This window comes from Malus domestica, chromosome 05, assembly GCF_042453785.1.
Source record: "Malus domestica chromosome 05, GDT2T_hap1".
NCBI lineage: Eukaryota > Viridiplantae > Streptophyta > Magnoliopsida > Rosales > Rosaceae > Malus > Malus domestica.
This window is the reverse complement of record NC_091665.1, coordinates 4,826,295-4,898,383: the sequence shown is the minus strand read 5'-3', so window position 1 is coordinate 4,898,383 and position 72,089 is coordinate 4,826,295. Positions and strand designations below refer to the sequence as shown.

At 37.5% G+C, this 72,089-nt stretch overlaps 4 protein-coding genes and 2 long non-coding RNA genes across 8 annotated transcripts; 4 read left to right on the top strand and 2 right to left on the bottom strand.

The window, feature by feature from the left end:
• Positions 1 to 9,244: 9,244 nt before the first annotated feature.
• On the bottom strand, positions 9,245 to 12,588 carry LOC103444312 (protein PHLOEM UNLOADING MODULATOR). Its single transcript, XM_008383251.4, has 4 exons — positions 12,144 to 12,588; positions 10,385 to 10,779; positions 10,022 to 10,212; positions 9,245 to 9,906 (listed from the first exon to the last, which is right to left on the bottom strand). The coding sequence occupies exons 1-4, from the start codon at positions 12,524 to 12,526 to the stop codon at positions 9,505 to 9,507; spliced, it is 1,371 nt and encodes a 456-aa protein (XP_008381473.2). The 5' UTR covers positions 12,527 to 12,588; the 3' UTR covers positions 9,245 to 9,504.
• A 9,537-nt stretch (positions 12,589 to 22,125) lies between these two features.
• LOC114825200 (uncharacterized) lies at positions 22,126 to 22,805 on the top strand. Its single transcript, XR_003773859.2, has 2 exons — positions 22,126 to 22,442; positions 22,551 to 22,805. It is a non-coding gene; the product is annotated as an uncharacterized lncRNA (long non-coding RNA).
• Positions 22,806 to 28,723: 5,918 nt separating this feature from the next.
• LOC139196009 (uncharacterized) lies at positions 28,724 to 29,152 on the top strand. Its single transcript, XM_070821672.1, has one exon. It carries the CDS (start codon positions 28,724 to 28,726, stop codon positions 29,150 to 29,152), a length of 429 nt encoding a protein of 142 aa, XP_070677773.1.
• A 3,555-nt stretch (positions 29,153 to 32,707) lies between these two features.
• LOC103411853 (protein FAR1-RELATED SEQUENCE 6-like) lies at positions 32,708 to 37,489 on the top strand. Its single transcript, XM_029102219.2, has 7 exons — positions 32,708 to 32,808; positions 33,428 to 33,513; positions 34,353 to 36,694; positions 36,768 to 36,866; positions 37,012 to 37,083; positions 37,165 to 37,278; positions 37,397 to 37,489. The coding sequence occupies exons 2-7, from the start codon at positions 33,432 to 33,434 to the stop codon at positions 37,487 to 37,489; spliced, it is 2,802 nt and encodes a 933-aa protein (XP_028958052.1). The 5' UTR covers positions 32,708 to 32,808; positions 33,428 to 33,431.
• A 358-nt stretch (positions 37,490 to 37,847) lies between these two features.
• LOC103411790 (uncharacterized) lies at positions 37,848 to 39,850 on the bottom strand. 3 transcript variants are annotated; one of them, XR_003773042.2, is made up of 3 exons: positions 39,108 to 39,850; positions 38,580 to 38,733; positions 37,848 to 38,187 (listed from the first exon to the last, which is right to left on the bottom strand). XR_003773042.2 is itself a non-coding variant. In XM_029101880.2 (3 exons), the coding sequence occupies exons 1-3, from the start codon at positions 39,240 to 39,242 to the stop codon at positions 38,007 to 38,009; spliced, it is 525 nt and encodes a 174-aa protein (XP_028957713.1). In that variant the 5' UTR covers positions 39,243 to 39,850; the 3' UTR covers positions 37,848 to 38,006. The 3 variants fall into 3 exon arrangements, 1 of the variants encoding a protein (XP_028957713.1); XR_003773043.2 differs by having other exon boundaries at positions 38,580 to 38,828; positions 39,108 to 39,825; XM_029101880.2 differs by having other exon boundaries at positions 38,580 to 38,788.
• A 24,628-nt stretch (positions 39,851 to 64,478) lies between these two features.
• Positions 64,479 to 65,715, top strand: LOC139195868 (uncharacterized). The gene is made up of 2 exons (XR_011580937.1): positions 64,479 to 64,658; positions 65,334 to 65,715. It is a non-coding gene; the product is annotated as an uncharacterized lncRNA (long non-coding RNA).
• Positions 65,716 to 72,089: the final 6,374 nt, after the last annotated feature.

Below are 72,089 nucleotides of genomic sequence, written 5' to 3'. Positions count from 1 at the left end.
TAACTATAAAAATGTTATTTTAAAGAACATAGGCAAAACTAGCTAATAACTTCTCATACATTGCTCAAATTGGGTATATGAATATACCACAGTGATCTACACAACCTCAGGATCATCCCCAAATTTTTAGAAATTTTTTTGGAAGCCTCACGCGCCGGCAAGGGCACGACAAAACGAGCCTCTACGCGCGGCCAAACCTAACGGATTCCCTAACCACCGTTAGGGAATATTTCGTTAAACCTAACAGATTCTGTTAAAACTGACTGACGGCGTTAGCATATTCCGTCCAAACTGACGGAATATGCCGTCATCTTCTCCGACGAGTCGCCGGTCGCCGGAAAACTGGGTAAAACTTTAAACCCACTATTCTCACTCATTTTTAAACCATTTTTCATGAAATTGGTACCAAAATGAAGCTAATAACATGTAGAATCACGTTATACAAGTTTTAAGACTTAAAGTCTACTAGATTTTTCTTGAGAAAGGTTGATAGCTCGGCTTACCTAGAAACATGACGATCTCAGTCCTCCGACGTCCAAATCCTTCCAACAAAGTACCCCTAGACTCGTGAGGACCTCCTTAAGCTTCCTATGTCCTTAGAATTCCCTGAAACACAAGGTTTTACGTGTGCATGAACAATGCATAAAATCGGGATTAGGGTTTTCTTGGGTTTTCGAAGCATTCACGGCTAAACAAGGTTATCAATGTACTTAGGAGGTTACAATGTGCAAGAACCTTACTTTTAAAGCTTCGATCCATGAAGTTTCAAGGGCTTTAGATGTTTGTCCGTACGAGTTTGAAGGAGAGAAAGAGTGAAAGTCCGAGAGAGATGAGAGGGTACAGGAGAAAGAAGAGAGAGAGTGTGTGTGTGTGTGGCCTAGGATTGGTCAACCACCAAAAATACCATAACTTAATTCTAATTGGGTCCAAAAAATTAGGATTTAAGAATATTAAGCCAAAGCTACACTTAAACCACATCACACAACTAACGTCTAAGGGTATTTTCGTCAATTCACACCGTCGATAAATATATATTTGGGATGGGCTGTGACGTTCACCATAATGCATGACCCAACTTTATGATTTTTGAATATTAGATTCTATATAAATTGTGTATGTATTATATTCATAATTGTTGAATTATGTGAATTTGATATTGCCATGAATTGCATCAAATCTATGTTCATTCATTCAAATTATATATGCATTGAATTGAATTAATTGAAAAAAAAGAAGAAACAATTGGAAAACACTAGGGTTCTTTGAACCCGTGACCTTAAGCCGCTCGCCCAAGCCCGCAACTTGTGTGGTTGAGCCTCGTCGAGCCGAGAACCACCAAGCCATGGAGCCAGAAGCTCCAAGCTTTGCAACCCAAAAAAAACCCGACACCATTGTTAATGTCCTTGTCCACGTTGACCAAGGGCATGGCCTGCAGCCACTACCTTGAACCTTTGGTTCTTGTCACCGATGACCAGCAGTCGTTCTCGACGAAAATTGGACAGAGATTCACTTGAATCTCATTGGAATTTTTCAAGAATCCGATTCAATTTTTTCTAGGGTTTGGTTGTTAATAACGTTGAGCTTAAACCATCTTCATTTACCACTGTGGTCATCAATGATCACCATGACTTGTCCCGAGTCCTAACAACCCAAACACGCTACGAAAAGCGGCAACGCCGTGCATCCCTTCCAATGTGGACACCCAACATGGCTAGGATTTGTGTTCAGTCCAACACTCAGCCCTTTGGGCCTAAATCCTTCTCGGCCTATCAGTGAAAATTTTTTAGGCCTGCGAACCAAGCCCAATTGGGCTTGGGTGTCCCTGTGTCCCTACTGCATTTGATCTGTGCCCTTCACGGGCCATCTTAGACCTCGCCCAAAACGTTAAGCTTACTTCTATAGCCTAGAAAAGCCTACAACCTTTTTCTTATGGGTCACTCTACCCTACACACAGCCCATTTTAGGCTGGGGCTGCACGGTCAGAATTTACTTAGCCCACCAGTGGGCTTTGGTCCAAGTTTTTGGGCCCTGAGTTTAATTGCCTAGTTATTTTGGCCCAATGGGTTTTATAATTTTTCACCCACACTTTAAATGTGGCCCGAAGTCCAAATAACTAATTAAATTATAGACCTGAAGTCATATTTGCATATTTTCTTGTTATATATTTATGTATATATATGTGTTTGCTTGTAGGTACTATGAAACTGAAGTTCATACATTTTTCTTGACAAAATTAATTGAATGGATTTAAGTTTTCAAATTTTTATGCATGTGACCGATTCAAATTAATTTTCATTCTAGGTATGACTAGTCGGGAAGTTAGTTGTCTGACAGATAGTGCAACCACGCACACTGTTTTGTATGAGCGCATCTATTTTACTAACTTCATACCTAAGAATGCACCTTTGACAACCCTCTCAGGTTCACATAACACGATCGAAGGATACGGAAAGGCCATGCTAATATTGTCTAATGGCACTAATTTGACCATTCAAGATGCACATTATTCTCCACGTTCCGGAAGAATGCTGTTGAGCATTAAAGATATTCGAGACAATAATTAGATAATAATTACCACACTGAAACCTATGTAGAAAATGCAGTTGAATTTCTATACATAACTTCCTACGAATATGGCCAGAAGCGTATTCTAGAGAAAATGGAGAGTATCCCGAATGGTCTGTATATTACGACCATACGCCACATAGAAAGCCACTATATGGCCGGCCCTACCTCTAGGACCACGCATAAAATTACACTTTGGCATGATTGTTTGGGACATCCTGGACAAATAACGATGCGTTGCATCCTCAAATCATCACACGAGCATCCACTAACCCGAAGTATAGGTTCAATCCAAGGAATCACTTGTCAAACATGTTCTATGGGAAAACTTATTACTAAGCTTTCTTATGACAAGATTCGTTCGAATCCTCCCATTTTTCTACAAAGGATTCAAGGGAACATTTGTGGACCGATTCACCCTTCATGAGGACCATTTAGATATTTTATGGTTTTGGTTAACGCTTCCACATGTTGGTCACACGTGTGCTTGTTGTCCACAAGGAACGCTACATTCTCCAAACTGTTGGCTCAGGTTATCAAGCTTAGGGCTCATTACCCTGATTATCCGATTAAATCTATTCAATTGGATAATGCTGGAGAATTCAGATCTAAAACTTTTAATGACTATTGAATGTCGGTTAAGGTTGAAGTTGAACATCTTGTACCCCATGTTCACACCCAGAACATCGTAGCAGAGGCATTCATTAAGCGCTTACAAATGATTACTCGATCGTTGGTCATACATTTTAAGCTCTCGATCGCTGCTTAAGGGCATACAATATCGTAGCCATGTTGGTCTGCCTTAGGCCTGTTGCGACCTAACCATATAGTGTCATTCAGTTGGTTACTGGATATGAACCTGACATATCACATCTATGCATTTTAGTTGTGCGTTCTATATGTCGATTTCGTTGCCCTTACTTACAAAAATGAAGCCTCAGTGAATGATGGAAATCTATGTTGGATATGATTATTCTTTGATTATGCGTTACTTAGAACCTTTAACAGTCAAACTATTTACCGCTTGTTTTGTGGATTGTCACTTTTATGAGACAGTCTTCCTATCATTAGGGGGAGATAAGCATGTCAACGTTCCTGAAGAACGACACGAATTATCATGGATGACACCTATTTTGTCTCATTAGATCCTCGCACCGCTCAGTCTGAAACTGAACTGTAACTCATATTAGATCTTCAGAGCATAGCTCAGAGCATGTTAGATGCTTTCACCAATCTAGCGCGAGTGACAAGATCACATATTCTAGCTGCGAATATGCTTGCAAAGATGGATGTACCAAATGTACGATGGACTTCCTTCCTAAAGGCCAAAGACGCCAACTTTGGTGATCCATGTACATTAGCGGCTAGCCAATCATCTGCACCCTGAAAAGGAAATCCACGACATAGGCCCTTGAAGAGCCTGACGTGAATCCGACTGTCGCTTACTTATTATATCCAACTCATGAGGAAATTCTAGATTACGAAAGCTTCCTTGAAAAGACGAGTCTTCCTCCTGAGAATTGTGAGATTTCGGTTTACTATGCTAGCTTAGATGATGTGTGGTGTAGAAATGAGATGATCATTGACGATGCATTAGCATATGCAGTAGCTACTGAGATCATGTTAAGCGATGACATTGAACCCCGTTCTGTTGATGAATTTCGACGTAGAACTAATTGGTCAAATTGGAAATAAGCAATCCATGTTGAACTCGATTTGCTTGCGAAACGTAAGGTGTTTAGACCTGTAACTCTTACTCCTCCACATGTGAAACCCGTTGGCTACAAGTGGTTTTCGTTCGGAAGCATAATGAGAAAAACAAAATTGTGCGTTACAAAGCTCGTCTTGTTACACAAGGCTTCTCACAACGCCCCGTGATTGATTATGACGAAACTTATTCACCCGTTATGAATGTGATTACTTTTTGCTACCTTATCAGTTTGGTAGTTTCTGAAAAACTGAGTATACAGTTGATGGGCGTAGTAACTGTGTGTCTCTATGGGGATCTTAATAAGGAAATTTATATGAAAGTTCTCGAATGACTTACATTGACTAGATCAAATATTTCCAAACCCCGAAATACACTCTCAATTCGGCTAAGGAGTTCACTTTACCGTTTGAAGCAATCCGAAAGAATGTGGTATAACCGTGTGAGTGAGTATTTAACTAGTCAGGGATATATGAACAACAAACTATGCCCTTGTGTGTTCATTAAGAAGTCACATTCTAGTTTTACGATAGTTGTAGTATATGTCGATGACATGAACCTCATTGGAACTCCTGAAGGGCTCGTGAGAATTGTCGCGCACCTGAAGTTGGAATTTGAGATGAAAGATCTAAGAAAGACTTGATACTATCTTGGTCTCGAGAATCTTAGTACATTAATCGAACTACACCCAGAAGGTGTTGCGCCGCTTTAATGAGGATAAAGTGAAGCCTTCAGGCACTCCTATGGTAGTTCGATCGCTAGATGCAAAACGAGATCCCTTCCGTCTAAAGGAGGATGATGAAAAGATTTTGGAGCTTGAAGTTCCTTATCTAAGTGCAATAGGCACTTTATTGTATTTAGTTTAATGCATTAAACCTGACATATCCTTCACTGTTAATCTTTTGGCAAGAAGCAGTAATGCACCAACATGCAAACACTGGACTGGTGTTAAAGACATCTTCCGCTACCTTAAGGGTACTATGGATTTGGGCTTGTTCTATCCCTACAGATCCTCGAGTGATGCTGCACCTCCCGCTTCTTGAGTTGATTCTCGCATTGTTGGTTATGCCGACGCATGATACTTATCTGATCCCCAGAAGACGCACTCTCTAACAGGTTATGTCTTTACCGTTGGAGGCACTACAATCTCTTAGAGGTTAACTAAACAAACCTTAGTTGCCTTCGTCTAACCATGCTGAAATTCTCGCCTTATAAGAATTAACTCGGGAATGTTTTTGGTTGAGAGCAGTTGTGGGCCATATTCAAAGCTCCTGCGATCTTTACCTCGTTGTGCATGTCCCGACGACAATCTATGAAGACAATGCATCATACATCAAACAGCTCAAGAAGGGTTACATCAAGGGAGACAACACCAAGCACATTGCGCTGAAATTTTTCTTCTCACATCAACAACAAGTACATCAGAAGATTGAAGTTACGCAAATCCTTTCACAGCAAAATGAACTATTTATCAAACTAAACCACACTTTTTTACCACAGCAAAATGAACTATTTATCAAAGTGAACTATTTATCAAAGTGAACTATTTATCAAAGTGAACTATTTATTAAACTGAACTATTTATCAAACTGAACTATATATCAAATTGAACTAGAAAACCACACTTTTATACCAAAGCAAACTGAACTATTTATTAAAGTGAACTAGAAAACCACACCTTTTTACCAAAACAAATTGAACTATTTATCAAACTAAACTAGAAAACCACATTTTTTTACCAAAGCAAACTGAACTATTTATCAAACTAAACCACACTTTTTTACCACAGCAAACTGAACTATTTATCAAAGTGAACTATTTATCAAATTGAACTATTTATCAAAGTGAACTAGAAAACCACATTTTTTTACCAAATCAAACTGAACTATTTATCAAACTGAACTATTTATCAAATTGAACTAGAAAACCACAATTTTTTACCAAAGTAAACTGAACTATTTATCAAAATGAACTACAAAATCACACTTTTTTACCAAAGCAAATTGAACTATTTATCAGACTGAACTAGAAAACAACATTTTTTTACCAAAGCAAATTGAACTATTTATCAGACTGAACTAGAAAACCACATTTTTTTACCAAAGCAAACTGAACTATTTATCAAACTAAACCACACTTTTTTACCACAGCAAACTGAACTATTTATCAAAGTAAACTAGAAACCCACATTTTTTTACCAAATCAAACTGAACTATTTATTAAATTGAACTAGAAAACCCATTTTTTTACCAAAGCAAACTGAACTATTTATCAAACTGAACTATTTATCAAAGTGAACTAGAAAACCACACTTTTTTACCAAAGCAAATTGAACTATTTATCAAACTGAACTAGAAAACCACATTTTTTTACCAAAGCAAACTGAACTATTTATCAAACTAAACCACACTTTTTTACCACAGCAAACTGAACTATTTATCAAAGTGAACTATTTATCAAAGTGAACTAGAAAACCACATTTTTTTACCAAATCAAGCTGAACTATTTATCAAATTGAACTAGAAAACCACATTTTTTTACCAAAGCAAACTGAATTATTTATCAAACTGGACTAGAAAACCACATTTTTTACCAAAGCAAATTAAACTATTTATCAGACTGAACTAGAAAACCACATTTTTTTACCAAAGCAAACTGAACTATTTATCAAACTGAACTATTTATTAAAGTGAACTATTTATCTAAGTAAACTAGAAAACCACATTCTTTTACCAAAGCAAACTGAACTATTTATCAAACTGAATTATTTATCAAAGTGAACTAGAAAACCACACTTTTTTACCAAAGCAAATTGAACTATTTATCAAACTGAACTAGAAAACCACATTTTTTTACCAAAGCAAACTGAACTATTTATCAAACTAAACCACATTTTTTTACCACAACAAACTGAACTATTTATCAAAGTGAACTATTTATCAATCTGAATTATTTATCAAATTGAACTATTTATCAAACTAAACTATTTATCAAAGTGAACTAGAAAACCACATTTTTTTTGCCAAATCAAACTGAACTATTTATCAATCTAAACCACATTTTTTTACCAAAGCAAACTGAACTATTTATCAAACTGAATTAGAAAACCACAATTTTTTACCAAAGCAAACTGAACTATTTATCAAACTGAACTATTTATTAAATTGAACTAGAAAACCACACTTTTTTATCAAAGCAAACTGAACTATTTATCAAAATGAACTAGAAAACCACACTTTTTTTACCAAAGCAAACTGACCTATTTATGAAACTGAATTATTTATCAAAGTGAACTAGAAAAACACACTTTTTGAACTAGAAAATCACATTTTTTTACCAAAGCAAACCGAACTATTTATGAAAGTGAACTAGAAAACCACATTTTTTTACCAAAGTAAACTGAACTATTTATCAAACTGAACTATTTATCAAAGTGAACTAGAAAACCACACTTTTTTTTACCAAAGCAAACTGAACTATTTATTAAACTAAACCACACGTTTTTACCAAAGCAAACTAAATTATTTATCAAACTGAACTAGAAAGCTATACTTTTTATCAAAGTAAACTGAACTATTTATCAAACTAAACCATATTTTTTTACCAAACAAACTGAACTATTAATCATCTCCAGGACCATTGTTTTATCAATCAATAGTCAAGACTGCACTGGCAAATCTTTTAACCCACCAACTAAAAATGAAATTGAAATAATTTTCAATGAAAGGGTTCCTACAGAAAACATTCATGCAGGTTCTAAGTGGCAAACAAAATTAAGGTGGAGATTGGTAATTTGAACAATCATCGCCACCTTCCCCTCTTCAACCACTGCAATGAGGCCAATCCATGCTCGCTCACCCTCAAACTCGCACACCTCCTCCAGTTCTTCCCCGCCGTCGGTGCCCAAACACTATCTGCGATTCCCAACAGTATCAAATTGCTAAAAAACCACTCAAACCAATAAATAATCAGAACTAATAAATCATGGGGATCATTTGATTCTTATTAAATGAACATAATTTATCTGTTTGGCTGCCCAGAAAATGCCGGAACAACAATTCAACATTTCACTAACTAATCCCAGAAACCAAGGACTAACCAACCCAACAAAAATTACATGCATTTTGCTCAGAAATTTTGAAACTTTTGCAGCCTTGACAAACAAAACATAAAACAAAAGACCATTTAAAATTCACATATTTTCCTTCATTTTCTCAGCAACCAAACACATGCCAAATTTCGGAGAGCAAACCAAATACTTACAAAGAAGGAACTTTGCCAATTGCCCACGTTGAGGTTAACCAAGCAGCGAGTATCTTCGATGCTCATGGTTCCTCGCTTGGCTTTCGAGCTTTGTCTTGAACTGGGTGGAGGACGACGAGTTGGAAGCTCGGATTCCCGGGCTCAGAATTGTAGAAATGTAGTGAGAAAACAGGTTTGGGGCGTGAAGATTTGTGGGTAGGAGTTGGATTTTGTTGAGGTTTGATGGCTTGGGAATGGAAAGGAGTGAAAGTGAGTAGCAATAATGAGAATCGAATCTTAGCCATTGATGAAAACTCGTAGTTCTTCACCATGTCGGTCTGATGTCCAAATGGCGTTGGGAGGGATGATGAATTTTAGTAACTGCAACTTGGCTAAAGGGCCTGGGTTAGGCTCCGTTAGGGGCAATTTTGAAATATTAATTGTTATGCGGTTTGGGGTTTTTGGTGAGCCCGTGTGTTTTAGTTTTTGTAGGGCCTAAGATAAAAGTTTTGTGTCCTAATGATCAAAATTTAAGCCCTTTTTATTAAATAATAGTTTAGGGTGGTTTTTCATTAAATAAAAGTTGGCTCAAGGCCTTTTCATTAAAGCTCTCTATAGATTATCCTTGTAAAATATTAGTTAAATAAAAAATATTTAAGACATCTAATTGAGTAAAAATAAATTGACGAACACTAAGTTCTAAGAAACATTTTCATCGTGACAATTAAATAGGAAAATGGTGATTGAATTGAATTTTTGCAATGATGATTTATGAATCGAGACTTACAAAATTGAACTTCAGATCATCAAAGATCGATGTGGAATACATCCCACAATTAATCCAATTTTTTCAAAAAAAATGGACATCCCTTCCGTTAGGAGGCTCTATATCTCTATATATCATGACAAAACCTCAAAACCATCTACAACACAAGGAACTACAATGTATGTTTGACCGTCTAAATCGTCGAAGGAATCATGCCAGGAAATTATCCAGCGCTTGTCATCATCAAGGCAAGAAGAACAATGGTGATTGCAGTGACTACTATAGCACAAGCAAATAACCACATACGCGTGCTCGGCCCTTTGTTATTCTGGCTCTCTTGACTTCCCAATTCAACTTCTCTAAGAAGTTCTCTCACTTCATCTATGTCGTAATCTTTGGCAGCTTGGGTTAGTCGACTTTGAATCTTCTCAAGCATTGTGATCCTCCTATCCCTGCCTGCATCCTTGGCTGGCCACCAGAAACTTGTAAACTTCCAAAGGAGGATTCCAGCATAAATGGCCACGACACAGTCTACGCTATAATGATGACGCTCCCGTATTTCTCTCTGTGCAGAGTGCCCGACAAGCAACCATATGATAACTGAGCTATAACCACCATAAGCTTCCTGCAACAATCGAATCAGATTCAAAGAAATCAACAATCAGCACCACAAGTAGGTTGCTTCTTAGACAAAACAAGTGGCAGTGGCTAGAAATTTCAAAGTACATATTAGGCAGTACCGTCCAGGCCATAGCTGTCAATACAGCAACTAGCACGTGTCCACTGAACATGAGGTCATTGCAGCCGCCTCCAGCATTCTTCAGTGAACTATACCATGGTCCATCCAACGCGGTTGGTCGCAGAAAATCTATTAGGAAGCTCATTCGACCCCAATCCGGCCGAAAGTCCCCAAGTAATTTTCCAGTATTGGCTAGGGGAAACAAATAAAAAATGTTGTAACATACACAGCCACATTATCCTCAAAGGGGAATGCATTTGCGGTCAGGTAGAAAGGATACTATTGGTGCTGAAGTTGCAATCGAGAAAATGAAACCTAGGGGTCAGATCAAGAAGAAAATGAACCTATTATGTATAGTACTTACCAAAAGCTATATCCTGTCGTAGCAATTCACGAATAGCATTAGAATCCGAAGCATACGGAACATAATACTTCTGAGCCCAGCGATGAGGATATGAAGGGACTGTGAAACGAGTAGTAGCACACCAAGGCCGGGCAGATGGTAGAACAGTTGATACAAAAGTTATGGCACGAAGAAGACGGCCAATACCCATGGTGAACATGTACCGTGCACCTAGTCCAAGGCCAGGAGCTTTCACAGAGTCAAACAGTACGGAAAAAGCCAACATCACAAACAACATGAGGAAATGATGCAGTCCAATAATACGAGCTCTCAATATTTCAACTAATGTATGAGGAAGTTTCTCATTCAGTGCCAACAGCAACCACTGGCCAGTATCGGGAAGAGGAGCTGTACGACTGTCAAGTATCAAACATAAAAAGGTCAATTAGTTTCCTCTCATCAAATATTTGGCTAAAAACTATGGCTAATATTGCATGAGAAATGAAAAAGTATCCTCTCTATAGCGATGATAAGAAATACAAGAAAAATGACTGCATCAAATCATCTGATAGACACAGACCTTATAATCATTGTATCAAATCATTCAATTATAACAACAATGCCGAGGGACTTTATTTAATAGAAACCAAATGAAAAATGTTGCTTGTGTGTGGAAGTTTGACAAGAAAATTTACAAGATGATACTTTTCCGTGTATTTTCTTTTCAGATTCCTTTTGTTTGTTAATATTACATTACATTGTAACTTCTTCCCTAACAGCACAAGCTTTTGAGGTCTAGTGGTCGTCTAACATGGTATTAGAGCCTTGGTTGCGGGAGTCCTTAGTTTTAATACTCAAATTCTCATTCCTCATTGTTTGCTGATTCATTCCCCAACAGTTAAAGCTTTTGTGGCCCAAAGGTTGTCTAACTATCGTGATGGAATTTGCATTTATATTGAAGCACCCAATTTTACATCTAAATAAAGAGCTAAAAGAAGTGGAGCAAAGATGCATAAATTTTTTTGTAGGTCGGCACCCGAAATTCAAGTCAGATAATATGCTTGAGTTCTTGGATTTGCTAGCCTTCTCTAAACAATATGGGGGAGTTTGACATAAATTATTGGTGACAACCAAGCAAATCTGTAATTTCATCATTTCAGTCGCTTTATTGGCAAGTTAGAACCATATCGTTTCATGCGGTTTGGCAAAAATGGTGGTGGAAAGTGATTGAGTGGGAACCATTGCAGCCATGCACAGTTCATTGAAGGATGTTTCCAGTTTAGGACTATTGGTTGAAGACGTGAAGGCCTTGGCTGCTCCGTTGAATGACGTTCGTTTTTCAATTCGCTCCTCGAGTATGCAATGGCGTCGCGGATAGGCTTGCCATATTAGCATTATCGATTCATAATGAGTTAGCGTGGAATGAGACCTTACATTATTCTCTTCCATTCCACGACATTGATTGTATTCGAGTCTGAGTATTAAACCATCGTTTCAAAAAATAAAAAATAAAAAACAATATATATATATATATATGTATGTATGTATGTATGTAACATCAGATCCTTAAAATGCTGGCACTAATCACATAAAATTGACCTAATCTGGTAATTAGTTAGCACAATAAACACAACAGGTGATTCAGATTACAACGAAATGCCGAAAAAACAACAAAATCAAACTCCACCCACATAATATTTAGGAATTTAACACCCGAAATAAAGCAGAGAACTCGAAATGCAGATCAATATACACAGAGGGAGACAGAGGGAGACAATACCTGTTCCAATCAAGGCCGAGAACGGCGGTGACAAAGCGGACGCAAAGAGCTTCAAGGAGAAGAGCCAAGATCATAAAGAGCATAGAACCGATGAAGGGAAAGACGACGCGAAACTCAGAGGACCAGTGCTTGTAGAAAGGAACCCGACTGACGGCAATGATGGCGAGTACGGTGTGCAGCGCAGGCTGAAGACGGCCGTGCCACGTGGGCGAGAGGTGGCGGAGGTAGTCGACTGCCACATAGGACACAGCGGCGATCCCAAGGCCGCCGGACCTCAGCGGCAGCCACCGCATGGTGGTGAACGAGAAAGAGTGAGCTGATGGTGAGGCTGGTTTAAAGAAAACCGGGAGCTGGAGGAGGTTGGCACTTGGGGTTTTGAACATTAGTCTCGTCTCTCATGCAAGTATTTGTTTTGTTTTGTTTTTGTTTGTGGGTTTCTATTTGATTTTTTCACTTTTTAATGATTGGAGTAATTCTGACAATTTAATTTTCTTATTATTAAATTGACGCATCATAACGCGCCACTCACCCGCATTGCCTCCTTGCCAAGGTATAAAATATCTATGATATCGGAAATATTGGTAGTCCAAAAACACGGAAATATCGATGGAAATATCGGAATATTATCGATATCAATAAAAATTGAATAAAAACCACGGAAATTGTAAGAAAAACTTGGAAATTTTTATTGAAACTTTGCAGGATGTTTATCTAGTCAATTATCTATTAGTTTATCACAAAAAATTGGAAGGAAATATATTGCATGATGGATTTAACTGATTTAAGTTGATTATATAGTGAGCTGACAAACATTGTGAGTGTAGAAAATAAGTAGTAATTAATGAAAGAAGTTTAAACACACCATAATCATTTATATATAATGCAAATTTTCAAAGTATAATTCTGCATGTATCTTATTGTTGTGTATATGTATGACACGCATATACAAAGAGACAAAGCAAGATCAAACAAACAAAACATCACTAAACTAACAACGACTTGGTACTTTGAATTTAGAGAAGTTGTTTGGGCTTGTAAAGTTTGACTAACAAAGCAAGCCCACTTGCTGCACACACATGCCACACATGTGCATAACTCTAGCTGTGGTTTGGATATGAATTCACATGGGATGCTCCCTCTGCCTCGAGCCCAAAGCCGAGCCAACGGCTGTTTGCTTTTTTTTTTATTGTTTTGTAGAAACCAAAACTGTACAGCCTTTTAGAAAAAGGAGAAAGGCTCTTTACTTCTCATCAAACCATCATTTCAAACCATACCGTGAAGAAGTCCCCATAACAAGTCCCCATGTCTATTGCTCATTCAAACCTTCAACCACTCTGTCTCTCTCTAAAATAATAGAGAGGTTCTCAACCTTCTCTCTTTGTAATCTCCGAAAATGCTCTTATCTTTCCAACCTCAAGCCCAGTGCCCTTTATCACAACCCAGTGTGGCCTCCACCACAGTGGCACACACTCCGGCGAGCACCATCACCACCTATGGACCGTTCCTCCTCCCTTTCTCACCTCCCGGTGAGCACCATCAGGCAAGGGGAGGCGCGGATCTTGATGGGTCTAAGCTTCTGAGCGTGGATCGTTCATTTTGATGGGTCTGAGCATCTGAGCGTGGATTGCAGAGAAAGGCGCAGATCTTGGCAGCTGCGACGACGGAGCCTCGGCTGCAGTTGCGACGCCGACGACGGAGCCTTGGCGATATTATCGATATTATCGGTAATATCGCGATATTATCGATAATATCGATAGTATCGCGATATTATGACGATAATTAAGTGTATTAGTGTAAAAATATCTCCCTCTAAAAAAACGATATTTCGCCGATAATATCGATATTTCATACCTTGCCCCTTGCTATTTGGGCCACTGGAGATGTATTTTTAGGTTAAAGGCAATTTCAAAGCACTTGCCAAAGGGCAATGGGTGGAAGTGCCCTAACATTGTTGCATAAAAAAACCTAAAATTAGAGCATTCATTCCCATATAAAGCAAATAATCAATTACTAAAAATCATTTTACCACTGACTAATATATATAGTAATATTTCTCTCTAATTAAAAGTGTAAGATCTTAGATTTAATTTGAGTTCAAGATCGCTTTATTATGGTTAGATCATTGTGGCTTAACCAAAACCTTACAGCCCTTAAGCTTCATAATTGAGCTCATATCATGTTTCTAAATAACAATACATTTGAGAGCTCTTAAACCTAAGAACATGCGGGAAGTCCACATGATTATGGATAACTGGGCAAATCCGCACCTTTTAAACTTAATAGGTGGTAATACCGCAGCTGTAACGAAACCGCCCCCTATACTTGTTTAACATTTTAAACTATAAAAAAATATACAATTTTATATATGTTAGAAATAAAATATAGAGAAAGAATGAATAAATAGATAACAAACAGACTGGGAGAACAAGTGTGAGAGTTGGAGTTGTGGCTTAAAAACTAATTTTATTATATTGGATAATGTAACAAATTCATATTAATTAGTAAATAAAAAGGACAAATTTTATTCATTCACGAGTTTGACTTTTATATTATAGAGATAATATACTATGAATAAATCCAAAAGACTTAAGGTATGGAAACACTAAAGTTAGCATGGTCTCGTACAAAGCGTGTTGGGCACATGGAGGATATACAAGTGTTTCTCTTTTAGACAAGTTCAACGAACGCTGACCGCCCAAAAAGCTTAAATGTATGGATCTTTACCACATGTCAAAATTACAGAGCTCCGAACTGCAGTATGCAAATAGTTCTTAGACATTAGGCATCATCGGATATCTTGCGCTTATGGATATGAACTTTAACTTCACCTCAAAGCCCTCATTGTCATGCATGACCCAATAGGGTGTTGTTCGGGTTCATGTGTATGAGTATGGAGATATCTGAATGTACAATAAGGAATCTATCACCTTTTGGTAATTGTTCAGTAGAAGAAGATACCTCTCAAAGCTACTTGAAGAACCATCTCGAAAATATATGGCCATATTAATTATATCTTTAACTTCACCTCAAAGCCCTCACTACCTCGCATGGCCCAATAATGTGTTGCTTGGGTTCATGTGTATGAGTATGGAGATATATGAATATGCAATAAGGAATCTATCACCTTCTGGTGATTGTTTAATAGAAAGATATCCCTCGAAGCCACTTGAAGATCCATCTCTAGCCAGAGTAACTTTTGATCAAGCTATGTTTGTAAGAACTGCTTTAACATAGAATGCATCATGGTGATCATAGATAACTACATGTGATTTTGACAATATTCCATATCACATCAATCTTGATTGGGATACGGATGATAGAAGAACCGAATTACATTGTAACTACAATCAAAGGTTCAGAAGAGTATCATGATTATTTCATGAATACTTTTATCTAATTTGGATAACCATGACGTGTTGCTATCACTCATAGTTTGTGGAATTAAATTAGTTTATTAATTAATTTCATTGCTCGTTTTAGTTAGAACTGTTATAGGCGTCACACACCTATAGCTTCGAGAGTAAATAAATGTTTTTAATAACTTCTTTAAGATTTTATCGTTGGTTTTTATCATGATAATTATCTTGGAGTTTTTATTTAAAATGTTTTGACGGCAACAAAAGCAAAGATGATAGAATCCTTCTCCAACGCAATCACGGTTCTGATGCTTTGCATTTTGTAAGCGGTGTGATTACCTTCTAATTCCACAAATTCAAATGAGATGAAGGATTGTTAATGTGGGCACGGGGAACAACATGATTTAGGATTTATAACTACCCTCCATGCAATTCATGCATGCACGGGATGGTTGGTCAAAGGATATCCAAGATGCCAAAATATAAAAAGAAGAGATAAATTTTATCCCCACCAAATGATGATCAGGGTGCCAAATCACAAGAGGGTTTGAAATAGCAGGACTCTATCCTATTGCTTGGTTTGAGTCGATTGGTGCTCGTAGCTTAGGTGGATAATGACAAGTGAGGATCATTTGTCACAAGGAATATCTCATATTCATTTTGTTCAATGAGCATCCTCGCCCCATAAAAACAAAGCTGTAGACAATATTCGAGCTCTCTTCAAATAAACACACAAATCTGCTTTGAGCAAATTCTCAATCTACGCGAAACCTCTTGAGAATTTTATTTTACTGTTTTTCCCACCAAAACATCTTCAACTTGGATAAACAGTATTGTGAAGGCAACCGACGCCATCTTCAGTTTAGATAAACAGCACTGGAGCTATCAGGCAACCAAGGAGTACCTTCAGTTTTGATAAACAAGACTGCTTCGAGACCGACTGATTAATTATCTATCCAAGTCTCAATCAGCAAGGAATCTTTGAATCCTTGTTGGAAGAGATTATCCCATTAGCCTTTCGGCGAGTTGGGGTGTTACCAGGTTACGATATTCAGCATACTAAAAGTCGAATATTTATTCAACTTCATAGTAACTAGCAGCCTTGTCTTCAGGCTCTAGAATCCGAAGGCTGAGACGCGTTCTTTCCTCGGCCGCAGTCGCAAGATTTAGAAGTCATCAGCGCGCCCAATGCCACAACAACATTCATTCACTCCCCGGCCATGCTTGGCTCACTAGTTGGCACGCCCCACATTCAACCGAAGGATGAAGTTAGCTTATTAGCTATTTGGTTTGCATATCACATAGGCTAAATAGCTTTTAAGGTCAACAGTCCCTAACGATCATTTTTGTCCTACAGAGAAAAGAGAGAAAAATCCTAGCTGAACTTCCTAGTGTGCCCAAGAGAATTAATTCAAGTGAATGATCTTGCTAGAATAATCAAATCCTTCACTTCATCATTTGTCTTTGGTGTGTAAGTATGGATACTCTTAGAGGCTGGGAGCTTTTCATGATCAATAATGAAGAGGAAGAACACAAGCATAAGGATTCATGTAAGTTAACCTCTTCGTCATCTTTATTTATTTCATTATCGATTACAACCAACCAAATATATAATCCGGATAACATATTATATGTTATTTATTATTGTTTAGGGTTTCCTTTCTGCTATGTGCAGACAGAGAGATGGGACAAGGGTGAGAATGAGAGATGGGAGGATTTTCTGCGAGGGTAAAAGGAACGGGTAAGGGACGTATGAGTATGGGTATAAGGGATGGAAAAGCATTTCATTTTCCATTTGCTTCCTGAAACCCGAGGGATTTTTGCGACTGCACAAAGGGAGAGAGAGATGGGGGTGTCCGTTAGGTGCCCTTTAATTGTCACTTTTGTGATTTGTCCACCCTTGATTGTTTTGTGATTCATTCTCACGAGCGTTCTATGGACAAGGTTTCATATTATTCCTTCCTTTTAATTTTGATATTGTTGTGCTTAATTTCTGTTTTATTTTATTGGGTGATTAGATTACAATTCACAATCCCCAATTTTTTATTTTTACTTTTTATGGCTCACTGCTATTGCTTTTATTGTGTCATATAGAACAAAGACTTTTTTGAATGTTATTACCGTTGTGGTTTCTATGTGTTCGATACTGATATTGGTCTTTCCCACATGTGCTCATTTCACAAGGTTTCATATTTTTCACAGGACTTGCTATGGGCACCGGCGCCGGTGGGCTCGGCCCTTCCATCTCCTCCGACTGCAGGTGCATATATACATCTAAACCCTTTAATATTAGTTAAAATCTACACAAGCATCCATGCCATTTAATGAATAATTAAGAACCATTGGATGTCATGTAATCAAAAGACTTAATAAGAGTGTAAAAGTATTTGTAAAAATATTTGTCCCTTGATCCTATCCCATATATATATATATTTGTGTGTCGTATCTACTTATTTGCATATGTGTCTTTTTGTAGGGTTTGTTCCTGATCAGTTTTCCGTCACTTTTAATAATCTATGCAATTATATTGCTTTGGATTAGGATTTCAAATTGAGGTTTTTAATACGTTTGTTTTGGAATTTTTGAGATTGTTGGAAATTTTAGGGTTTGATGATTTTTATTTCAAATATTCAGTTTTAAGAAGCATAATAACAATGCATAAGGAGGACCCAAGGCAAGTGTAGCCATTGCAAACACTAAGGATTCCAGTATTGCTTCTACGCAGCACGACGGTGTATAAAATGGAGCCCGTGTACATCCCCAATTACATGGTATAGATTTCTAAGTATCATTTCTCTTTTACTCTAGAAAATGTATGTGTTTGAAGGAGTTTGGGAATCTTAGATAATTGTGTTCTTTTTTAACATCTGAGTTGCCCATTTTGTTTGATTTTCATTTCTTGGCAATGTTTTTCCTTCGACTGATTTAATGTAGGAAGTTCTGATACGCCCGTTGCAAGCACGGTTCCTGGACAACTGAAGCTTCAGCCTCTCATAGAAGCTCCTGAACTTTTCCAAAGGCTCCGACTTCTCAAAGAAGCTCCTGAATTGTTCCAAAGGTTCCAAAGGCTCTGACTTCTCAAGAACACCCACTACACTAGCGAAGGGTAAGTTCACAGTCAAGACCATGGATTTTGTTGCACTCAATGATGGGGAATGTAGGCATATTTTCACTATTATATAGCAATCATATGATGTCAATGCTAAATTATCAGTGTTCTCCCAAATAGGTGACTTAGTAATGAGTTTAACGTGCTGATATATGATATACAAATAAATGCAAAGAATCAGGTATTAACTTTTTCTGTTGGTTTTAGCCCCAGGATATGTGTTCAAGGGGCTTTGCCTTTTAGTTTGAGTCTATAAACCCTGGTTTCATGAATGGAATGCAGGTAATGTTATATGCTTGAGAACACGTGATTAAAATTCTCTAATTTCCTATATTTCTAAGTGCTAGACAAATTTATAGCATGTTTTTAAAAGCAGAAAGGTTGTGTCCCACCCACCTTTTCATCTAAATTTCTGATTATCCTAATTAAGGTTTTCTTAATTAATTATGCTTAAATATTGATCAGTTCTAAATTCAATTGCTATTGGTGTTTATAATTATTGATGAGAGTACCAAAAAAGCAGCGGTTGTTGATCCAGATAAACTTCAGAAGGTTCTAAAAGCAGCCCAAGAACATGGTATCGGTATCAAGATCATCCTCACAACTCGCCACCATAGTTAGAGAAATCGTCGGGATTGCAGGGAGAGAGAGATAGGGAGGGGTGGGGGTGGCGAACAGTGGCAAGTTAGGTTCGTGTATGCGGGATTAGCTGTCAGGTTCGTGTATGCGGGATGTGCTGTCCTTCGTCCATCCTGTGTCTGCATGTCCTCATTCACAAGGTAAGTACCATTTTTATACTTGATTTTCTACTGTTTGGTATGGTTTTAATTCTCCCTGCCATTTTTATATTCGTGCATGTCCTGATTGAAAAGCCAAGAAATCATTTTGAAATCTTTTGTCTACTGCTCATAGTCGCGTGTATGTTCTTCTCCAACCCCACCTCTCTTTCATCAACAAAGCTTGATAATTTGTTTTTTTTTTTTTGGAAAATTTTCCGATTTTGATTTTATTTAATTTTTTTTGTTTGTTTTGTTTTTGTTAATTGCAGCTGCCAGTAGCAATTTTCCCAGTCCACATGCCCTCGATGCAGCTCATGCTACTGTTCCATGCACCGCTACAAGGTATGCATGCTGATTTGTACATATTCTTATTTATTTTATTTTGTAATATTGAGCAAAATCAAACATTTGATCACCTTCTTTTGATTTTGGGTTTGGTGGGTTTGATGCGTTCTGATATAATTATTTGGTTTTGGTTGATCTGAAATTGGTGATTGCATAACACGTTGGAATGTGAATTTTCATGCATTTTGTAATTCTGAGTCTGTGTTTGGATGCTTTAATATGTTGGATTACCTTAGATATTGGCCCTCCGCGACTCCCTTGATTTATGCATGATGGAACTAATTTACTTTAGAATAGATAATTTTTCTGGTCTTCTTACTTTTGTTGGAATGTTGTTACTGTAATCTGTTAATTTTGGATATTTGTTTGTCATGGGTTCTGTAAAAGTAGACTCCAGTTGTGTCCTATCTGGTTTTTTGATTATTTTCTCAATTAGGCTTATTTCTTACCAATTTCCTTTGAGATTTGTGCATGTGTGTTTGTTAATGCTCTGTTTCTTCATTTTTACAGGAAATGGAATTGCTCTCTTCCTCTTCTTGGCAACCACGTATGCCCTTTCTCTCTCAAATTCTTTCATTTAGGGTCTAAAGTTGATGCCTTTTTGCCTAAAATATCATGTTGTTAAATGGGTTACGATATTTTGATTCTCTGCACATTTTGCATAGTGCAAAAAGCAAAATCTCTCTCTCTCTCTCTCTCTCTCTCTCTCTCTCTCTCTCTCTCTCTCTCTCTCTCTCTCTCTCTCTCTCTCTCGCTTTTTGTGGCTAAAGATCATGTCTTTTGTGTCATAAATTTGTTTTTGTTACATGGGGTTATGTATATCTTTTGGATAATAAAAAAAAATTGAATCTTTACTAGGTTTCTTTAAATTTCTTTGAATTCTGCTTTGTAATTTTGGTTTAGAAATGTGTAGAATTACATTTAAGAGGATCATAAGGAAGAGAAGCAAAGATCAGTTCTCAGGCATTCCCTACGTGAGATGACTATGCTTAACTGCCTACTTTCCACTTGGTATGCCGTTTTGCTTCTCACTCCTTCAACTGCTCTCTCTCGCTCTCTCTCTCTCTCTCTCTCTCTCTCCCCTCTTTGCTGTGTATTGCCTAATTAATTATTTACATTTGTTTATTTATCTCTGTAAAGCTTTCATGCTTGGATTTTAAACATATGATTCAATTAGAAACCTTTATAATGTTGATGGTAGTAGAACATTCAACAGATATATATTCAACATTAGGTGGCTCTGGCAAAATCATATAGACTAAGATTTGGTAATATATGGAGGTGAGACGAGCTATTTCATTCCGAACTAAGACCTAAGAATCTTCGCAATTCTTATCCTTTAAATTTGTATTTTTTTTAAATATTTATTAGTTTTTTGGTGATGCAGATACATGAACATGTTCAAAGGGAAATCATGAACCATAGATCACTGAAGCATCCGAATATCATTTGATACAAAGAGGTTAGTGATCATAAACTATTTTCATTTTGTATTATTTTAAAAAATATATTTTTTTTTGGTGATGCAGATGGATGAACATGTTCAAAGGGAAATCGTGAACCACTGATCCCTAAAGAATCCGAATATCATTCGATTCAAAGAGGTCAGTGATCATAAACTATTTCGTTTTGTATTTTAAGAGGATGAATTTGGCAAGTTTTGTTTGAATTTTGTATGAGGATCTGCTGGGGTTGGTTGGATGACGACAGAACATGCTAAATTTGGCCTTTGGTGTGCTTAAACTAGTACAAGGGATGGTTGGAACTTTGAACCCGGAATGTAGTAGGACTAAGAGAAATGCCCTACCCACCAGGGCAATCCACCAACTTGAGGAATTGTTGTTAAAATTACACTGCTAAAAATATGAGCTTTACTTCATGATTTTGTGTCTTATTCATGCAGTTACGCTTGAAATAGTTGGTTCCCGCCGCAACTCACGGGCTTATTTTCTAGTATGAACTATTACAAGCTTGAGTACAGTTGTTTCCGAACATAGCAAAACCATCTGCTGCCATGTTAGCCTCTCGAAATATAGAATTTATAGTATAGTTAGGAGTTTGATGTAGTAGGTGCCAAATGTTCTTTAGAATATATGAAATTTGTCAAGAAAATTGAATATCTTTCTTATTTGTTTTATCAAGGTCTTCCAATCACCTTCAATGTCAATTTTAGGATAACGCATTCAAACTGCCCAATGGATGAAAGCCCTTTTCAATGTTGTGGCCTCTGCTTGCAAAACAAAAAAGAAGCCTGAAGGAAGTATTCCTTAACTTTTTTTTTATTTTTTAAATAACCAAAATCATCTACATTAAGGGAGAGAGCTTGGCTTAACTTCACAACTCGCTAACTTTGAGAAGTTATCAATAATAGCCAAAATTTAACACCTAATTTCATAAATGTCACTTTTTCTAAAATCTTTCAAAAATAACATAAAACCCACTTAAATAGACTTAAATACCCTCAAAATTAAAACCAAATAAAATAAGGATGTAGTTGGTAATGTAATGAAAAAAAATCTGAATTGTGGCCTCTTCTAACTACATAGTTTTTCAATGAGGAAAAATAGTCAATGGCAGACAAATTGGGATCTGAGGTTAGCAATCCTTCTTATATACGCATTTGATAAGGAAGATAACTTTTGGCAGCTGTACGGTGTTTTTCTACGTACCCAATGCAGATGATTGCCCTAGTCTGCTTCTAGCTAGTGAGGTAGATTAATTTACAGAACATAAATATTCATTGTTTCAAAATTTTCTTGTAAAAAATTTGGATAATTTATTCATGCTTATCTTTACTTCTGCTCCATATATGTTATAGGTGGAGCTTTCAGAACTGCAGGATCCCAATCTTGCTTCAACTATGAGAGAACAGCAACATCGAGCCTTAATTTTGGGAAAAAATTGGGTATTAATCAGCCTGTATATCTTGTTATCATTATGCAGAAAAAAATTGATTACCATATGTTTTAACTCATTTGTGCACTGAGTATGGCACAAACAAACTAGAATTGGTGCGCTTGTTCAAGATGCAAATATACTAATGGAGCAAATGGAGAAACAACAATTCATTCCAGGCATCAGGAATGTCAGGAATACACTATGACTGCAATCATGCATCCCAACTTTCTTGAATTTCTTCTATATATGGATGTCGATTTTGAAGGTATTTAGGCCTATTCATGTGAGTTTTCTGTTATATTTGAAAGTTTTTATAAAAAGTAACATTTATGAAATTTGGTGTTAAATTTTGGCTATTAATGATAATTACTCGCTAACTTTTCTTAACTTATGATAACAAAATAAAGAAAGTGATAACAATTAAATAGAATTTATATTTTTGATCTTCTATACTATATGCTATAAATAACTTCTTAAAGGGTTTAGGCGTATATAACAAGTTAGGTTTGTTTTAGAATAGGTGCAGCGCGACATACGATTTTGATTATGCCATCCGAACTTCAACAAAAGTAGGTATCATTCCCATTTTTTCTTAATAAAGAATATTTAAATTATCGATGGTGTTTTTTTTTTCTTCGTTTTTGAAGAGAAACGATAGCATTTTATTCAGAGGGAAATAGATCAAACTACATCAAGGAGGGCCTCCACAATGACATCTGGAGGCTCCTCAAACCAACCAAACTCATTGGAAAAAGAAACAGCCAACTTGGCCATACAATAAGTTAATATACGTTTACAATGATATAAACACATTATTAATTACCGCTCAATAGTCTTTTTTTAAGGGTAATATTACATAAAACAACCTCAACTATGGTTCGAAATACAATCTCATACCTCATGTTTTAAACATTGCAATATCATACCTTAACTAGGGTAATATTAATTTCTTTTCACTCTCCGTGTTACTGTCTCTCAACCTCTCCCTATCTCCCAACTCTCTCATCCCTCTCCTTTCTACAAAAGCAGAAAATTTATGTAGCACAGATACGGACACGAATAAGGCGATACGGCTATTTTCAAATATTAGGGTACGATATGGCATGAATACGTTAATTAAAAATATACATTGATGTATATTAATAAATATATTAATAATTGTATATAAATATATACGGCATGGACGCCAAAAAATATGCATTATTTTCTAATATAAATATAAATGGCCTTATTTTCTCATAAAACAGAAGCCCTGGTTTGAAAATAAAATATCATGTGACTTCAAAAAGACCCCACAATAGAATCTGCCGTCGTCGCTTTTTTCCAATTGCACATCTCGCTGTTTCGACACTCTTCTACAGAGAGCTCTTTCTCCCCTTCCTTTGGTTAGATCATTTCATCGTCAAGCTGCTTTTGTTGTGTATTCAAAATGTCGGATTCGCGTAACAAAAGCGTATTGACAACGTATCCAGATGTCCACTGGTAAACAGATACGTTCTGATACGTATCATCAGCGTGTATCAGGTGCGTATTGTATCCTAGATTGTATTTGATATGGGATACACTCTTAAGCTGGCGTGTCCGGGCTTCATAGCAGAAAACGACGGCGTCTGTCATCGAAGCTAAACTACCACCCACCGGTAATAGCGGGTTGAATTTGTAAAGACCCTTTCTCATTTCTCTCTCTTCTCTATTTCTTTCTCTAAAACTCTACAATCTTCATCTCCACTCTAAAATCCTAAACGCCATTTTCTCTGATGCAGTCTCGTCTTTTTTGTCGTTGTCTGTCCACCAACATGGCCACAACTTCCTTTCAACTTCCGATTTCTTCACATTTGCTGAGATTTTCACTGATTGTTGTCGGAATGGCCTATGAGAGTATCAGTGTCTCTTCAGGTCACCCTATCGTTTTAGGCTCTGAGTCTGAAATTGGTGCTTCATCAACATCAACGGTATAATTTGGTTGCCAATCTAGAACTTGGGATTTGCGATTACCAGCTAGGGTTTCTAAATGTCTGTCTCCAAGAAGCCGAGATATGAATTTTGAAATTAGGGCTGTTTGGTTTCTATAGGAAAACAAAGTTCGAGCTCTGTATTTTGGGTAGTTAAACAGAGGATTAACTGAGAAATTTACGATTTTGTGTATTGATTACCGACTACGGTGGTGGTAGTTTGGTTTTAACAGTATAGGGAAAGGTTGAGAGACAGTATAAGGAATAGTAGAAGCCAAACTACCACCACCGTAGCCGGTAATCAATACACAAAATCATAAATTTCTTAATTAATCCTCTGTTTGGCTACCCAAAATACAGAGCCCAAACTTTGTTTTCCTATAGAAACCAAACAACCCTAATTTCAAAATTCATATCTCGGGTTCTTGGAGACAGACATTTTGAAACCCTAGCTGGTAATCACAAATCTCAAGTTCTAGACTGTCAACCAAGCGATACTGTTGATGTTGATGAAGCACCGATTTCAGACTCGGAGCCTAAAACGACAACGTGACCTGAAGAGACACTGATACTCTCATCAACATCGTCTACTAGAAGGCCATTCCGACAACAATTAGTGAAAATCTCGGCAAATGTGATGAAATTGGAAGCTGAAATGAAGTCGTGGCCATGTTGGCAGCCAGACGATGGCGGAAAAGACGAGACTGCATAAGAGAAAATAGCGTTTAGGATTTTAGATAGAGAGAGTGAAGGTGAAGATTGTAGAGTTTTAGAGAGAGAAATAGAGAAGAGAGAAATAAGAAACGGAGAGGGAATGGATTCAGGGATTTTGGTGGAGGGGCGGGTAGTTCGAATTGTTTATATAGTGAGGGGAGGTTAGTGCTGAATGGGTGATTGGTTTTCACGAGGATCGGTAATGTGTATGATTGGGCGTCAGTTGGATTGATTTGGTCCATATGGACATGTGGTGGCGGTTGGATTTACTGGATACTGGAGTACATAGAGCCCTCCCTTAAATAAAACTCATAGGTTTGAGATCAGATTACACACGGATTCGGCTTTCCATCAGTCCATCTCTCTCCCAAGTCCCAACATCTTATTCTTATACGATAAATTATTTAGTATATTGAGAATACGATCGATACATTAAGTATTATAATAAAAGTGGTTAAATTGTTTTTTAAATATTTAACCATTTGTCTTATGACATTTGGTATACCGAACTGGATACTAGACACACTAAAAAAAATCTCTCTTTATATACAGAAGTGGGACCACTTCATTCACCCTTTGTTATTTCAGAACATAAAGCGATGAAGGTGAGTCCCAATGGGCGGCCAATTGGGTTTATATCCAAGATAAAAGAACCAGCATATGCATCACCGCTTCCCACCCTCCCAGAATGGAGGGACACAAACCAATTATACACTTTAGAATGATCTCTGTTTGTGTGCATTGTTAGGTTTAGTGGGAAATGATCCACGCTGGATCCCTTATCTAGGGATCCTAAGGATCCTTTGATCGTGATCGTGACCGTTCATCGTGCGGTCAGTTTTTATTAGGTACTATTTATATTTAATTTTAAATTTTAAAATGATTTCTGACCGTACGATGTACGATAAATGATCACGATCACGGGATCCTTAGGATCCCTAAGAAAAGGATCTGGCAAGGATCCTTTTCTAGGTTAGTCGTTCGTACTTGACAGTTGATTGAAAATGAACTATATGGGCGTTAGACCATCTCCAACCGAAGGGTTCAGAGGGCCAGAGGGCCTAAAATAGCCCGAAAATTGTCTCTAATTGAGGGCCAGGCCAAAGGGCTCGTGGGCCCCACTGGACAAAAAAGGGCTAAAGGGCCAATCGGCTGACCATATTCAGCCAGCTAGCCCAATTTGTCCTTTTTTTTTTTAATTTCTAATTTTTTTCCTACACCATTTCTCACATATTTTTCACCATTCCATATTATCTTACCTAATTTTATTTCAATTCTTCACATTCCATACTATAGCCCTTTGGCCCTCGGTTGGAGACAATTTTTTGTGACAGGGCTAAAACGAGCCCTATGGCCATTTGGCCCTCGGTTGGAAATGATAAGAAATATGACCTTGCACTGTTTATTAAAATTTAAATTTCTTGGAGGGCCAAAGGGCTAAAACGATCCCTCTGACCCTCATTCGATTGGAGATGGTCTTAATGGCCAAATATCACTTATGTGACATAAGACTAAAAAAACATATCAGAAAAGTTAATTATTAATTTTGTGAATAGCATTTCTATGGTAAATAGTGATTTTTTATATTTTAACATCTTCCATTTTTGGTTGAAAGGACGAGACGACCAACTTACTACGTTGTTGCAAAAAATGATGATTTTGGCGTTTTAATTGTTGTAAACATTCCTAGTTTAAGTGTGATTGTATAAATCCTAGATTAGATTTGATTTTAGTTATCCTTTCCTATATGGACTTGTATTCCTTGGGGATGAAGGAATATCTTCTCTCCTTTTACTACCATAAATAAAGGCACTATGTGGGCACCAGCTAGGCGCTGTAGGCAGTCTAGACGGCGCTAGGCAGCGCTCTAGGCGGTCTGAAATTCTTGTCGTCGCACAAGGTGCTCTGCAACTCTCGCCACCACCGAAGGCTCTGCAAGACTGCAACTCTCTTGCCTCGAACTCTCGTAGCATCTGCAACTCCAAGTTTCCAACACCTGCATCGCATCTCGCACCTCGCATTTGGCATCTGCACCTGCATCGGAAACTATGGCTGCTTGCTAGAGATTTCTGGAAAAACTCAAAGAAGAGAGAGTGCGAAAAGAGAGAGAGGGGGAGGCTTAAACATTTGAATATGTGGTGGTGCAAGTGCAACCGTGCAAGTTGAGGACTGGGAATCCAAGGTCAAAAGCATGGTTTTAGAACTATGGACTCTGACATGGTTTTAATTATGAAACCACAAGGTGGACAGGTGATGTGAAAGAGTAGAGGTGAGGTGGACGGTTTCATGGTTTTAGTAATGAAAACCACCCACCATATGGGTTTTTTATATTTTTAAAAGTTTGGTGTGTGTGTATATATATATATACACACACACATATATAAATCTTATATAAATTATAAATTATTTAGTTAATATTTTGTATTTTTTCCTAGGCAAGTATATCATATATGTACAAAAAACATTCACATATGTATCTTCTTTTATAAGAAATAACATATAAGTCAATAATTATTTACATTTGATATAATAAATTTAATTAATTCATAAAATATATTAAAAAATTACCTAAATCCGCCTAGGACCCGCCTAGCCACCTAGGCGCTAGGCGCTAGCCCGCTTCCCGACTAGCGCCTAGTGTTTTTTAGAACCTTGGTTTGTAGGAGTATATGAACCTGAAGTTCATCATTATTTTGAAACCCGAAGTTTCGTATAAATATGCCTTGTTTGAAAACTTGAAGTTTTTCACTTAAAAACATCACCCATGAAAACTCGAAGTTTTTTCATGCAAAATTAAACCAATACATGTCTATTAGAACCTATATGTTCTACTCCTATGTGAATGGATTGATTTTTTCTCCATTGTGATAGGAACATGTCGAATTTGAACAAACTCGACTTCACCACTTTGGAGGTCTCTGGAAGGAACTACCTCAAGTGGGTTCAAGATGTGAAGCTCCACCTCACTGCAAAGAACTTGCGTCCTACTATTGAAGAAGCGATGGACGATCCTGTTGGCGAAGCTGAAAAAGTCATTGCTCTGATCTTCATCCGAAGACATATCCATGACTCCTTGCAAACTGAATATCTTGCCGATGAGGATCCACGTGCACTATGGGTCGCTTTGGCTGATCATTTTGATCACCAAAAAGACATATTCTTGCCTGAAGCAAGACATAACTGGCAGCACTTGCGCTTCCAAGATTTTAAGTTTGTGAATGAATATAATTCTGAAGTTTGTCGAATCCGATCACTTCTCAAGTTTTGCAATGAAACTTTGACAGAAGAGGATCTCCTGGAAAAGACCTATTCGACCTTCTCTGCTTTTAATATTGTCATGCAGCAACAATATAGAGCTTAGAAGTTCACTAAGTTCTCGGATTTGATACCTGTTTTACTTCTCACTGAAAAGCAGAACTAGCTGTTGATGAATAATCATCGAGTTCGACCTACTGGGGCTACTGTCATGCCTGAAGCACATTATAGCACAAACCAATGCCCAAAATGCCAAAAGAAGCGTGCTAGGGAAGCCCAGAAGCCACCCCGCCAAGGTCAACATAGTCAAGGCCAATCCAAGGGAGGAAACAAAGCCCAACAGTGCCCAAACCTCGCTCTCGAGGCCCCGAACTTCAAGAATAAGGGCAAAGCACCTAAAACCATGGATGCAGATATGTGCTATCGTTGTGGTTCAAATGACCATTGGTCCCGTGTTTGCCGAGCTCCTAAAAAGATTGTAGATGAATATCATTCTCGTCATAAGAAGTTTGAATCAAACTTCATGCAAGTGGACGAACCAGAGATTACAAAGATGGAGGTTTCTGACTTTCAAGAGGACACCACGCCTATGGAAGATTAGAATCTTAGACATAGACTTATTTTTTCGTTGAAATAAGACAATTGGGGCCAAATTCCACTAAGTGGCCGAACCCCCCTTTGTTTTTGGTTGATTTTTTGAACAATTTTTCCTTTATCTTTGGATTATTTGTTGATGATTTGTTTTTTGGATATTAAGTTTTAATTAATTACCATCCTTGAAGAAATGAAATTATTTTGAATTGATATTTGTTTTAAGAACTTTTATGCATGTGACCGATTCAAATTAATTTTTCATTCTAGGTATGACTAGTGGGAAAGTTAGTTGTCTGGCAGATAGTGCAACCACGCACAACGTTTTGCGTGAACACATCTATTTCACTAACTTCATATCTAAGAATACACCTCTGACAACCCTCTCAGACCCATCCAACCTGATAGAAGGATATGGTAAGGCACGTTAAATGTTGTCCAATGGTACAATCTTGACCATTGATGAGGCACTATATTCTCCACGTTCCGGAAGAGCGTTGTTAAGTTTCAAGGACATCAGAGATAACAATTACCACGTTGAAACCCATGTAGAAAATGAAGTTGAATTTTTGTGCATAACTTCCTACGAATATGGCCAGAAGCGTATTCTAGAGAAGATGGAGCGTACCCCGAGTGGTCTGTATACTATGACCATACGCTACATAGAATGCCACTATATGGCTGGCCTACTACTGGGACCGCAAACGAAATTACACTTTGGCATGATCATTTGGGACATCTTGGAAGAATAATGATGCGCCGAATCCTCAAATCATCACATGGGCATCCACTAACCTAAAGTTTAGGCCACTAACCCGAACTTTAAGTTCGATCCAAGGAATCGCATGTCAAACATGTTTCATGGGAAAGCTTATCACTAAGCCTTCTTATGACAAGATTAGTTCGAATCCTCTTATTTTTCTACAACAGATTCAAGGGGACACTTATGGACCGATTCACCCTCCATACGGACCATTTATATACTTTATGGTTTTGGTTGACGCTTCCACACGTTGGTCACACGTGTGCTTGTTGTCCACAAGGAATGTTGCATTCTCCAAACTGTTGGCTCAGGTTATCAAGCTCAGGGCTCACCACCCTGATTATTTAATCAAATATATTCGATTGGATAATGCTGGAAAATTCACATCTAAAACTTTTGATGACTATTGCATGTTAGTTGGGGTTGAAGTTGAACATCCCGTACCCCATGTTCACACCCAGAACAGCCTAGCAGAGGCTTTCATTAAGCGCTTACAAATGATTGCTCGATCGTTGGTCATACGTACCAAGCTCCCAATCGTTGCTTGGGGCCATGCAATATTGCACGTAGCAAAGTTGGTCTGCCTGAGGCCTGTTGCGACATAACCATTCAGTGCCTTTCAGTTGGTTACCGGATACGAACCCGACATATCACATATGCGCATTTTTGGTTGTGTGATATATGTGCCAATCTCGTCGCCCTTACGTACAAAAATGGGGCCTTAGCGAAGGATGAGAATCTATGTCGGATATGATTCTCCTTCGACTATCGTTACTTAGAACCCTTGACAGGCGATCTGTTTACCGCTCGTTTTGCGAATTGTCACTTGTATGAGACAGTCTTCCCATTGTTAGAGGGAGATAAGAACGTCAACGTTCCTGAAGAACGACGTGAATTATCGTGGATGACTCCCACTTTGTCTCATTTAGATCCTTGCATCGCTCAATCTGAAACTAAAGTGCAGTGTATATTAGATCTCTAGAGCATAGCTCAGAGCATGCCAGATGCTTTCATCGATCTAGCACGTGTGACAAGATCACACATTCTAGCTTCAAATATGCCTGCAAAGATGGATGTACCAAAGGTACGACGGACTTCCCTCCTGGAAGCTCGGGATGCCAATCTTGGTGATCCACGTACATTAGCGGCTAGCCAATCATCTGCCCCTACACAAAAGCGTGGCAGACCCCTTGGTTCAAAGGATTCACACCCCCAGAAGAGGAAACTCACAACACAAGGTCCTAAAGAGCTTACCGTGAATCCGACTATCGCTTACTCATTCTATCCAACTCATGAGGAAATTCTAGATTATGGAAGCGTCCTTAAAGAGACGAATTCTCCTCCCGAGAATCATGAGATTTCGGTCTATTATGCTAGCTTAGATGATGTGTGGCGTAGAAATGAGATGATTGTCAATGATGCATTAGTATTTACAGTAGCTACTGAGATCATGTTGAGCAATGACATTGAACTACGTTCTGTTGATGAATGTCGACGTAGAACTGATTGGTCAAACTGGAAACAAGCAATCCAAGTCGAACTCGATTCACTTGCAAAACATAAGATGTTTGGACCTGTAGCTTATACTCCTCCACATGTGAAGCCCGTTGGCTACAAGTAGGCTTTCATTCAAAAGTGTAATGAGAAGAACAAAATTGTGCGTTACAAAGCTCGTTATGTTGCACAAGGTTTCTCACAACGCCCCGGGATTGACTATGATGAAACTTATTAACCCGTTATGGATGTGATTACTTTTCACTACCTTATCAGTTTGGTAGTTTTCGAAAAACTAAGTATGCAGCTGATGGACGTAGTAACTGTGTATCTCTATGAGGATCTTGATATGGAAATTTATATGAAAGTTCCCGAAAGACTTACATTGATTGGTTCAAATATCGTTATACTGTTTACGCTAACTTAAACAAATATTTACTAGGTATGTGATTAAAATAAGCAACTCACTTTGACCATAAATAATATGCATACTTGTATATTTCTTTGATTCAGGTGACCATGAGCTGAATGTATTATCTCCAACCCAGAAGTTACTTTTACAACCCGAAGTGAGGAATATGAATTTTGATATGGCAGATCTGGAACTTGTAGGTATTGATTTTAATTAACTCTTTTTAGGTGTAATTTTGGACTGATTATGTTTTGAACTCGACTATATTTGTGTTGGCTTCTGATGAATATTGTAGTCTATGTTAGCTAAGTGAGTCTTTTACTCACTGACATCAAGCTAGATATTATGTCAGGAGTAATGCTATTCATACCATGTTTTTATACCACATTTCTATACCATTTTAGGTGGCATCTGATGTGGACAACCACATTATTTGAAAAATTTGCAAACCCCAAGGAAATGAAGGAGAAAGACTCCTCGTATACCACAATCATCATTTAATTAACTAGTTTTTTCTTAATTATTAGTTTAATAAATAATGAACTAAATTTAAAAATCTGATTAATTCAAATAATGTAGCTGTCCACATCAAATGCCACCTAAGGTGGTATGAAAATGAGGTACAAAAACATGGTATGAATAGCATTTGTTCTTCAACAGTTTTTAGCCATGGTCGCTGTTAATCAGTAATGCTATTCTTACCACATTAATATACCACAGTAGTGTACCACATTATGTGGCATCTGATGTGGCTGTCTACATCATCTAAATTAATCATAATTTAATTTAAATTAAAAACCATTTAATAAACCAATAATAAATAAAAAAAATCTGGAATTAAATGGTGTTTGTGGCATACGAGGAGTCTTCTCCTTCTTTCCTTCCTTCCTTCCTTCCCCGTTGCTTCTTCTCCCGTTTCTTCTCCACGCCATTTTTTTTGTTTCAACTAAATCTCATACGACAAAGATTCATCGACGCTCCCCTATTTGGATTATTGGTAACATTTACCATTACTTTTCAATGAGTTGCATGAAACATTTTATAGGCAGACATATCTTTAACTGATCATTACGCAGTGAGTTCTAGAGGGTCCTAATGCATGATTAAGAATTTAGTTAGTCTTAAATTTCCACAATTTATGGTTTGATTTAGAAGAATATCATCACTGGACCAAAAACCGAACCTACCCAATCTTCGTAGGAGATTATACAGTGTGCCCAAATGACCTGTCTGCTGCTGTTGTCAACTTCTTATATATTAATTGATATCTTCACCAGCAACACCATACTGCTTTGCTCAAATGCTTGCCTGCAAATGTTATAAGGAAAAGTCACCGGAATTGGTTTTGTAAAAGGACCAAAGGGGCAAAACTAGAACCAAATAAATGCATTCAGTGTATACTAGCTAGCTACGGCATGTGATTTTCGTACTTCTGGTTTCTTCTTTCGCACTCTTAGTTTCCTTGTTTGCGCTTTTTATGGATAGTGTTATTCACGCTCTATTTTTACTTGTCATTATTTTTCAATGAGTTTATATATTTTTTTAGTCTGTTTTATTCTCCTTTTTCTTTCTATTGATCTCCATTGGACTATTTACCTAAACCTTTTTGTTCATAGAAAAATGACACTGGGGGTTGAAGAAGAACCCGAAAAATTGGAGGACACTAACCACGTGATGATTATTAGCAGCCCCATATATGAAGGTAATTATTTTTATTATTTATTGGCATTCAGTTTTTACCGCATAATAATTTTAAGCAAGTTACAATTTTTCTATGTCTTATGAGATATTAGTCTATAACTATAGGCTGTTAATTAGCTTATCCAATGCCCTCCCCAGTAATTGTCAACAAGGAGGTTCCATGAATTCTGTATTTGCTTCATACAAACTTCTCATCATTTTATTTTTCCGCATGGAAACTCTGTTTCAGCTACTGTTTTTGCTCGATTCGGTGCGCCGTTGAACTCTCCATTGAACTTTATTGTTGGATTTATGTATGTCTGTTGTCATTGAGGATGTATTTCTCTTGGTGAATTCCTGTTTATTGTGTGCAACAAAATACATGAACTGCATACTATGAGTTAATGATATAAACATTACTTATGCATAGAAGTAAAAGGTGGACAACAATTAAGGTCTGTAAGCAATGCATTTTGTACACCCTGTTGTGGAGTTTCGCAATAACCTTGAACTCTAATCGTTTAGGTTTTGTTTTTGTTCTAGTATCTGTTCTTATTTTCAGAAAAGTTGAAGTGATTAGGGTTGCTCCTTCCAGTCGACCACGTTATTCTAGACAACGTTTGGGGGGGGGGGTGCTCTTGGTGCTCGTATGAACCTATTTGACCCTTTTCACTTACCAGTCTCTGTACAATTTAAATTTTCTATCTAAAACACTTAATTTTGTTGTGGGGTTTGTTTTTTCAGCCATTACAGTGCATACACTAGAATTAAGAGACTTGCACATATGGCTAGTGTATTTACATTGATAGTATGGTGTAATATATAAACTTGTATAATTATGTTTTATATTTTATGTTTTAGGAACAGGGAGTTCTTCTAATGAATTTACTGAAGAAGATGATGTAGTTGAAATGAGTTCTTGTAATGAAACTGAAAGCGATGGGGTTCATACAATTGAAACTTGTACTGAAAGTACTGAAGAAGATGATGTAATTGAAGCAACTTTTGATGCCACTGAAGTAGAAAGCAATGGGGTTCACGCAGTGGAAAATAATGAGATTAACATGGAGAACACAATGGATGTGGAAGAAAAGGTCCAAGAGCCTCAAGTTGGAATGATCTTTGACAACGCGGATCAAGTGGCTACATATTACAAGGAATATGGGAGACAATCAGGATTTCCAATGATAAAGAGATCATCAACGAAGGGAGATGATGGAAAATTGAGGTATATTACTATGTGTTGCGCTCGATCAGGTACATCAAAAAATACTTCAAGTAATCCTCTTAAGCCATATCCAAGTATAAAGAATGATTGCAAAGCTCAACTAAGGGCAGGTTTATACTTGGGTGAGAAGTGGCGAGTGAATTCTGTAAAGCTTGACCATAATCATGGGTTGAGTCCAACAAAAACTCGTTATTGGAAGTGTTTTCGGGAAGTTAGTTCTTTAGTAAAAAAGAAGCTTGAAGTGAATGATAAAGCTGGAATAAGGGTCAACAAAAGTTATAATTCAGTGGTGGTTGAAGTTGGAGGGCATGAGAACATGAAGTGTTTAGAAAAAGACTGTAGAAATTATATTGAAAAGGTAAGGCGCTTACGACTTAGAGAAGGAGATGCCACTGCAGTTCAAAACTACTTTGTAAGCATGCAAGGTCAGAATGCAAATTTCTTCTATGCAATTGATTTGGACAAAAATGGTCGTTTAAGAAATATATTTTGGGCAGATGCAAGGAGTAGGGCGACATATGAAGAATTTGGTGATGTTGTAACATTTGACACAACGTACTTGACTAATAAGTACGATATGCCATTTGCTCCATTTGTGGGAGTTAATCATCACAGGCAATCAATTTTATTGGGATGTGGATTGATTTCAAGGGAAGATAATGACTCCTTTATTTGGTTGTTTAGGACCTGGCTTGCTTGTATGTCTGGTCATGCTCCAAGTGGAATAATTACAGATCAAGACAAAGCTATGAAAAAAGCGATTGAAGTTGTTTTTCCTAATACTCGACATCGGTTGTGCTTGTGGCATATAATGAAAAAGGTTCCTGATAAGCTCAAAAGTTATAAGGAATATGAATCCATGAGCTCTTCGTTAGATAACATTGTTTATGACTCAATAACTTCTGAAGATTTTGAGGAACGTGGGGCTGAGATGATTGGAAAATATAAGTTTAAAAAGCAAGCACGTAAATGGTTAAAAAGCTTGTATGCAGAGAGACATCATTGGGTGCCTGTGTATGTGAAAAATAAATTTTGGGCTGGAATGTCAACGACACAAAGGAGTGAGAGCATGAATGCATTTTTTGATGGCCACGTGAACTCAAAGACTACTTTAAAACAATTTCTGGAGCAATATGAGAATGCATTAAGGAGTAAAGTGCTAAAAGAGGCCTCTGCAGATTCTGATTCTTTCTCTTCAAATGTTCGTTGTGCAACTCATTATGACATGGAAAAGCAAGTTCAAGCTGTTTACACGATTTCAAAATTCAAGGAGTTCCAAAAGGAATTGACAAGTATAATGTATTGTGACAGGGTTTCAGTTGAAACTGATAATGCAATTTTGGAGTACCAAATAGCTGAGCGTATTCTGATCAAGGAGAACAAAAAGAAGACTGTCATTTTCAAGGTCCAGTTTAATGAGCGTGAGATTGAAGTTAATTGCAATTGCTGCAAGTTTGAGTTTAGAGGTATATTATGTAGACATGCGCTTTATGTTTTAGTTCATCATGACATTGACTTTATGCCAGATAAGTATATCATTCGGAGATGGAGGAAGGATGTGAAAAGATGCCACACAAGGGTTAGGATAAGTTATAGTAATTGGGTTGCTACACCTGAAGCACAAAGATCTGATATGATGCAGAAAACCTTTGATGACATTAAGGAATTAGCCAATGATTTTGATGATAAGTGTATGCTTGTGGTGAGATGGATGCATAAACTAAAGGAGCAAATATGTAAACATGATGGAGCGGCTAGTAGCACTCAACCAACACCACAGTCACCTGTTGCTATGAACTCCGATCCTCTTCCTAACCCAAGTCAGCGTATACTTACGCCATTGTCGGCTAGAGGTAAAGGTTGTCCACCATCAAAGAGGAAACAATCCAAGACTGAGCAAGTAATCAAAAGAAGACAAAAAAGACAGAAAAAGATTACATCTCGTAAGGACAATACAGATGAGGAAAGAACACAGGTAACAAACATATTTGTTTTATATAAGTAATAAGTTGATAAATCATAACATGTTTCACTTGCGACTTTTGTAGAAATCCATAGAAAGTGATGCAATATGCCATATTGATGGTCCACCTCCTTGTAGAAGTGATAACATAATTGCAACACAAGAGAGTAATGTCATTGTGGAGGTATGCGATAAATATATTCATCTTCTTGTTATCTTTTTCCTTAGTTAATAATCATTGTCATTATAATTACTATACTTACTCTTTGTAATCGTAATTACATACTTACTCTTTGTAATTGTAATTACTTTTATTCTTTGGGATTTAGCATTCTCATCTTACACAAGGAGTTCAAATTTGCATGCCTGCCAACCAATATCCTATTTTTCCCCATGCTAATGTAAGTTGTGCATTTTGTCCTATTGATAGTGATTTTGAATTGCTTTTGTGTTAGCTATTGAATAAATATTACCTATTGCAGGAAAACATGGCTTTGTTATTGGGACTCAGTCAAGGTAGTCATCCAAACCCGTTGTACAAAGAGTCTGAGATTGGAAATATAAGTTATCCTACTATGCATGGAAATTATGTCCAAGTAAACATTGAGAAGATGCATATAATCCTTTTGTTGAAATTAATTAAATATTTATTTACATCACATAGTATAATGCTCTATCTGTAGTTCTTATGGTTTTTTTTTTCTCTTTATTTAGGGTCAACAATATCCATATTGGAATGGAGGTTATAGTATGTACAATATGCATAGCTCTACTTCAAGAGGAAATGATGACCAAGAGCTCAACTAAGCAATGGAAGCAACAATGAAAGCAATTTCTTTATGCAGTTTGAGTTTTTGTGGTTTTGGATCCTCTGTCTTCTAAACATAGACTTCAATGCATTTCAAATATTTTGTAACAGCTGCCAGTATGCAGACATGTTGCTCTTCTAATTCTTGTTGTACTGAAAGCGGAGTTTAATCAAATTCTTAAAAGGAGCATATGTTTAATCAACGAAATTGAAAAACGAAATGCCTATATCATAACACCGCTTTCTAAAGCTATAAACCAGAAACCAATTTCTTCCAAGATTCAATCTTGCAATCTTGCAGCAACGCTTATAGCTCAAGAAGAATGTAGAGGAAGTTAAGCACAAATATTCATAATCTGATCATGAAAATGTTTATACTTTTTATTCACATTTACAAGTTGTAGAACAATATTGATTCACCTGGTAGATCATCTACTGTATACAAATAGTGTCAAAAAATTGAAGCAAAATCCAAACCAGAAAAATGTACAAAAAATCTTAGAACAATAATGTTCGTCATCTAACTGTAGAAGCAACAGTATAAGCCCACCATTTAAGATTGTCTTTCATGTCAATTTCATCCTCTAATGCAGGAAGCCTCCAATTCATCAATGGCTTCTCTATCTTCCTCTTCTCCCTAACCTCCCAAGCTTCAGAAAGGTACGGCCTTGTAATTGCAGAAGCATAAATGTCCAAACTATTTCAATGCAATACAACACAAAAGTGAAATGAACTAGTAATTCAAAAAACAAAGCATTGTCACTGATAAAATTGATGGAAAACGAATGATCATGCTGATTGTGAGACTATGAATCAGTGTGACTGAGAAAAACAAAGCATTGTCACTGAGAAATTGAGGGAAAACTAAGGAACATGCTTATTCACTATGACTAATGTTCTAAACAATTATGATTACCAAAATTACCAACAAAAGAAGCTGAGAGTTCACAAAATATAAACACAGCAAACGCAACCGAGGACTGCAAATTTGATTCCACAACTCCACAATGGTTATATACAAATCCAATCCAAAAGCTCAACAGAATGCATAACAATGGAAGGATGTATCCAGCTGGGATAAAGAATTACCTACAACCTAAAACCACCATGTTTCCTCCAAGTCTAATCAGAATTTTGCTATCTTCCCCATTTGTAAACGGCACATTTAGGGAATCCCAAATTGTGGAAATAAACTGTTTTGACGACAGCTTCATTAAATCACCAACTTGTGTGGTTTGCCTGCCTGCAGATAACAAGCATATGATCCAGTAGCACTTGTGTTTATCAAACCTTCCCCTCTACAATTAGTCCATGCTCATGCATCAAAATAAAACAAATCTAAAAACGAAAATACATAAGATAATTGACACTCTGTTATAAAAACAAACAGTGGGGAAGGGGGGAGATTCTATGCATTCTAAGAGACCACAACATCATTCAAGCATATTCCAGCGAAAGAGATCCAATTAAATGATGGGAATATCCAATTGAAATGTCTTACAAAAGCCAGATTATTAAATCCTAATCAAAAGTTAAAATTGACAATATACAGAACCTAATTAAGGTTAAGATTCAACTAGAGCCCAGTCTTCAATAACAAGATTTCAAAAACATTACCTTTAAGCCGAAACTAGTGCCTTTCGGCGGATATTTGGAGGAAACATGGTGGTGTACTCGTGGAGGAAACATGGTGGTGTACTCGTAAAGAAAACGAAGCAGAAACGAGCGCACATGTACTCGTAAATTCATCATACTTCTCGGAGTACTGGATCTGACCCATCGTTCAATCCCAAACCGCGAATTCCACGGTCACTTGAAGAAGCCCCAGATTGTGACCTCGCGTTGTGCGACGACAAGATGACGTCGTCAAGGCGGTTTCCTCGAAGTTGTCCTTGATCGCGACCTTGCGCTGCTCAAGCTCGACACGCCTTGGTCTCGTACTCTAGAGTCTGAATTGAGCTTGATGACCTCAGATTTCTTCAGGAGGCTCTGCTCGAGACACTGCCGCTGCGTGCGAGACTCGACCTGGAAGAACGAGACAGCCAGCCGCCGACGTCAAGATTGTGGAGGCTCTGCTCGAGACACTGCCGCTGCGTGCAAGACTCGACCTGGAAGAACGAGACAGCCAGCCGCCGACGTCAAGATTGTGGAGGCTCTGCTCGAGACACTGCCGCTGCGTGCAAGACTCGACCTGGAAGAACAAGACAGTCAGCCGCCGACGTCAAGATTGTGGAGGCTGACGACGAGTTCGACTACTCGATTAGGTTGGAGCAGTTTGAGATTGACGGCGTGGCGAAGGAGATGAAGTAGACGTGTGAATTCTACGGGTTTTTAGGCAATCAGAAGACTCTTCCTATGCCAATTAACATTTAATTTCAGATTTTTTATTTATTATTTATTATTAGTTTATTAAATAGTTTTTAATTTAAATTAAATTATAATTAATTTAGATGATGTGGACAGCCACATCAGATGCCACATAATGTGGTATACTAATGTGGTATATTAATGTGGTAAGAATAGTATTGTTTCGCTGTTAATAGCATTAATTCCATTTGGTCAATTTCTATGGTTTGTCACAAAATAACGTACCTTGGTCTTTGTGTTTGAATACTTGAATCAAAATGAAGATGATAACATTTCTGCACCAAATCTGAACCTTGAGCAATTAGCCGTGTAACCTTATGCAGAGTCTTATGAGTCTGAACAATGTAGTAATGTAGAGTTGGTTGTTTTGGAGGATGGACTTATTTTTAATACTTGTGAACTTATTCTTGATGAGGAATACTTGTATACTTTCCGCATCCATTGTTTGTTGTTTTGGAGGGTGGTGTTGTTATAAAAGAATCATCTTAAGCAAGTGGTGGAAAGACCCTTGAAGCAAATACGAGTCCTCCCACAAAGGTATTCCGTTCTTACTTTCGTTATCCCTTCATTTTTCTTTGCTCTTGTAAATTGTGTGGCTTTTCTTTATCTTTGCATTTGATATTCATGACTTCAGTGAGGGTTCATATACTGGATGTCATCTGGTTAATTCATTTCTGGAGCAGCAAAGATTTGATGAGGTGCAAGGCCTGCTGGGGAAGATGCATCTGTCAAAAAATGTTTGCCTTCAAGTTCTTTTTCGTATTAGAAAGAAGATATGTAACATTACAATATATGTTTGTGAGATTCAGAAAGTGAAAGTTGGTTTCATGGTTGTAGGCTTTCTTCATTTCATGAAAATTTAAATTTTTTCATTTCCTCAATTTAGTTTCAATTTTTCAAATTTTGATTGTTTTTTTTTATTAATTAATTCATGTTTGCACAATTATAATAAAAGTGCCAACATGGATGGAAAAGCTTATCTGACAAAGTTGTCAGAAAGGGGCACAACTGGACCACTATTTGTGCTTGCCTCTCTGACAAACACCCTATTGTGTTTTTTCAGCGAAGGGCATGCCCAAAGAGGGCATAAATAACTTTTTATGCACAGTGCCCATATTTTTTCGTAGTGAATGAAACTTACCTGGCTGCATCTTACACGCATCACCGCCTCAAAACCTTGAGGCCTTGTGACAATCCATCTAAGATCGTTTTAGAGCTTTGCAGAATCAGAGACAGCTGCGAAGGGGTAATAATAGTAAACCTGAAATCGATTATGTGTAAATGATCTATAGTTATAAGCAAGGAAGAAAATATCGGTAATATCGGAAATATCGGTAGTCCGAAAACACGGAAATATCGATGGAAATATCGGGATAATATCGATATCGATAAAAATTACATGGAAACCACGGAAATTGTAAGAAAAACTTGGAAATTTTAATGAAACTTTGTAGGATGTTTATTTAGTCAATTATCTATTAGTTTATCACAAAAAATTGGAAGGAAATGCATTGCATGATGGATTTAACTGATTTAAGTTGATTATATAGCGAGCTGACAAACATTGTGAGTGTAGAAAATATGTAGTAATTAATGAAAGAAGTTTAAACACACCATAATCATTTATATATAATTAATTAGTACAATATTTGGAGGTTTTATTTAGGATATTAAAAAAAAAAAAAGGGAAGTGAATAAAATGATGAAGAATAATGTGCCGAATTTGACAATTTAAATTTCTTACACATAAGCATGCGTCTAGGCGTTGAAGTTCCAAATTATAGTATATCAATTAACGATTGAAAATCAATACATTGAATAAGATTAAACTTTAATTTGGATGCCGATTATGTTTTTTCAACTTGATATAAAGTAAAAGTATTGAATTTTGGAAGCTAGGAGTGTGTCAATTGAATTTTGGCTGACGTGCAAGGTATCAATCTCTTCGTCTCTTCGAGGGCTACAACTTTCCTTTTTGTTTCACTCAATTTCGTTGCGTATTGAAAAAGTTATACTCATTTGAATCTTACCTAGTTTCCGGCGACCTCAGTAGATTTCGAGGCAATTTCCGGCCAAACCACAACGAGTCAGACGTCGTGTGAGGTACCATTCTCTTCGTCTCTTCGAGGGCTACAACTTTCCTTTTTGTTTCACTCAATTTCGTTGCGTATTGAAAAAGTTATACTCATTTGAATCTTACCCAGTTTCGACGACCTCAGCGACCTCAGTGACTTTCGAGGAATTTTACGGCCAAAACACTACGATTTAGACATCGTGTGAGGTACCATTCTCTTCATCTCTTCGAGGGCTACAACTTTTCTTTTTGTTTCACTCAATTTCGTTGCGTATTGAAAAAGTTATACTCATTTGAATCTTACCCAGTTTCCGACGACCTCAGCGACCTCAGTGACTTTCGAGGCATTTTCCGGCCAAACCACTACGATTCAGACATAGTGTGAGGTACAATTCTCTTCGTCTCTTCGAGGGCTACAACTTTCGTTTTTGTCTTGCTTGATTTCGTTGAGTTTTGACAAAGTTATGGCCGTTTAAAGTGGGTGTAAAATTTCGGCCGAAATTTTGATTTTTTCCCCCATTGGGCGAGTCCCACATCGCCCATGCAAGGAAGTGAGCAATGAATTTTTCCTATAAAACTCACACTCCCCTGGTGGGATAACCAAAACTTGTTTGGCCTTTGGGCCATGATTATGTTAACTATGTGTTGAGTTTTCTCAACATATTTAAGTATTTTTTTAATAAAATATCATGATATTATTGATAATTTCGAAAATATCGTGATATTATCGATAATATCGCGATATTTTAACGAAAATAGGTTGGATAGTTAAAAAAATTTCGGAACTTCAAAAAAACGATAATATCGATGATATTTCGCCGATATTATTGATTTTTTCCTCCTTGGTTATAAGTCACCGATGCTTCTCAAATCTGATATCACAGATTTATTTTAGATGGTGGATATGTAGATTTGAAATAACAAAAAGATGAAAAAAATTAGAAAATTCATAAGAGAAAACCCTCAACCAAAATGATAACAGGTCGAAATTTGAATGGAATCCAATTTTATATGGGTTTAAAATAGGATTTTTTATTTTTGTCAAACAAATCCCTATTTTTTTTATTTTTTATTTTATATTTTATTATGGGTCCAATTTTATATACCTGTTTTGAAACACTAGTATTACATCATTATAGATGGGGTCTAGTAAGTAGAGGTCAGCAACTATAGTGTACCATGATTTTAAAATAAATTACGTCAATTGCCATTTTATGTTTTAACACAACTCATCCAAAAATTAAAGTGAATTAGATTTGTGAAAATTAATTTATTATTATGTACCATCGTTGGGGAGAAGGGTCTGTCAAATAGGTATGTTAATTTGCTGCGGTCTTCCATTTTTATTTATTCTTTGCATGTCTTCAGTATTTGTGCTTTGTGGAAAGCTTATGCTACATGTGATGGTGGAATTGTTTTACTACCTATGCGGGAGGAAATGGGGTTTATAATACATCTTGGTGAGAAGCTCCCTTTGCTATAACAATTATGATAATTTGTTGGGTTTAAAACTTATATTCCTTGTTAATAACATGTTTGTCTACCTGAATTGGTGGAAATTCTAGTGTAAAATTTGTTTGAAATTCATCGTTCTTCCCGTTAAGCAGATATTATTACTGTTTGAGTATCTATTATTCAAGTACTCCAACTAATGGATATGTGCGTAAAGAAGAGGAGGAAAACAATGAGGACTGTAAAGAAGAGGGGGTTGTCAATTTTTTTTAGAGGGTAAAAGAGAATTCCATTCATGATAACTAAGTCATACAAAGACATGCATATGAAAAACAAATGTATGGCCTCTGAAAAGCCTTGAAGAACAAACCCAATGGGAAAAGCTGGACGAATGAAAAGAGGCCTCAAATGCACAATAAACTTAGGCATCACGTGCCCATTACCATCATTTGAAACATGGTTCAAGACCACTTGGTTTACACGCAAAAGAGCTCAAATGCTATCGACATAAACACCATCAGTAGCCAAACACTCCTCATCTTGGTTAATTAATTGGACAAACCTCAACGATCTGATTCCACTATCAACGGAACACAACCCAAGTACAATGCCAATTCCAATCCTTTCTTGATGGCATGAAGCTCTAAAGCAAGGACTGAAATCAGAGAAGGAGCATGCATAGACAACGCACCAACAAGATCACCATTAGGCCCACAAACAATCGCTCCAATTACACGACATCCATTCATCATGTAAGATCCCACATCGTCCAAGGGAGTGATCTTTATATATATATTCCCATCCCTACCTAACATGAGGCCTTTTGGGAGTTCACTGGCTTCGGGTTCTATCGGAACTCCGAAAGTTAAGCGAGTAGCGCACGAGAGCAATCCCATGATGGGTGACCCACTGGGAAGTTCTTGTGTGAGTTCCTAGAAACAAAACCGTGAAGACGTGGTTGGGGCTCAAAGCGGACAATATCGTGGTATGGTAGTGGAACGGGCCCGGGATGTGGTGGACCTCGGGTTGGGATGTGACACATCACATCTACCCCACCATCAAAATTTAATTTGAAAAAACCCACTGTCTTGGAAACCCACGAATTGATTCGATGTTCGGCAGATGAAGTACTCCTATGGGCAGCGTTTGACACTACTGCCTCATAGTTCCTCGTCAAGTTTTTCAAATTTTCAAAATTACAATTTATACTTTCAAAGTAGAAAGAATTTATGGCATTCCAAAGCAACCACAAACTGATAAACAAAAGTTCCAATACCGGTCCGTAGAGGTTTTTTGATGCAAACATAAGTAATTTAATCCCCAATTTATGCATCTTTTTTCCTAATAATTTAATTTGTGAATTTTAAATCATTGATTTGTAAACCATAATTTGATTTATATCGTAGGTGCGAATTAGCTATCTTCTATAATCAATGTCAATATTATTGCTTAAGAGTGAGTAATGTCAATCTTGTATAAGAGCCCACAAAATATATTTTTCTAAATAATAGACCACTTTTCTTATTAACTCTACCATCCCAGTCCGAGACAAATACGGAGTAATAGACTCTTGATGATTTGTTTTATCTTTGAAATTCTTGTCCTTGTTGACATCGTCTTTGGGGAAGACAAACTTACAAAGCCAACAAGCTAAGAGAGTTGCTAGGTAAGATTCTTCCAAGTGCTCTAGCGCTATGCCAAGATCCTCAAATACTCTCAACTCAACAGGGAGACGGCGCCCAGCTGGACCAATAACACCTGACGGATCCGAGTCTCCCTTTCGGCCTGGTTGTTTTGTTGCGGTCATTTTTCTTCGAAGGCCTCTTGTACTTCATGGCATCCCAGTACCAAAATCGAATCCATGAAGAAACCTTTACGCTTGACTTACCTTGAGCCTCCTGGGAAAGCTTGTGATATGCCCAAAACAAATAGTGGCAACTCGACAATCTCCGACTGTTGTGTTGAGAAAACTCCTCCACACTAGGAACAACCTCGTCATAAAATTTCCCCTGGATCGACAAGACTCCTATCTTGTGGAGATCCCAAAGTGAAATCGATATCTCCCCTTGAGCTGTGTGAAGTGTGTTGGTTGCTGAACACCAATGCTGAAAGAATGCACGAAGGATGGAAGGATGTCGATCGTAGCTAAACAAAGATGCGTACACAGTGTGATAAAGGCCCACATTGGTAAGCACATCTTTGGATCGGCTCAAGACATCTACAAGCCACTCCCAGTAAAACTCAACATAAGAGGCTTCTCCAGTAGTCGATAGGGCGCCACTCCATGTCATGGTTCCGCTACTGATGTGATCGCCAAGAAGCTCAAACGAAGCCGGTGAATTATCACAAGCATGGTGTGAATGATTCAAAATAAGAATCCTTCATGTACATGCCTTCTTCTTCGGAATGGGTTGGCCAAAATCCGTCACCTCCCAAGACACTTCAGAAGACCACGACTTGATATGCATCAAGTTATCTTTTGCAGGAAGAACAAGCGCCTTAGGGCCAGTCAACATCGTGCAAAGCTTCAATGTCGTTCCCCTATCTTGCGAATCGCCTTCCTTTGCAAGAATAGTAATGGTATTATTCTTAAAGCACTTGAAAAATACCATGGCTGCAACAAAATAAACAAAGCAACATAATCACAAAAGTGGGGCGGCAAAGAAAGAAAAAAAAATCATTTCACTAAAGCAGAAGACATGTGAGACAAACCTCGTGAATGTTGAAGAATGATGATGACAACGCCACAACAACAAGAAGAAATCAGCCACGAAGCTTGATCAAACACGGCAAAGAGGGCAGCTATAAGACGGTCCTTCAAGGCACGCTACAGTAGCAAAGAAAACCAAAATGTCACGTAATCGGACTACGCAAGCTCGCAGCAATTACGCAAGCAGTTTCTTGCACTGCACGGCGAAGAGAACAGCTACATGATGGTCATTCAAAGCGCGCTATAGTAGAAAAGAAAACCCAAAATGCCGCGTGATCACAATACGCAACCCCGCAGCAATTACGCAAGCAGTTTCTTGCACTGCACGGCAACGTCACCACCGAGAAAAGTTGTGTCCAAAAGGCACTACACAGCGTAAAAACGCTACAGGCTTTTGCATAACCCCACACGGTAAAAGTGACGAACTGCAACAAACTCCAAGTGGCAAAAAGGGCATGGCAGTAGCAGCTATTGGGCACGGCAGCAGCAGCAAACCCACGGCAAAAGCTTCAAGGTAGTCCACATCAAGCAATTGTGTGTGTGAAAAAAATACACACCCAATGGTCCTATATATAGGGGTCAATTGCTTCCTAATGCTATAAGGGAAATACATACCAAATAGAAAAAGGAAAATCAAAATAAGGAAGCACATTCCAACCAAAAGAAGGAAGCAAATTCTAAACCAAAAAGTGGCAAGTTTCAACCAATCTATGCATGCAAGACGTTTTTGGTAATAATTTAACTTTCCGAAGGAGTTTTGATGCAAGGAAAATTGGAGAAGGAAGTTAAGTGGCTATGGATCATTGTGTCCAAATTTCATAATTTTCCCTAAAGTCAAACGTTCCAGTTTTCAAAATCCTTCCCGTTGAAGTTGCTTTCCCTTCAGGATTGCGCAGCTGTAGGAAAAGGCAAAGTTGAAGGCCTTCCCAATTTTTCCTAGTAGCATGCGATATATGCCTGAAAAGATAAGAGACAAATATACGTTTCTCATATTTTTTCAGAATTTTCCAGAATATAAATCAATCTCAAACTAGGCGTGCAAATCAGATGACATGTTTCTCAAAACAAAAAAAAGGGAAGGAAAACATCTCCTTCCTTGCCATGGGAAATAAAAAAAGGAAAGAGAATTGTCCTCCTTGCTGTAGGAAATCAAAAGGGGAAAGTAATACTCCTTCCTTGCTGTGGGAAATAAAAAAATAAGGAAAGAAAATTGTCCTCCTTGCCATGGAAATCAAAACAAGGAACAAAAGCCTTCCAGCAGTTTGAAGGAAGTCACATTCGTTACCAAAGGAAGAAAAACATTTTTTCCTGCAACCACACGGAAAAATTCAAAATGCACCAAATGATTTTGTCACAATTATGGAAAATCAATATGCATAAGAAGTCTGTGCCAATTTATCCATTTTCAAAATTTCTTTCAAGATTAAGCCTCTAGGGCCTTTGAAGAAACAATGTCATTTCTTTCAAGATCAAGCCTCAAATGCCCCTTGAAGAAAAAAAAATATGTCTTTTCTTCAAGATCAAGCCTCATCGACCCTTGAAGAAATGTTTCGTTCAAGAAATACACCTCGACAGTCCTTGATGAAATTTACCACTTCAATTCAAGACCAAGCCTGAATGGCCCTTGATAAAATTCATCGTCTCGATTCAAGAAATACGCCTCTACGGCCCTTGAAGAAGCAAACTAATTCAAGACCAAGTCTCGATGACCCTTGAGTTAGAACATTCACATTGCAAGACTTCAAAACACGTTTCCTACATGTGACAAGCACATGCCTACAACGTGCCTTGAAGTGGGGGCATTTATAGACATGTAAATTTTGTTGCATACAAAGGATGCATCGTAAAGCTCCACGTGGCATATGACTCATCACAAATGGACAACTCATCAATGACATGTGGCACAAATCAAGCTAGGGAAGTATAAAATATTCCCAAAATTCGGCTAAGGGGAGAAAACTCCCTTAAATTTGGAAAAAAACAGGCTCAAAATACTCTCAAATCCGGAAAGAAAGTTAAGGCATCTTCATAAAACAAGCAAAAAATTGAAGATTGCTCACAAAATAGGCAACAAGGCCTCATAATTTCGGCCAAAGGAGTAAAGTGGCTGAAATTAAGACACAAAACATGACTAAATTCTCCCATGGACGAATCAAGACACAAATCAAGGCCAAAGGCAAGCCTCGAGAAGCCTATAAATACAAGGTCCTCCCACAAGCATAGGGGTCGAAAAAATCTCTACACAGAAGAACCTCTGCCAAACTCTTGAAGACTAATACATTGCCAAAGCTCTCTTCAAAAAACATTCAACCAAAGGCGATGCTTTCTTTCGACCAAAGCCGAAGCATTTCCTTGAAGAATCAACAAGTGCTCGTGCAGATTCCTTCAAGACTTTGTTGCAAGCTTATAAACTTGTAGCAACGTTTGTTTCAAGATCAAGTTGCCAAGACCCTTGAAGCAACAAAATCCCGCATCAAACACTACTTTTGCGGCACCTTTGAGGTGAAGATCATCCACGTGTTGTTTTCAAGCTCAAAACTTCAAGCAATAGTTCACCCGTTCGTCCGAGATCAAGTCATCGTGATCCTTGGATCAACAACCTATGCATCTACATGAAATTTGAAGACTGAATAAGAGGCAAATTGTAAACAGAAATTGTAACCTACAAATTCAAATCAATACAAATTTACTTTGTACATGTGTTCTTGTTTCATTCGTTACAGAATTTTTGTGTTTACACACACATCCCTTCATATATGCCTTAGCCCACAAATACTTCAACCTAGTTTGAGCTTCACTGATGCCCAACATATTAATATTTTAGAAATCCAAGTTTTTTAGTTTTATTTTGAAGCTATACTTGGGACACCATAAATTGATTTTACTTCATACTGCCTTGATCAAGAGTGTGTGAAGCTTTCTACATGTAGTGTTGAAGTTTTTGGTTGAAGCTTCTAGGGTGAAGCTTTGTATGTGAAGCTTTTTGGTTGAAGTTTTGTAGGTGAAACATTTTGGTTGAGGCTTCTAGGGTGAAGCTTTGTAGGTGAAGCTTTTTAGTTTGAGGCTTTGCAAGTGAAGCTTTTTGATTGAAGCTTTGTAGGTGAAGTTTTTTTGTTGAAGTTTTGTAGGTGAAGCTTTTTAGTTTGAAGCTTTGTGGGTGAAGCTTTGTAGGTGAAGCTATTTGGTTGAAGCTATTTGTTTGAAGCTTGTAGGTGAAGCTTTGTAGGTGAAGCTTTTTGGTTGAAGCTTTGTAGGTGAAGCTATTTAATTGAAGCTTGTAGGTGAAGCTTTTTGGTTGAAGCTTTATGGGTGAAGCTTTGTAGGTGAAGCTATTTGATTGAAGCTTGTAGGTGAAGCTTTTTGGTTGAAGCTTTGTGGGTGAAGCTTTTTGTTTGAAGCTTTGTAGGTGAAGCTTCTTGGTTGGGGCACATAGCTTGAATAGTTGAAGCTAATCGTAGGGCACTATAAATTGATTTTGCTTCACACTATCTTGATCAAGATTGTGTGAAGCTTTGGACATTTTGTAGTTGCCTCCTATGTGTTGAAGCTTTGTTTGCCTCCTCCACATGTCATAATTAATTAACTAAATAATTGATAATTATCGAAACAATTATTAATTATTAATTAATTTTGGTTTTTTTTTGAAGTGTATTTTTTTAATAAATAGGGACAACAAAATGTGGGAGACCACATATATAGGTTTTGCTTCTACACTCTTGAGCAAGAGTGTGTGCGACAAACTACATATTGTAGTAGTTAAAGGTTCAGAGGAACCATATAAATTGATTTTGCTTTGGACAGTCTTGATCAACTGTGTGGAGCTTTCTACGAGTTGTAGTGTTTGCATTTTTACAGGGGAACTTTAACGAAAAGCACCCGGTACTGTTCACTTTAACGAAAAACCACATTTTTACACTAAAAAGTCAATCCTGGTACTATTCACTTTACCCTTTATTTTGTCCTTATCATTAAAACTCAAAGTTTTCAAGCCCTTTTCATTAGTTTTCCTTTTTTACAGAGGGGAAATGTCTAACGCAGATGCAAGAGCGCTAAGGAGCTTGATTTTTGTATACCATGCACTAAAGCCTTTATTGACTTGTAATAAGACTTTGTTGGTGACCATAACCCTTGCTGGGCATAAGTGCTCCCCCAGTTGGGTTGAGTTAAGCTTGCTTATCCTCTTTTTGAGTTATAAGGCTTGAGGGTTATTGATTATTTGTCAATGCTAAAGTTCACATGTACAAGTTGTAGCGTTCCTAACCTAGTTGATGGGAATAATGGTGAGTTGATGAGGCCAAAATGTTTACTAATAGTACTAATAATACCCTTCATCGCCTGGTTAGTGTTATGAAGGTGAGTTCCTTCATCCCTAGTTGGTGGCAAGAGTGGAAAGTTGTCGAAGGACAAAATTCTATTTTAGAGTACGAGTTGTACCCTTCATCACTTGGTTGGTGATACGAAGGTGAGTTCCTTCATCATCTGGTTGGTGAGAATAACGGTAAATTGTCAAGGCACAATGTAGCAAGTATTGAAGGGCAAAATGTATGTTGACACCTTTTCGAAGCTCAGTTGGCTATTGTATGAATGTGTTGAAATGTATGAATGTGTTGAAAGGTATGATATTTATGTTCATTGACACGAGTGATGTTTTTCTATGCATGAAGGAATCCATTGTTTGGATATGTGAACCATGTTTGTTGTAACACTAAGTTTGACTTACTTTGTGTCAAAGTACGCATGTTGAAACTCTAAGTTAGAGTATAGAAATAGGTCAATATAGACCAAGTGTTCCAGTGCTAGGTATGTAAAAGATTTAGACGAAGTTGTTTGAATTCCCTCTTCATTAAATATTTCCTGAATAGCTTGTATTACAAAGGATCTCAAAAGGTTAAAGGTAAAAAACATTGGTAATGTGTATACCTTCTTATAATAGCATTTCTTTCAGCACCTAGTCCCCCCACTTTGAAAAAGAGAGGCTTGACCCCATGGTCATAATAGTTGAAGGTATGTTCACACCTAGTCATCTTGATACGAACATTTATCCCTCTTGTTGTAATGAGTTTGCTAAGAGTAAAAATCCTTCCTCTTGCCAATAGACAAATACGCTTGGTGACTTAGCGGGTAGCTAAGTGAGGTAAGAGATGATGCAATTGGTGTTTGAATGGCCAAAACCTTTTCACTTGGTAGAACTTGACTTCCACTCCCCATTTATTGATAGGGGTTAACCATAGGAGGGTTCCCTTGGTATGTCCTTACCTCAGCAAAGGCATGATTGTGAGCTTGCATCATCACCTCAGAGTAAGTCTTCCAAGTGTTAACATTGATCATGTACTTGAAGAAGCATTCACGTATGCCTATCGTGAAGGCTCTGAATGCTAGTTTATCATCTGTCTTAGTGCAACAAGTGTACTCGTGGCTAAAGCAACTGATAAATTCACGCAATGACTCATCCGACTTCTGATGAATGGTGTAAACTTATCCAATATAGTCATTGCATATTTCTTCTGGTGCAATAAAATGCATAATTCAGTTTGCAGAACACCTAGTATCAGAAAATGATGCAGCAAGCCAAGGTCAGTCATTCATACTGCCTCATCATCTCAGTTTTGAAATCCATCATCAATTCTTGTGAACTGACTGTGTAGATAATATCATCTACATATAAAGAAACAATAAGAATTCCACTCTAAGAGGTCTTGATGTATATTGTTGCCTCACCATGACTTCTATGAAAGCCAACTTTGGTGAAATAAGAATTGATCTCCTCATACCAACCTCTTGGAGCTTGCTTAAGACCATACAATGCCTTCTGGAACCTGTAGGCTTTATCTTCCTTGTCTGTAATCACAAAACGAAGAGGTTGAGTAACGTACACCTTTTCATGTAACACTCCATTTAGAAATGTTGACACATCTAATATTGAAATAATTTCCAACCTTTCTATAAGTGTCCTAATTGTATCAAGCCTTGCCACTGAGGAAAATGTTTCATTGAAGTCTACCCCTGGCTTTTGGGAATAACCTTTTACAACTAATCTTGCTTTGTTCTTTTACATAGAGCCATCAAGGTTTGATTTGGTTTTGTAAACCCATTTGACACCAATTACTAGTTTATCAAATGGTCTACTAACCAGCTCCTAAGTGTTGTTTTTCTCCATCATTTCAATCTCATTCTCCATGGCTTTATGCCATGCTTCATCCTTGGCTGCATCTTCAAAGGTTTCAGGCTCAATGATGCATAAGTTACACTTCTCATACACTTTTGCAATACTTTTGAACTTGAGTGGAGTAAGATCAAAATCATGTGGACCTGTGTTTCCACTTTGTTTTGCAACTTTTTTTCCAACATGTGATTCTTTAGAACTTTTATTTATCTCATCATGGAACTCTGAAATCTCAACTTGAGCTAAGGCTAATTCACAAGTCACCCTCTTATTCTCTTGATTCTCATTTGACATTTTAGTGAGGGAAACTAAAATACTTCTTTCCTTATGTGTATTCCAAGCTTTCTATTTTTGCCTAGGGCTATGCAATCTTGTACAAGTCTATGTTGGTTCGCCTTGAGGCCCATTGCCACTCAACATTTTTTACGTTATAGTTGGTTATTGGGAACGAACTTGACGCTTCATACTTATGCGTTTTGGGTGTGCATTCCATGTGCCAAGTTGTGTCGCTGCAACGTACCAATATAGGTCCTTAAAGAAGGATGTGAATCTTAATCGATTATGATTCTCCTTCGTACTAGCTCTCTTAGAGCCCTTACAAGCGATCTCTTTACTGCTCATCTGCAGATTGTCACTTCAATGAGACAGTCTTCCCACCGTCAGAGGGAGATAAGAACGTCAACGTTCTTGTAAAATGACAAGAATTTGTGTAAAACTTGCTCACTATGTCTCATCTCGATCCTCGTACCGCACAAGTATGATAAGCAAGTGCAATGTATTCTAGCTTTCAGAATGTTGCTTCAGACGCATTCCTCTAATCTTGCTAAAGTGACGAGATTATATACTAGATGTAAACATGCCTGTAAGGATAGACGTACTTAACGAATATTGAGTCAACATCCTTAAAGGATGTGCTGCCCATGTTGAACAGTTTAGCAAGTATACGTATACTTATAAAAATGAATGACCCACTCACAGTTACGCAGTCGAAATGAAGCCTCTGAGCCTTGCTTGACCCTGTACGTGTTTGGGATACGTTTCCTCTAAATGTGAAATTACTAATTAACTTAGTTTAATAACACATAAACGGAAACTTAAATAAAACCTCCGTAGTTTGCTCAAACATAGGGTTTGAATATACGAAATCGATCTACTCGATGTCACGGACCTACAAAAATTGACAGAAAGCCAATCGAAGGTTGGACGCCCAGCCACGCATCGGTTATGGCATAACCATACGTGCCACACGCAGGCTAGACCCTGACGTCCGTCAGGAATATTCCGTCAGTCTGATGGAATATTTTGTTAAAATGCTAACAGAAGTTAACGGCATTACCTGACAATGTTAGAATATTTCGTCAACTTTGACTGAATATTCCCTTGTCTTCTCCGGCAAGCCTCGCTGGTCGCCATCTGGTTTCGCTGGAATCTGGAAATTTTCGCCGGTTTCTCGGTAAAATTTCAAAGCTTCATAACTTGTTCATTTCTCAACCATTTTTCATGAAATTTATATGGAAATGAAGCTTTTGAGGAGTAGAACAAGTCTATGGAAGTCCAAAAATGGACGGAAGTGGCCTAAAAAAGCCTCAAAAGTCTCGGCCAAAACTTAACTCCTTGAAACTGGGTAGTTTCACATTGTTTCTTTTTCAAACTTGTCTTAGGAGCCTCGGGGAGTCGTAAGGACGCTTCCAAACCTCCTAGAAAATTACAACTCGGTTGGAATCACGTCGAACAAAAGTCCATCGAGTCAGAACTTCCTAGTTGACGAGTCAAAACTCGTCCATTTCGCGATTTGAGAGTACGGCTGTGATCGTGGGTTCAAGGGGAGTCCAATGGTGGTGTTTTTGTATACAAACTGGGAAGATTTGGGGTTGCTTTTGTGAGTTGTAGAAAAGAAAAGGTTCCGAGGAGAGAGAGAGAGAGAGAATGAGAAGAGAGAGAGAGTGATTTGTGTTTTCTGATTGGTTATGGAGAGATGTGAGGGAGTGAGCTGATTGGTGCCAAATTCGAGGGATTGGTTTTGATTGGTTGAGAGGGAAACAAGGAAAAGAAAATTTGATTTGTTGGTGAAGAGGGAACATGGATCCACCAATCAAGGGAAGAATTTGATTTTAGATTTTGTACAATTTTTTATGTACAAAGTCTGCTTCCCTATAGTGTTTCAAACATTGATAATTTGTACGCCCGTGTACAAAAATATATGTGGTTAATGTACTTTAACGGAGCGTAACTTTTTCGTTATAGATCCAATTCGAGTCTAACACGCGCTCAAGCGTTTGTAGCGACGAGTACTAATTTAGTACGAAACCAGGAAAATGAAACTGAAAGCCGAAAACCACGTCCACGTCAGATTCCATTTTATCCAAAAAGGGTAAAATTGTCAACTCACACCAACGGAAAAGAAATTACAGTGAAAAGTAGGGACAGGTCGTCACAACTTACCCCCTTTAAGAAAATTTTGTCCCCAAAATTTAAAATCATTTGTTACACAAAACTCAAAGATAGGAAGAATAAAATTTAAGTACGTGACGAAGAAATCAAGTCAGAGTGGTTGTACAAAAAAGGAAAATGCCGCTCCGTCGCAATCGGAGTGCATTAATTCCTTTTTCATGCCTCTAACTCATACTTTCCTTCTTCTTCAGTACAATACTATAATATAATAGTTTTTGTAAAAACAAAACGTCGAAAATATTTATATGTAATGTCCCATCAAAAATACATATAAATAAAAACATAAGGTTAAAGTAGTTGTACTGATTTTAAAACTGAACGTAGGATTTTTTAACTATGCACTCGAGTGTTGCCTACTCCGAAGTAAGTATATAGTAACCTTTGGTTGGGTCCAAGTAATATAATAAGGAAATACAACAAATACAAAAATACTTATGAATGTAAAATGACCTACCTATTTATTTGCTTAACAAATCCAACGAATAAGTCATTGATATTACGGTCTGCAGCCCGTGATATCGACAACTCACTGTTGTCATCATAAGCAAGTAAATAACTCATGAGGGTGCAATATTACCATCATGCCCCAATTGGGAATTACACAAATAATGTCTGGTCAAGTCTCTACCGTGCTCACACACTACCCCCTTGGGCAATAACAGCAATAAAACAATTATGTATTGTGAACTCTCACAATTGAACACTTGTTCGTAAAACTCCTCTGACAAACAAGTGCTAAGCAAAGAATCTCCAAAATGCGTCTCATAGAGTCACAACCAAGACCAAAACTTGTAACCGTAGTTACAAGCAGTTCTAACAAAAATAAGTGTCTAATACGATCGTGCTATAGCTAAAGAACAGATAAACGTAACACACCATGAAGATCCAGGTAGTTCACTCAGACTGGCCGTTAGTCTGAGGAAGAAATGTAGTCGATGACAAAACTTACTACACGTGGCCTTCAAGAAGGCTTCCCAAAAAAAACTTGGAAATAAAACACACATCCCGATGAGATACCACAGTGATGTATCTGCCATGAAAGCAAACCATGTAGTCAGCAACTTCTTAGCAAGCAACTTTGTAGTGGAAGTTCTCTCAAATTAGTGAAAAGTAGGTCGAGAAAGCTAGAAGAATATTTGAGAATTTTAAGATCAAAGTAAGTCCATCAAATCTAGGGTATGAGAAAACTAGATTGAATGCATAACATCAACTACAACAGTAGCTTCCGAGACATTCACTCACCACTGTAAAGATTCATTCAATCGAGTGTTTGCTGGGTGATTGGGAAATTAATGGTCACGACTGCACTTCCAATATTAACGGTTCTCTTAGATAGTGCATCATTTTCGAGGCAATACGAAGTGCAATAGGGTAGACACGTACCCAAGGTTGACTGGAATGACCTTCAATACAAAGGGGTAAAAATGGAATTACTGTCAGAGTGGGTATTGATCGAAATGTCAGAAGACCTAATAGGTTTTAAGACTGGGCAATTTTACCAAAAGATGTAAAATGTTGTCCATTTGGACCAATGAAACGCAACTTGACTCGTCAAGTCAATCGATAATCACCGTACATCACCAAATCTCCACAGAGAAGTGTCATCCAGCTTTCGAAATAAAGATGATGATTGTTGACTTTAGGTCATGGATAAGATAGTTCGTTTAGAATGGTTTTGACCGTTGGAAAATAAAAGCGATACTCCATCATGCTGTTACTGCACAGTCGAAACATCTGAATAACACGTCACACTGGATTTCAAAATGATCAGAGTCAACAAAAGGTGTAAAACAAAGGTAAGATGAGACCACACTTCAGTTATCTGAAGCTTACTCATGTTTAGCAACCTTAAACTAAACTAACTTTCCTCGGTTGTAAGTGAGGAAAGACACTGTAGCCGAAGAGATCGTCAACAAATTGTCGACAAATCGACAAGATCAAGGATATCTTAGTTTCACAAAGCTTTGCGAGAATTTCTACCTTCTTTCTCCAAACCCTTTCAGAAAAGAAAAGAATGTTGTTTATGGAGATCAAGTCTCCCAAGAAAGTACCAATTTAGCAATGGTTGTTTGAGGGGATGGTATAAGGCTGAGTGTCAGTGTTCCCAACACTCAGTCTTTGATGCTGAAATTGAGGAGAGAGTCGTTGGTAAGACTACTCCGAAATTCGTCACGCTTTGAAAGAACTTTCGGGTTCGAAAAGTTGATCGGAGAGATCAACAACTCGAAGTAAGACAAACGATTTTAGTCGTCAACCAATTAAAATGCTAACATCTATGTACGATTCTAAGGTTTGACCTTTCGCCTTTGTGGATAGGTCTAGGATTCCCTAAACAAGGTATTTTGCTAGATAGGCGACAAGGGCCTTCCAAAAGAGTTACGTGTCATCTTTTCTTAACGACGCATGTGTTGTTTGAAAAGACGCAAGGAAGAACTGGTGTAGTACAAAAAATGGATCGAGGTGTACCTTACCTCACTAACTAGTGATGGTTTTGAAAGAAATTTAAGAAAAGATGTCAAGGGTACACTTCCTCGGATTGTATGATACTGTTTCTTTTCTCTACGCCACGCACTACAAAGTCTTCATGAGCTTCTCAAAACTCGTTCCGCTCCTACTGCGGTAAAATTGCTCAAACTTCGACTCCGCTGTTTGCATGTGAAAGTGATCGGAGAAGTGACTGGTCGAAAAGGTTCCGGTTACCTAAATGGGTAGTGTGGTTAACATGACCACAAGTTTAATGTTCTAATGCAAAGCTTGCTCCTAAGTTTCCACAATTCTAGTTTATTCGACTCAAGTAGCCACTGTTAATCAGTCTATGTCGCACTGCTAATTAACGCGCTTAAGATATTTTAATATTGTTCCTTACCCTGAAACTGTGAACCGGCATTCTGGCATTAAGGTATCACTCCTAGATACTAGAACCTATGTCCGATATTTGGAATCATACCCCCCGAATACTGGTCAATGGTTTTTGGATATTGGACAACATCATCAATTAGTAGCACCGCCGTATGCTGATTACGGGTTAGAGCCCATTTGGGTAGATAGCTTCGGGTGATTGGAAATAAGTTGGTCGAGTGCAGTAGTTCATTGATTATAGGAGGATTTGATTACTGCTTTTTGGATTTCTGTTACTCCCAGGATATGACGACTTATACCTGTAAGCCTATACTCACTTAAAAGATGAGTATAACATCAAAAGGAAATCTGGGAATTAGTGTTGGTTGGAAGGTCCCAAGGGTGGAAAAAGAACTTGCTAACAATCTACTTTAGAAATGAACTTAAACAGAAGTTGATCTTCCTCATGAAGATCTAGAATGGTCACTAGTACGTTTGAAGATAATAGTACTATCGGGGACCAATAATGATTGTCCCTCAGATGATCTTTCATCGAGTGCTACCACTTTAGCACCAGGTTGTCGCTCAAGACATTTCTAGAATCTTGACGAAATAAACTTCGTAGGAATTCTAAAAGATGGAATACTAAAAGGTTCTACCAAAGAAACAAAACCATTTCTGATTTCCTATCTCGAAGGGTGGGAAAAAGCGATAGGATTGATCGGTAAATCCTTGGTGAAACTTAACTCTTGATGCATTAGCCCGACTGCGGGGCTAGCAACTCGTTCCCCAAAATAAAACTTTCCTTGGCAGGGAGGTTCGTAGTTTAAAGTCTAGGGGTGATTGCCAAAACGACGACAAGTTGTCTAAAGTACCAAAAACTTAGGGAAAAGTTAACACGTTTTTCGTGCTCAATAAGGTGGCAAGATTCGACACTTAGGTTCAAGAACCAAGAATGCTTACATCACACGTGTGATGAACGCAATACTGCCCAAACTTATGCTCTGATACCAAACTAACACACCCTGACCCAGAATGTCCAATTAGACTCCGAATTGAGTTGTGCTGGCCGACACCTGGAGGGTGACGAAACCATAAAGTGTAGTGTAGTGGAAAAATATGAATAAATTTAAAACCTAAAAGTGCCTAATCAAAAGAGTGTACGGGTGAGCGGGATTGAACCCATTTCACACATGATGGCAGAGCATAATAACAATACAGTAATTAGGGTAAGGGTTATACCACTGAAGATAACCATCTACTGAGGTCTTGCCAGAGTCCTCGTTTACACGTAATCACAGCTACTAAACCTGGAGGGGCGAAAAACAATGTTGAGTGGGTCATAACATAACAAATGTTCAACAATCTACTAGCACGCAAGTCAGAGTTGCCTAACGGAACATGTATGACTGAACTGATGCTCATCTATCTATGCTAGCACACAAGATCATACAAATAATTTCTGACACGAACAGAACTGGGTGTAATCAATGTGCTTTAGTACTACGATCACGTGAAGGCTTGCACCGAAGCGTGGTCACATACGAGTCGGAATTGCCTAGTGCAATCTGTACGACAGGGTTAAAACCTAACTTAGATCCAAGGCGAGCGAACGATGTGGATGTGAACATACACATGAAGGACTAGCCCTGGCCCTGGGGCGAGTACTAACACCGGGGTGCATCAATGATGAGTAGATAACATAAAAATAATCATGCCATAACAATTCAATAATTCTTATCAACAACGTACTTACCTGTGCATCTCGTAGGATTATTTTAGCATTTTACAATAGCAGAACAGTTCTTGTAACATTAATTAATTAAGGTTGTAAGTATAATCATGACAACTCAAGCATACCTATAAACGTATAGAATTCATAATAATTTCCTAAATTCCGTCATTTCACTACTTCACATAACTTTAGTCTGAGCTAGGCATATGTAGTATACGTATACTTATAAAAAGAAATGACCCACTCATAGTTACGCCTCGGGATACGTTTCCCCTAAATGTGAAATTACTAATTAACCTAGTTTAATAACACATAAACGGAAACTTAATTAAAACCTCCGTAGTTTGCTCAAACATAGGGTTTGAATATACGAAATCTATCTACTCGACATCACAGACCTACATAAATTGACAGAAAGTCAATCAGAGGTTGGACGCGCCACCACGCATCGGCTAGGGGCGGCACCATGCACAGGCCAGACCCTGACGTCCATCAGTCTAACAGAATATTCCTTTGTCTTCTTCGGCAAGCCTTGTCGGTTGCTGCCATCTAGTTTCGTAGGAATCTGGAAATTTTTGCCGGTTTCTGGGTAAAATTTTAAACCTTCATAACTTGTTCATTTCTCAACCATTTTTCATGAAATTTATATGGAAATGAAGCTCTTAAGGAGTAGAATAAGTCTATACCTTTTGGAAGTCCAAAAATAGACGAGAAGTGGCTTGAAAAAGCCTCGAAAGTCTCAACCAAAACTTGACTCCTTGAAACTGGGTAGTTTCACATTGTTTCTTCTTCAAACTTGTCCTAGGAGCATCAGGGAGTCGTAAGGAAGCTTCCAAACCTCCTAGAAACTTGCAACTCGGTCGGAATCACGTCGAAGAAAGTGCACCGAGTCAGAGCTCCCAAGTTGACGAGTCAAAACTAGTCCATTTCACAATCTAAGAGTACGGCTGTGATTGTGGGTTCAAGAGGAGTCCAATGGTGGTGTTTTTGGATTCCAACTGGGAAGATTTGCGGTTGCTTTTGTGAGTTGCAGAGAAGAAGAGGTTTCAGGGAGAGAGAGAAAGAAGGAAAAAAGAGAGAGAGAGAGTGATTAGTGTTTTTTGATTGGTTGTGGAGATATGTGAGGGAGTGAGCTGATTGGTGCCAAATTCGAGGGATTGGTTTTGATTGGTTGAGAGGGAAAGAAGGAAAAGAAAATTTGATTTGTTGGTGAAGGGGGAACATGGATCCACCAATCAAGGGAAGAATTTGATTTCAGATTTTGTACAATTTTTTATGTACAAAATATGCTTCCCTACGGTGTTTCAAACGTTGATAATTTGTACGCGCGTGTACAAAAATATTTGTGGTTAACGTAGTTTCACGGAGCATAACTTTTTCGTTACAGATCCGATTCGAGTCTAACACACGCTCACGCGTTCGTAGTGACAAGTACTAATTTAGTACGAAACTAGGAAAATGAAACTGAAAGCCAAAAACTACATCCACGTCAAATTCCATTTTTGTCCAAAAAGAGTAAAATAGTCAACTCACACCAACAGAAAAGAAATTACTGTGAAAAGTAAGGACGGGTCGTCACAATCATTTATAAATTCAAACTCCCAAATAAATAATTAATAAAATAATGGAGAATTCCCACGTGTAAAATAATTAATTAAAAAAATATTTTCGGCAAATTCAAAGTTAGCACCTTGAGTTAGCTTCTTTGATTCGAGTACATTCCAAAACTAAGACATATTGCTCTCCATTTCCTCTCATAATACACATGCAATTTCTATTTTCTAATCAACTAAAGCATAGTCGACATCCTTTATAGTCGCTTAGATTGCATTACCTACATGATTGAGAACAATTGAATCACAATTAACATTTATTAACATAATTTTAAAATCATATATACAATCTCACAAAGAGATCACAATCAAACAGTTGTTATTTGGCGATGAAACTTAAAAAAAAAAAAATGCACCTGAATGTCATAGAGAGAACAAAATTGCAAGCAAAAGTAGAATATGATTTATTAGGTTCCAACTTTGTCTCAAATTTATCATTTTCTGTTAAGCTGAAAGTGTAAACATTTAGGTACTCAGAAAAAAGCAATTAATTATTTGATGCTACTTACAAAACCTATTGGCATGTATAGGCTTCGATTAAAAGGTTAAGAATTTACCAAAAGATTCCAGCTGCAAAATGCATTGAATATCTACAAAGTGTTTGATAAATCCAAAATTTCATTCTTTCTCTTCCTTCGTTTTCCTTGCACCCCAAGAAAAGAAAACTGATTTAGTGCCAAACTTTAAAAAGAACCTGTAAAATTCAGAGCAAGCATTAAAGAAAGTGAACAGTGCAGGAAATAGATGTTTACCCAAATAAAAAGCAAGATGTTTCCTAGCTGTAACAACCCGTCCCAATTTTTGTTGAACGAAAGGGGTATTTTCATATTTTCATTTGGGTTGTGGGATATTTGTTTAAAATATGGATTTTTGTGTTAATTGGTGTGCCTTGTGGGCCCCCTTTTCCTTTTGGTCCCCTGGCTCCCCTTCTCCTTAGCTGCCATGTGGCAGTTCCCTAGCCCCCCTTATTCTCTCCTCCTTTCTCCCGAGCTCACTCTCTCCCTTTCATAGATCTTTCCCCCTCTCCCCGTACACTCTCTTATCTGCAAAACCTCTCACCCCTCCGAATTCACTCACACATGCACCACCACTATCACTCCCTTCCCCCATGCGAGTTCTACAAGCTTGGAACAAAAAGACAACTGTAGCACGTGCACCGTGGCTACACCACCATGCAGTTTGTTCCTCGGCGAACCCTTGTTTGTAGGTGAGTCCCCATAGCTTTTTAATTGGTGCTCAAGGATAGTTTAAGGCTTAGTGGTTGTTAAAAAATGGTTTTTGGTAAAGGTTTAAACGTGAAAATTGCTTAGAGAGCATCCTTCATAATTTCCAGCGAATATCTGGTGGCTTCGAGCCCTTTTACTGCCAACTCCGGCCATGTCACGGTGTCCAATAGGTATGGTTCGATTCCTTGTTTCCTGGGCTTTAATTTGGTATATTGGTTTGTAAGATTTATTTGAGTTTGGAGCTCAATCGAAGCTCGACGGCTCTTCTGCCGAAATCTGGCCTTTTTCTTCTCTAAGGTCTGGCGATCCACGATCTACACCACCCCAAACCTTTGGCCTTTGTGACCCAAGCCCAAATTTGTATCAAACCCAACCCAGGTTCAACCTAATAACCTAACCCTTGGGCCATGCAATCGGCCCAAAGCCAAAGCCCAATCTACTACCCAAGCCTTAGGCCCAGCCCAGCTTCCAAACCCATCCACCCAGAAGCCTTTTGGACCCAAGACCTTGGGCCCTACAAACTTGGGCCTTTGGCCTGGTAGCCTCAAGCCCAAAACTTGTTTGACCCAGCCCGTTTGACCCACTTGAGAATATTCCATCAGGGAATATCCTGTAGAATATTTCGTTAGGGAATATTTTGTTAGGAAATATTCCTGGAACCCTTCTTAAGGTAATTCGACGTCCTGAATCTGTTTTTGACGTCTGTTTTCCCAAATTCAATCGTTTGAATAGAGTTTTATTAATTGGACACTTTATGTGCGTAGGTGCATTTATTGTGGCGATTCCGTCTATACTAGTTTCCGCGGATCTTCAACGGCAAAGTATCTGTGAGTGGACCCATTCTAAAATGCATGTTTTAATAATAGAAATGCATACAACAAAAGCATGATTTAATGATTACGTTTTATGAAACGTTTTTATGAGATATTATGCTTACTGAGAATATTTTGAATTACCATATTTTATCGAACTCATGTACTTTGTAGTATAGATGATAGATGACTTTATACTGCTTATGAACATGCTTTTGCACACTTCTTTATAGTATAGATGATGGATGACTTTATACTATGAAGATGTTTTTGAGATATATATATATATATATATATATATATATATATATATATATATATATATATATATATATATAGATTGAAGATGTTTTTGTGTGTGTGTGTGTATATATATATATACACACACCTATGTTTGGAAAGTCTATGTTTAATGGTTTTGTGTTTATCTAGTGGTCACTATACGCCACAGGCAAGGATTATGGTTGTTGGCTGCGGGCCAAGAGAAATAATCTCTGGCTTTGGGCTGAGAGGCATGGAGCTGTCAGGGTATTCTAAAAAAAGGAAAGATGTTTCCTAGCTATATTTCAAGCAAGCTCACATATATAGAACATATCAATCCTACCATACACATAAGTTATCCAAAAGCATCAGAGCCAATAATAACAAGGAATTGAAAACCCATTAACCAATTTATTAACATTTTTTTTGTAGAACGCTAACTCTCTATTCTAAATTTATTAAATTAATTAAAATTACTAATTCTCTTATATTTGACAACACTCCTCTCACCCCAGAACGATAAACAAAAAATTTCTCAATCTCCTATATCTCACAAAGAAAAGCACATGTATGTCCATTTCAGCTCTTACAACCAAAAGAAAATTGTAGGGTTTCTTAGTTTCTTTCCCAAATGCACCAATTTGAGTCAAATCTCTACAGCCCAGCTTGAAATCCGTCTGAGGCCACCTCCATGAACACAAATCTTATACATGTAGAACAGTTTAGATGAAGTTGTGAGAATGGGTAGTAAGACGGCTGGTTCGGTATACGATACCGAACCGAAACTAGTATCCCGAATCCCAAACCGAAATTTTTTGGGATGGAATTTGAAGACCAATCCCAAATATATTTTACTATCAAACTATTTAAATTCAACATTCCACATGAATTGTTCGTAGTTTAATTGATTTGACTTTAATTTTTCTAGCCCAGAATATTAAACCCAATGGAAGTGAACTAAAATAAGCAGAGCTCACCAACTTTTAATCAATTTTCATGTTTACTATGCCAATAATTAGTTCTTGTATGGGAAGTGGACGAAGAAAAATCAGGAGGCGAACATACTAGCCTTAGCTATGAAAATTCTGCAAGAAAGGCATCCTCCCACTGTTTCAGGGGCATCAATTGTTTTGGACACTTGGCAATCTCACGTTAACCCGACTCGATCCGACCCGTTAAAATTAATTTTCAGATGGGTGATAAACGGGTCTGGTGGTTAACGGGTCAACCCGTTAATCACTCGTTAAATAATGGGTCATTTTGGGTGAACTTGCGAAACCCGTTAATCACCCGTTTATTGAGAACTTTTGTGTAATTTCAGTAGTCTTAATAGAAAACCCTCAGACCTCAGTCCATCTCCACTCTCGTGCACGCCGTGCTCCTTTCCTTCTAGCTCCGGACCTCCGGTTATCTCCCTCATCATCTTCTTGCACCTTCTTTTTTGTCCCTCCTCAAGATTGCTCCTGGTAATCCTCTCTCTCTAAAATATGGGTTTTTTGTTGTTTTGGATCTGATTTCTTATGTTTTTGTTTCTGGGTTCTTCTGAAAGTGTGGATTTTTATTGATTGGAATTTGGAATGAAATTAATGCTTACACATGTCATCAATTTGGGGTTTTGTTTCATTCTGCTTTTGTTGTCTCTTTTTTGTGGGTGTTGAAAATTAAAATTGCTTAATGGATTTGATGCTTGGAATGAATTTAGGGTTGGAATTGTTTGCAAAATTGTGGGTTTTCGATTGTTTTCTGAAATGGGGTTGTGTGAAATTGGACTACTAGGAGTTGGTAGATGGTTACAGTGTAGTTTAGAAAGATTAGTTCTTTTGATTTTAGGGAATTCTAGATCCATTTCGATTTCTAATTTGGATTGCATTAAGTCATAGTAGTCATTGCTTTCGGTTTCTTTTAACTAGATGAGTTCTCGGGGGTTTTTTTTCTATCTTTTCTCACAGTAGATGGTACTTCAACAAGTTTAATCTGGGAACTGAGTACATAATTTGTCCTTGCGGTTTGTTTGAGATACTTGAAATTGTTTTAGAAATCTGCTTTTTATTAAGTTAACTGTTAACTAACATGCTACTCTGCATTTTCGTTGTCTCCACTTCCTTGGCATCTGATGCATCTTATGTTTATGATTAGTGCAGATGGATATTGATGAAGAGAACACTGAGGCTATGGAGTTTTATTAATTAGTTGATTTGGAAGATTGTAGTTTGATACATATACATATACATATACATATACATATACATATATATATATACACACACACACACACACACATATATATAAAAGATGTTAGACTGTTAGTTAATGTTTGTAATTTTGGGTAAAAGATGTGTAATTTGTATTGGAATGCAAAATGTAAAAAAAAAAACATAAAAAATTGTTAACGGGTGAAACGGGTGACTTATTAGGCTTAACGGGTTGGGTTCGGGTGATCCATTAAATTAACAGGTCAGGTTAAACCCAACCCAAACCCAATAAACCTGACCCGTTTACAAGTCTATTCTGCTTCTTGTTAAATTACTTGTATCAACCTTGGCTATCTTCACTTTCGGAATTTGGGCAGCTTCCCACCTAAGAAAGAGAGACAAATACCATTAGTACAATTATCGCTTTCAAACTTACTCAGGATTACCACATGACTATGTTCTAACACCGATATATGTTCTAACACTCTCGCTTAACCTTGGGCTCTAGTTATGAAATTGAACATAAATACGTGGAGTGTTGCAGGGATTTAAACACAGAGATCTTCCACTCTTAAGACCATTTGAACCCTAAATTAATTCCAAAATTTGCTGATTTGGGGGAGAATTGATGCACAGTGTACTGGATGAAGAAAACTCTCAGACTTTGAGTGTTTGGCAGAGAGAATCACATGAGAGAGAATCGCAAGAGAGAGAATCGAGAGAGAGAGTGGTGGCTGTGGCTTAGTCCTTATGTGTTGAAGGAAGGCTCCACAGTGAGGGACGAGAAGTCAAAAGAGAGAGAGAGAGAGATTAGAGAGGTAAGTCGAGAGAGAGGTCAGTCACTTGGTGTGATGTGGCCGGATTCGAAGACAACAAATAAGGAGGAGAAAGGTCGAGAGAAATCGGCGAGGATGAGAGAGCATGGCGAGGTGAGGTTGAGAGAGAGAGATTGAGTGAGGGTTTTATTTGGATTCAACAGTTGGGATTAAATCTCAACCAAATCCGATGGTTGTTACAATTCCAAATATATATTTAAAATTAAATAATATATATATTTTTTATTTCGGTTTGGTTCGGGATTACCGAACGAATGAAAATGTGAGACCGATTCCCGTAACCAAAATTTTGGGATCGGTTTGGAATTTTCTTTTTTTTTTTCCACCCCTAGGTAGTAATGAAATTAAGGAAACAACCAAATTCCAAACTTATAATTAATTGTTAGATGCACAACAACAACAAAAAAAAACTAAATATTTAGATATGCAACCCGAATTTAACATTAATAAAAATAGCACTTGAATAAAATGCATAAACAAAAGCAGTCTTAAACATGAGAAAAACATGCTAAAGAAAACGATGTTAAGTATCGTAGGGTGTTCCATTTATAATTATTCTCCATTTTTATATATTTAAACTACCAATTATCTGCATAAATATTTCATTCCGTTGCAATTACCACAACTATATATAAAACATATTTGATAGAGCATGAAACTGCTTTAACAACATCATTATTAAAAAAATCCTTGGGTGGGAGCTGGAAGGCTGCCAAATTTCGTTAGTGCATATAAGCAAATAATTTTATCCACTGTGATTATCTATTTGATTTGCATTTATTTAGAATTCATAAATGCAGGAAAAGATTTATAGGAATTTAAAAATTCTAGAACAATGAAAAACTATGCATATATTGTGAACTCTATGTACAGAGCTCTTACATGCACAAAAGAATACAAAATAATCAGTAAGAGCTCTTACATGCACTGATCAACAAAGAATCAGTCAGAGCTCTTGCATGCACAGATCAACAAAGAAAATTTATCAGTATTTTCTTGCCCTTTCTTTCGCAAAATCTTGTCTTCCAACCAGATCCTGCTATCTAATCCACACTTTGTCCTGTACATGAAAACACACTCCAAATTTAATTTTTAAATTTTTCTAATTTAAAACCATCAATTTAAGATAGGCAATCCAAAATTTGTTCAAAGTTAAAATCATCGGGATAAGATAGGCAATTCAAGATAGTGCTACTCTTTAAACTATTTTTTAAGTCTTCAAATTTAGAAACAATTCTGGAACGAATGAAATGGTCTAGGATCATCATTCAAACATAAACTCTTGGCCCTTCATTTCATTAGATAGTGCTCTAAATTAAAATCCAGCAATCAATTCGCAACCAGCTCAAACTAAAATGTAAAGCAACCCACTCTAAATTCATAAGCCAACAATCTAACGTTAATAACAAAAAAGAACGATGCAGAAATCAGAACTCATATGAAAAGACATTGAACAACAGCTTAAATCCAAAGCAACAAAGAATAATCCAAAAACAAAAACCAATCAAAAGGGACAGAGTTTAGTGGCTGACCTTGAAATATAAATCAGAAACACAAATTGAAATAATCAAATTCCAAATCCAATCTCATAATTTCGTAATGGAGAAGAAAATATTAGAGATCTTAACATAGAATTTTTTTGTTTGTATAGTTGGGAACACTTTGCAGAACTGGGAGCAAAATGTGTACCTGATCGGTTTGTACTGCCCTATCCGGTGGATTCTATCTCATGCTTACCTCTCAACGTCTCTAAATCACTTATTCCCCTAGTGTATAACTTAATCCTCAATAATTTAAACACAAAAACATAATTTAAAGACTATGACAGTGTTGGATATATGTCAACAATCCGTAATAAAATAAATATGCTAATAATAAATACGAATAAATATATTTCAGAGACTCAACAATATGAAATATTAATTAAGCAGAGTAATAAAAGATCGAGGCTTGCGTACCGCAATATCCTTGAAACAGAAATTTCGCCCCTACTTAGTGCTTGTAGTTCTACGTATGTCTGTTTCACCAGGATTCAACGATCTAAGTCAGAAATTCCAGCACCGGAAAATTGATTTCTGGCGAATATTAATGTGGTTCTCTCAGAAGGATGTTTATGATTGCAGGAGAAGATTTATGATTTTTTTTATGTGTTCTAAATGCCATGCAGATGGATGTATATATAATGTGATTATACCTGTTCGCAACAGGTATAAGGAAGGGATGCATCTGTTGGGAGACATCTGCTAAAATGGTTGTTTTTGTTTCTGCGTTTTCACACTTCAAACTTCATCTGAAAAGATGAGTCTGTTGGTAAAAATAATTAATTAATTTAAATTCGAAATTAAAAATAATTAATTAATTCCGAAAGTAATTAATTAATTTAATTATTAGAGCCCCAAGGCCCAAGGCCCATCTTTTGACAATTAATTATAATTAATTATATATTAATTACCAATTAATTAGTACATCCCAAAGCCTAACTCCAAGGGTGAGTCTAATTTTAGTCTCCAGGCCTATTACTCCAATCACTTTTTATAAAGGACAAAGCCTTATAAAGTGATAAAATCTTTTGGGAATGGCCAATGTGGGACAAAGAAATTTCTACTCAAACTACTCAAATTTCCAACAGACAGAAGACATTACTCACATACGATGCAACTGTCAGATTAAGCGCAACTCTTCCAGCTTTCAAGCTCATTAAGAAAATCCTGCAATTTGGATCCTCGGTAAATCTCTTTATAGCATTATTCCTTGCAGACATGGTTATGCTTTCGACCAGCTCAACACAATTGATACCAGACTGCAACAATTTCTTTAAATTAGTAACGGTAATCTATTGATGCACAAATAGAAAATTATTGTATATATTCAGCTTTATCTTTTTCAAGGAGTAGTTAATGATATCCAAGAACGATATGAAGACATATTATGGGTTAAACTATCTATGAGTTGAAACAACTAACGTGCATTGTGCAGAGCAAATGAAACAGCCAAAAAGCAAATGAAACAACTAACTTACCATCCTTTGTCTTAGGCAGCACAACTCTCATTCCATTAGGTATCTTGTCCACTTCTTCATGTCATCTGCAACAAAAGAAACTATATCAACATAGTAGTGATACTCACCAATTGAAGTCTATATGATACAAAGCCTTGGCAGAAAAAAAGGACAAAAAATTGAAAGCCCAAAACATGGGTACATAGTAGTTAATAAGAAACAATTTCATCAAACAAGGATACAAAGCGGACTACACGATTTTATATGAAAACTCATATATTCATCATTTAGTATCAAACATAAACCCAGCAAGAGATTGGCCAATGCATCACTGAGTCGAGTTCTTATACGTATTTTGACTGCATCAACCAAAAGCTCAAAAGTGGGATTCAAAGAGTCAACAGGTTCAAATGCTATATTTTTATTGGGACTTCATAGTCCATGTAACACTTGGTTTCTCGAGTAGTAAGTTCCCATTCTTTGTCTAGCTAATTTAACATGCCTACAACAAATAAAATAGTTGAATAATTTCAGTATAATTACCAAATTTTGACCATCCAAAACCAAATCTCCTTTTTTGTACCTACTAAAGTACACATATGGATATCAAAACGAAAACCTCCAATTATCATACCATTCCCCTTCTATCTTAATTTTTGAGAAAGAAAACACAAATGGAAGAAAAGATTCAACAACTTAATCTTGCAACTCATAACCACAGAGAGTCAAAAACACTAATTATGTAAGGAGGGAAAGGGGTGCAAATAACTGATGCTCAATCGAAATCACTAGCTAGTCATCAATTCTTTATAGACGAAGATTAGAAAAGTTTTTAGAATGAAGCACAATTGTCAAAGTTACTTGACATTTTCGGTTGTTCATAATCATTTTGCTGCTATATAACCTCGGCATCAAAGCAAAACCTTTATTCTACGCTTCAACTGCCTCGTTATTTCTTCCTGCAAGTTTTTGCACAAATCTGTAAAATAAAGTGAAAGAGTAAAATAATTGTTGACCCTAAAAACTACCAAGCCTACGTGGCGCGCAGGCCGAATAGTTAGTAAGCTAACTACATCCTTCGGTTGTATGCGGGGCGTGCCAACTCGTCGACCGAGCTCAGCCGAGGAGTAAAATTTGTTGATGTTGCATTGGGTGAGCGGCTGACTTCCTGATCTTGAGATTGCGGCAGAGGAAGGAACACGCATCAGCCTTCAGGTTCTAGAGCTTGAAGACAAAGCTACTAGTTCTGCGAAGTTCACAAATCGTCGGCGCCGGATTCAGTCACTGTGATTATATTGGTAAGAGAATAAGCAAGCCGAATCGACACCATAGTATAAGGAAACAAGTATTCAAAACGAATATACATCTTGATTGTGAAAGTGGTTCGGCCGTCAGAATGCCGAACTCTAAATCCTACTTGCGAATAACCAATCATAAACGACTCGGCGTTCAATGTGCCGAGTATAATAACTTGTAACACCTCGCTTCGCCGAGAAGGCTGACGAGATGACCTCTGCCGATAAGGATTCAAAAATCCTCCTCGACCGAGACTTTGATAGGTAACCAGTCGGCCCTGTCGCAGTGCTGTTTATTCAAACTAAAGATGCTCCACGGTCAGCTAATTCTACGGCAACAGTGCTGTTTATCCAAACTGAAGATGTTCGCTGGTTGCCTTCACAGTGCTATTTATCCAAACTGAAGTTGCGTCGGTGAAAAAAGGAAAACAAAAAAAATCTCAAGGTTGTTGAGAGGATTCGCGTAGAGCGAGAGAATGCGCAGGGCAATTTGTATGTTGAATTGGAGGGCTTGTTTCGATGTCTTCGCTCCCTATTTATAGCAGCTAACCTGTATTGAATCTCAATCACTCCCGAATTAGAACTCCTTCTCATGATCCAACTTTATCTCGGCCAATCCTATTCCTACTAGGACTTTGAACATAACTCGTTATCAAACCGTATTCAATCTCAGCATCCTGATCTCGTCAAAACTCTTTCTCATAATAGGATTTGTCCACATTCCCAATTTCTGATATGATATGGCCAACTTCGATCGCACGGCCCATGGGCTGAATATCTCCCAATGACACATGTACACAACTTCTGGGCTGAGAAAGAATCTAAACTTGGCCTATCCAACACTAGGCCGAAAAAGATCTAAACTCGGCCCAAAACAAAATTTTTGGGCCCAAACATTGCCCCCTCGCTTTTGAGGTCGTCGACCTATACTCCTTAGTTCGAGCCTCGACCTTGAAAAAGTGAAACCAACTCTCGAGAACTGCCACTATGCGCACTTATGAGACGTAATCCCACGATCTTGATTTCCAAATCGTCCTGCCACGTGTCAACCCCCTGGTTACCCTAGCAGCCTTAAATTATGATCCTCAAAAACATGTGACCGCCGAAACGTCTCTCTTGCATTAAATCCGCCGTAACACGCCATCATGTGTCCTCAATCCATGAAACCTTGATCCTTTCGCCTTGATTTTCTGAGCATGTACAATGATTTGTATCTCTCCCGCTTGATTCTACCCTTGATTTTGAAAGTCAACCGTTTAGACTTCTGTTCCCAAATGTCTATAAATGCCTGGGTCTCTTCCATTCGTACCTTACGCTATCCCAAACCTTTGAAATTTTCTTGCCGTTCTATTTTTAAAACTTTCAAAAACCAGGGATTCTGAAACTTTCATCTCAGAAATTTCTAACCTTTCCTCAATGGCCTCCTTTGGCTCAAAACTCTCATCTAAGTGTAACAAGTGCAAGATTTCATCGATCAGCACGCTATCAAGACTCTGCGTTTCGAGGGTGAGTCAAACACTACTCACCAAGTTCGGGGCCCACTCTTCAAGGATACGGTGTCGTCATCCATCACCAA

What these genes read in the sequence shown, in the direction of transcription:
- LOC103444312 (XM_008383251.4), bottom strand. Translation starts at nt 12,526, where the DNA reads ATGTTCAAAACCCCAAGTGCCAACCTCCTCCAGCTCCCGGTTTTCTTT. An exon ending in ACGACAGGATATAGCTTTTG is followed by an intron (nt 10,213 to 10,384) that starts GTAAGTACTATA and finishes TGTTTCCCCTAG; the next exon opens with CCAATACTGGAAAATTACTT. An exon ending in TGACAGCTATGGCCTGGACG is followed by an intron (nt 9,907 to 10,021) that starts GTACTGCCTAAT and finishes CGATTGTTGCAG; the next exon opens with GAAGCTTATGGTGGTTATAG.
- LOC139196009 (XM_070821672.1), top strand. Translation starts at nt 28,724, where the DNA reads ATGAATAATCATCGAGTTCGACCTACTGGGGCTACTGTCATGCCTGAA.
- LOC103411853 (XM_029102219.2), top strand. Translation starts at nt 33,432, where the DNA reads ATGACACTGGGGGTTGAAGAAGAACCCGAAAAATTGGAGGACACTAAC. An exon ending in AGAGTAATGTCATTGTGGAG is followed by an intron (nt 36,867 to 37,011) that starts GTATGCGATAAA and finishes TTTGGGATTTAG; the next exon opens with CATTCTCATCTTACACAAGG. An exon ending in CTATTTTTCCCCATGCTAAT is followed by an intron (nt 37,084 to 37,164) that starts GTAAGTTGTGCA and finishes TACCTATTGCAG; the next exon opens with GAAAACATGGCTTTGTTATT.
- LOC103411790 (XM_029101880.2), bottom strand. Translation starts at nt 39,242, where the DNA reads ATGATGAATTTACGAGTACATGTGCGCTCGTTTCTGCTTCGTTTTCTT. An exon ending in GCACTAGTTTCGGCTTAAAG is followed by an intron (nt 38,789 to 39,107) that starts GTAATGTTTTTG and finishes GACTAATTGTAG; the next exon opens with AGGGGAAGGTTTGATAAACA. An exon ending in ATGGTGGTTTTAGGTTGTAG is followed by an intron (nt 38,188 to 38,579) that starts GTAATTCTTTAT and finishes GCATTGAAATAG; the next exon opens with TTTGGACATTTATGCTTCTG.